The sequence below is a fragment of the Bubalus kerabau genome, chromosome 17 (genome assembly GCF_029407905.1).
Source record: "Bubalus kerabau isolate K-KA32 ecotype Philippines breed swamp buffalo chromosome 17, PCC_UOA_SB_1v2, whole genome shotgun sequence".
In the NCBI taxonomy this organism is placed as follows: domain Eukaryota; kingdom Metazoa; phylum Chordata; class Mammalia; order Artiodactyla; family Bovidae; genus Bubalus; species Bubalus kerabau.
Window position 1 is genome coordinate 60,214,441 of NC_073640.1, and position 63,506 is coordinate 60,277,946.

Genomic DNA, 63,506 nt, shown 5'->3' on the forward strand with positions numbered 1-63,506 from the left:
TATGTAGATACTTTCAAATAGCAAAGTTTCCAAAAGCTTATGATTTTTGAGAACTACATTTCTCAGTGAGTAAAATAGTCCTTTGTTGTTGCTGTTGTTTGAGTTGCTCTGCTGCTGTTGCTGCTAAGTTGCTTCAGTCGTGTCCAACTCTGTGCGACCCCAGAGATGGCAGCCCACCAGGCTCCCCCGTCCCTGGGATTCTCCAGGCAAGAACACTGGAGTGGGTTGCCATTTCCTTCTCCAATGCATGAAAGTGAAAAGTGAAAGTGAAGTCGCCCAGTCGTGTCCGTCTCCTAGTGACCCCATGGACTTTGCTCAGTCGTGTCCAACTCTTCCCAACCCCATGGACTGTAGCCCGCCAGTCTCCTCTGTTCATGGGATTCTCCAGGCAAGAATACTGGAGTGGGTTGCCATTTCCTCCTCTAGGGGATCATCCCCAACCAGGGATCGAACTCACATCTCCTGCTTGGCAGGTAGATTCTTTACCACTGAGCCACCAGGGAAGCCCTAGTAACCCACAAAGGGAGTTGTTACAACACTACAGCTATGTGGTGGGAGAGATCTCTGGGAGAGATGTTACCTATTAGCTTTGCAGCTGGCTTTATCTGTGTCCACAGATGGCAGAGTTTTAGACCCAGCCGGTTTCATTTCCCAAAATACGTATGTTTTCTGAAGCACGTAAGGGTTAGTTACACACTTCACGGCCTTTATCCTTAAATACCTCCCTGTGTATTTCTTCAGAATTAGAGATATTGCCTTGCCCGATCCAGCCGTAATCAACCTCAGTAAATGTAACATTTACATAATACTTGTATAATCTACTGGTGGTTTTCCGGTTTAGTCAGTTGGCCCAGATGCTGTCCTTCATAGCATTTTCCCCATGCAGTTCAGGATCCGGCCTGGCATTACCTGTATTGCCTTTAGTTGTTGTGTCTCCTTGAGTCTGGGATATTTCCATATTTATGATATTGACAATTTGGAAGAACAACTCTCCCCCTTTTTAAAAAAAATAGGAGTTCTTCACTTGAATTTGCCTGATGTTTCCTTATGATGATTACATTCAGGTTATATGTTCTCCAGCAGACTGTGTGAGGTCAGGTGTATCCTTCCTTTTAAGGGTCAGTTGAGAGAAGTGTGTGAAGCATGGGATGGCGTCTTTTAAGTTACTTTTCTGTTGTCAGTGGTTCTCCGTGAACATGACTCCTTTCTGGCTTCCTTGGGTTTTTCCTGGGCTAGCCCCCTGTTCATCATTTGAACAACCTCTCTCCTGCCCCAGCCCCCAGCCCCCATCTCCTAAAGTGCCAGCCTCATCATTTCTAGGAGCAAAGTGCTTCTTTTCAAAGTATGGGTGGTTTGTGTGAGCTGGGCCAGGTGGCAGTATGAGTGTGGGTTTTGGAAATCTCCTTGGGAAGGCAAGTCAACTTTCCCCTCTGGATCTCTCCACGGATTCCAAGTACAACCAGGCTTTGGTTTCTGATCTTGAGCAGTGACAACTCCTGGCTGCCTTGTGGGCAGGAAGCCACAGCTGGGGTGAAGTCGGGGGATGGAGATGACAGGAAATGGAACACCAGCTCTGCCTTAAAAATAATCTCTTTGGCTATTTTGTAATATCTGATACATGTAAAACAACAGATATGTAAATATGAGGCATAAAAAGATCACCTATTAACCCATCACTCTATTCAAGAGTGGAGCTTCCCTGGTGGCTCAGTGGTAAAGAATCTGCCTGCCAATTTAGGAGATGCAGGTTTGATTCCTGGGTCTGGAAGATCCCTGGGAGAAGGAAATCGTGGCAACAAGCTCCAATATTCTTGTTTGGGAAATCCCATGGACAGAGGAGCTTGGCAGGCTATAGTCCATGTGGTCACAAGAGAATTGGACCTGACTTAATTACTAAACAACAACTGTTTAAGAGTACAACATGATAAATATAATTAACACAGCTGTGTATTTTATATGAAAGTTGTTAAAAGAGTAAATTCTCAGAATTCTCATCACAAGGGAATTTTTTTCTGTTTCTTTAATTTTCTATCTATACAAGATGATGGGTGTTCACTACACTTATTGTAGTGGTCATTTCATGATGTATATAACTCAAATCATTACTCTGTACACCTTAAACTTATGCAGTACTGTATGTCAATTATATCTCAGTAAAACCTGAAGACAAAAATTTAAGTACACTTGGAAAATTTTTTATGGTGGTATTTTCTTCTTACTAATTAGTAGTCTTTATATATTCTGCATACTAATCCTTTGCCAGTTTTGCATTGCAGGACCTCCCTAGTGGCTCAGATGGTGAAGAATCTGCCTACAATGCAGGAGGTCCCTGTTTGATATCTGGATTGGGAAGATCCCCTGGAGAAGGGAACGACTACCCACTCCAGAATTCTGTGGACAGAGGAGCCTGGCGGGCTATATAGTCCATGGGGTTGCAAAGAGTGGGACACGATGGAACAACAGTTTCATTTTCCCATGGATGCATATATTTAGAAAAAAAATGAATGGGAAATTTTATTATATGTAAATTAGACCTCAATGGAATTGATTTTTTTTGACAGACCAACAAAGTTTCATGTGTTTTGTTGGCTGGGCTTATCCCCATTCAACATTTCTCTTTGCTGAAAGGCAATTGCTTTTTTAAACTATTGGATCTTCCCAAGGCTAACGTCTTGACAGAGCAACTTTCACTTTGCATTGCAGATCTGTGACGTGTACTTTTTATTTCTTGATGGTGTTGTCTGTTGATTAGAAGTTCTTAAACTTAGTGCAGTCAAATTTCCAAGTGCTTTTGCTTGGTACTTTTGGGGGTTCATTTAAAAAATCCTTCCCTGTCCCCAGGTGACAGAGTGTTAATACAAAAATGTCAAAAACAGCATGAATAAAGAAAACATATTTCTACAGGTGGATAAAAAGCATTTGATAAAAACTTTATTCAAGAAAAAAAGGAAAAAAACTATTCAATAGATATATTTTTCTGCAATGGGTTAAACATCTAATTCAAATAGTGGGAAAATAAATAAGCCATGAATCAAAACCACAGAAACAAGCAAAAAAGAAATGATTTTTAAAATATGGGCAAAAATTAGCCTATTATACAGAGTGAAGTAAGTCATGAAGAAAAACACCAATACAGTATATTAATGCATATATATGGAATTTAGAAAGATGGTAACAATGACCCTATATGTGAGACAGCAAAAGAGACACAGATATAAAGAACAGACTTTTGGACTCTGTGGGAGAACGCGAAGGTGGGATGATTTGAGAGAATAGCATTGAAACATGTATATCACCATATGTGAAATAGATCGCCAGTCCAGGCTCGATGCATGAGACAGGGCACTCAGGGCTGGTGCACTGGGACGACCCTGAGGGATGGGATGGGGGGGGACGTGGGAGGGAGGGTCAGGATGGGGAACACATGTACACCTATGGCTGATTCATGTCAATGTATGGCAAAAACCACTACAATATTGTAAAGTAATTAGCCTCCAATTAAAATGAATTAATTAATTTTTAAAAAACCATTTGAAAATGCAACAAAAAAATATGGGCAAATATCAATGAAATGAATGGGGGAAGAAAATAAGCTGAACAAAACCAAAAACTAGTTTAATTTTTGAAAAAGGTACTAAGATAAATCGACTTTTGGCAAAGCCAAATAGGAATAAAAAAATAGGCTAAGACTTCCCTGGCAGTCCAGCGGTTAAGAATCCACCTGCTGATGCAGGGGGCACAGGTTCGATCCTGGTGCAGGGAGCCCAGGTCCTGCAACTAGTGAAACCCACGCCCCCAGAGCCTGCACTCCACACAAGGAGAAGCCTCTGCAACGAGGAGCCTGCAGACCGCAGCAGGAGCAGCCACCATGCACCACAGCCAGGCGCAGCCCGCAGCAGCAACAAAGACCCGGCTCAGCCGAAAATAAAGTCATAAACAGACTTAAAAATAGGAGGCAGGCTGCAGATAGAACACAGACTGTCAGAGTGAATAGTCTGTGAATAGTGAATAGTCCACGGGCCAGGGCCGAGATACAAAAAGGTGCGAAATAGTGATTATGACTAACTGTCAGTAAAGGAAAAATATAACATGCTAAAAATTACACAAAATAAAGAACTTGAATAAACCAATAAGTAATGAATATATGAATTTATAATCAAATGGAAAAAAAGAAAGTAGAGGTGTAAAGACTAAAAGGGAATAGAGAAAGCTGTCATTATTTGAACATGATATAATTATATACCCAATAAGACCAATGGAATGAACAAACTGTGAGAACAAATAATAAGAGATATCGCAAAATCTCCAGTTACAAGGTTAACCTACAAAAACCAATTCCTTTGCTTTACACCAACAATAAACAAACATACAGTGTAAAGATACCATTCACCGTCTAAATGAAATCTAGAAGCCACATAGGAACTAATAAATAAGAAGACGTAAGATTCTCTGGAGACTACTTAAACTCCAATAAAGGGCCCCAACATGAATTGAATAAAAGCAAAGACATGCTATGCTCTTGGTTGAGGTGATTAAATATTATACTGATGTCAATACCTCACAAATAATTTATAGGTTCAATACAATTGCAAGCAAATTTCTACTCGGATTATTTTAACAGCTAAAGATCCTGATGCTGGGAAAGATTGAAAGCAAAAGGAGAAGGGGGCGGTAGAGGATGAGATGGTTAAGTAGCATCATTGGCTCAGTGGACATGAATCTGAGCAAGCTGCAGGAGGTAGTGAAGGACAGGGAAGCCTGGGGTGCCACAGTCCATGGGGTGGCAAAGAGTGGGACATGACTTAGCGACTGAACAGCAAAATTGAGATTCACATATCATACAATTCACACAATTAAAGTGTACAATTCGATGGTTCTTAGTATACTGAGATATGTACAACCATCACCACAGTGACCCAGAAGATTTTTCACCGTCCCGAAAAGAAGCCCTATACCATTCAGCAGTCACCTGCCTATCTCCCTGTCTTCTCCCAGCCACTAACCTATTTTCTATCTCTGTAGATTTGCATTTGGGGATATTTCCATATATATGAGTGGAATTGTATAAATATGTGGTCGTTTGTGACTGGCTTCTTTTACTTAGCGTAATGTTTTCAAGGTTCATCTAGGTAGAGGTGTGTATCGGTACCTCATTCCTTTTTATGCTGAGTGACATTTGATTGTGTGGACATATCACATTTTGTTTATTCATTTGATGGACCGTTAGATTGCTTCCCTTTCTTGGGCTGTTATGAATAACACTGCTATAACAAGTCTCTAAGATCTGTGAACATTTGTGTTCATGTGTCTTGGATCTATGCCTGTTGTTCTGAGTTGTGAAGTCGTGTTCAACTGTTGTGGGACCCCCCTGGACCATAGCCCACCAGGCTCCTCTGTCTATGGGTTTTCCCAGGCAAGAATACTGGAGTGGGTTGCCATTCCCTTCTCCAGGGGATCTTCCCAACCCAGGGATGGAAACTCTCTCTCCTGTATTGGCAGGCAGATTCTTCACCACCGGGGCCACTCAGGTTCTCAGGATCTGTACCTAGGAGGGGAATTTCTGGATGATATGGTCCCTGTATATTTAACTGTCTGAGGAACTGCCAAACTGCTTTCTCCAGTGGCTACACCACTTTACAGTTTGCATTCCAACCATCAGTGTATGAGTGTTTCAGTTTTTCCGTAACCTTGCTGACACTTGTTACTAACTGACCTTTTCTTCTAGCCATCCTAATGGTATGAAGTGGTTTCCCCATCGTGGTTTTGATTTGCATTTATCTAATGACTAGTGATGTAACCTGATGGCTCAGTGGTAAAGAATCCCCCTGCAACGCACGAGACACGGGTTCAATCCCTGGAGAAGATCCCCTGGGGGAGAAATTGGCAACCCACTCCAGTATTCTTGCCTGGGAAATCCCATGGGCAGAGGAAACTGGTGGGCTACAATCCATGGAGTCACAAAAGAGTGGGACATGACTTAGTGACTAAACACCAACACCAATGATGTTAATATTTTCATGTACTTTTGGACCTAAGTGTATCTACTTTTGGAGATGTCTTTCAGGTCCTTTTCCCATTAAAAAAAAGTGGGCTGTTACGGATAAGCAATGAACTCCTACTGTATAGCATAGGGAACTACATTCAATCTTTTGGGATAAATCATAATGGAAAAGAATATGTTAAAAAGGAATGCATATATGTGTATAACTGAGTCACTTTGCTGTACGGCAGAAATTAGCACAACATCGTAAATCAGCTATACTAGAGTAAAAAAAATTTTTTTTTAATTAGGCCATTTGTCTTTTTGTTATTGAATTGTAAGAATTTTTTATGTATTCTTATTCTTCTTTTTTACTTGTTGCCTTGGGGCTTACCATATACATTTAAATTGATCAGCGGCAGGTTCAGATTTATACTAGGTTAATTTCAGTGAGATATAGAATTGTCACTCCTATATAGCTCTATTTCCTCGTTTTCTCTTTCTGTGAAATTACTCTTCTACATATTAATGCTACAAACCCAACAGTGCATTGTTATTAATATTTTACAGTCTGTGATCATTTCCTCAGTCCAATATCGTTTTTTCCCCACTTGCCTCCTTTGGTTTTTATAGGCAGATAGAGTCAGACACGACTGAGCGACTTCACTTTCACTTTTCACATTTATGCACTGAAGAAGGAAATGGCAACTCACTCCAGCGTTCTTGCCTGGAGAATCCCAGGGACGGCAGAGCCTGGTGGGCTGCCGTCTATGGGGTCGCACAGAGTCAGACACGACTGAAGCGACTTAGCAGCAGCAGCATGGGTTTCCCATGTGGCTCCGTTAGTAAAGAATTCGCCTGCAATGCAGGAGACCTGGGTTTGATCCCTGGGTTGGGAAGATCCCCTGGAAAAGGGAAAGGCTACCCACTCCAGTATTCTGTTCTGGAGAATTCCATGGATTAGTCCATGGGGTCGCAAAGAGTCAGACACGACAGAGCAACTTTCACTTCATTTTACTTCATACTACATTTCTATATGTGATAAGCCAACAATACGTTAGATATGTATCACTTTATATAGTTGTTTTTAAGTGAGTTGAGAGAATACAGGAGAAAAACTATGCATTTGTACTATCTTCTATAATTACATAATTGGTGGTGATGGTGGTTGAATCGCTGAGTCGTGTCCGACTCTTTTCCATTCTCTTCTCCTCCTGGCCTGTGTAATGGTGTCTATAACACCAATGACTGTTACGACATCTACTAAAGATCTTCTATATTTGGGTTCAGTATTTTAAACTTCTACTCGTTTATCTTTGGCTGTGCTGGGCCTTCGTTGCTGCTTGAGCTTTCTCCAGTTGGAGCAAGCAGGGGCTGCTTCCACTGCACAGGCACCGGCCCTAGGGCGCACGGGTTTAGTTGTCCCGTGCTATGTGGAATCTTCCCAGACCAGGGATCGAACCTGTGTCCTCCTGCATTGGCAGGCAGATTCTTAACCACTGGCCACCAAGGGAGTCCTTGGTTCAATATCTAAAAACATAATGTGTTTAGAAGATAAGACTTGCCTATTCATCGGGTCAATTCATTTCGCTTTCTTGGATTTTAAAATACTTAAAGTATAAAAAGGGTGCAAGGGGTTTCGGGGGTGATGGAACCATTCTGCGTCTTGGCTGGGCTGGTGGTTACACAGCGTATGCATTTGTCAAAACCCTAGAACTGAATTTCAAAGCGTGGATTGTGCTGTATGCAAATAATGCTTTTGTGATAAAAATACTTACAGTAGATTTTTTCCTTTCCCCCCCCTCGTATTAGGGATACAGATTTGACAACCTTAAATTTAAAAGCTCTGTGTATAAAAAACAGCTCACATTAAAATTCAAAGAGAAGAAACAGACTTGAAAAAAAAATTGTACAGAAATAACATGTGACAGAAATAATGTTAATAATCTTATAAAGTGACAGAAAAAGGGAACACAACAGTTAGATTCCAGGATGCAAGTGGGCAAAATACGTAAAGAGACAGTTCCCCAAAGAGAGAATATAGGGAGTAAACCAGCCTTACAGGAAGACAGTGTATCACACAAGAAATCAAAAAATTCCAGGGACTTCCCTGGTGGTCCAGTGGTTAAGAATCTACCTGTCAATGCAGGGGACACGGGTTCGATCCCTGGTCCAGGAGGATCCCACGTGCCATGAAGCAACTGATCACGTGTACCGCAACTGCTTAACCCTTAAGCCCTAGAGCCTGTGCTCCGCACCAAGAGAAGCCACTGCAAAGAGAAGCCCACTCACCGCAACTAGAGAAAGCCAGCTTGCCGAAACAAAGACCCAGCACAACCAAAAACAAACAAATAATTAATTTAAAGCAAATAAATAACTTAAAAAATTCCAATAAGTCAATACCCAGGGAAAAAGGGTTTTTTAAAAATAATTTTATTTACTTATTTTTTCCTGTGCTGGGTCTTAATTACTGCGAGGGCTTCTCTCTAGTTGCAGTTAGAGGGATCCTCATTGACCAGGGATCAAGCCCACTTCTCCTACATTGGCAGGTGGATTCTTAACCACTGAGCCAACAGGGAAGCAAGCCCTCAGGGGAAATTTTTTAAACTAGAAGACCCAGAGCTGGTAGGAGAGGCCTGCTCTGTTGTACATCCATCCTTGTGGAAAATAAAAGTTAGGTCTTTTCATCTTTGCGCGCAATCTGGCTTCCCTAATAGCTCAGTTGGTAAAGAATCTGCCTGCAAGGCAGGAGACCCTGGTTCAATTCCTGGGTCGGGAAGATACCCTGGAGAAGGGATAGGCTACCCACTCCAGTATTGTTGGTCTTCCGTTGTGGCTCAGCTGGTAAAGAATCCGCCTGCAATGTGGGAGACCTGGATTCTATCCCTGGGTTGGGAAGATCCCCTGGAGAAGGGAAAGGCCACCCACTAAAGAGTCGGACACGAATGAGTCTCTTTCACTTTCTGGGAAACCAAAGAAATAACCCTAAATAGGGAGAAAAAGCTTTATCCCCAAAGAGATTGTTTGCAGCACTATCTGTAAGAGCAAAACACGTGGTGAGGAAAAAAAATGTTTGTTCGGGTGTTCCCTGGGGTGTTCCCTGGCAGCCCGTGGTTAGGACTGCTGAGGGCTCGATCCCTGGCTGAGGAACTAAGATCCCATGAGCCGGCCAAGAAAAACAAACCACGGTGTGGCTGTGATGGTGGTGTAGGGGCGGGGACAGGGAGAAAAACCTGAATTTGTGCTGGATGGAACTGCGTGAGAATGTCACCATCACTGCATGGGACACTCCGATTTTTTTTTTTTTTTAAAGGTTGAAGCATCTATAGCAGTGGGGGAAATACTTCTGGAAATCAATTATGTAGAACAAAGCTACCCACTTGAATATATTATACAGGATTTCACCACTGCAGGAAGTAGTCCCTGAATCCAGGCAGAGAGCAACCTGGTGAGAACAATTAGCATCTTACCAGCTGCCCGCAGTGCTCCCCTTTGGGAAAAGGAACTGGCTTTGATAAAGCAGAACATCAGACAGGTATCGTATTTGATCTATTCTAAGAATTACACTGCCTCACATCTTGACCCGTCTGAAACCGGGAGGCATCTTCCAACGACCGGCACCGCAGGATCGCTCCTGGCAAGGCACGAACTCCTGCAGAAGGGCTGTCTGAAGCCTGGAAGAAAGTCCTGCAGGGCAACTCTGAGCCCCCGGGACCCAGCTGGGTGTGCGTGGGGGGATCAGTCATGAACAAGTCGTGTTTGGAAGTGCCCTGGAAATAGAAATCAGTAATGGGCCAGCGTCCGTAATTGCAAAGCTGCCTCAAGAGGCCGGTGGCAACGGGTTTTTTTAGTTTTCCCAGGTCATCTTTAAAGAAACACTGCCTCACCAAATCTAGACAGAGGATGGTGTTGTTTATAATATATGGACATTACTGACTCTGGTGATCCGTAAGAGTTGTTGTTCAGCCGCTCAGTTGTGTCCAGCTCTTTGTGACCCCATGGACTGCAGCACACCAGGCTTCCCTGTCCTTCACTATCTCCCGGAGTTTACTCAAACTCATGTCCATTAAGTCGATGATGCCATCCAACCATCTCATCCTCTGTCATTCCCTTCTCCTCTTGCCCTCAATCCTTTTCAGCATCAGGGTCTTTTTCAATGAGTCAGCTCTTTGCATCGGAAGAATTGAGTCCCCTCAAAAAAATGTTATAATATTTAGGAGACAGTTGGAAATGTGAACACTGACAGAACTTATTTTGTATATTGAGGAAGTTTTTCGTTACTTTTTAAGTGTGATGGTGCTATTACATATTTTTAAAGGTGCTCTTCCTTTGAGAGACGTAAGTTGGAATTTTTGTAATAAAATGGTATATCTGGAGTTTGCTTCCAAATAATCCAGTTGGAGAAGAATCGCTGAGGCTGAGTGATCAGCACATGCGAGGGTCATTACACTATTTTGACTACTTTTAATGTGTCTGAAAATTTTCAAACCACAAAAGAAGCACTCAATCGGGAAGAAATTCTACAAACACTTAATTTCTCTTATAGTTTCCTTTTTGTGCAAGCGTGAAATTCATCTAGAAGAGATCTTTCAATAAATATAAAGTAACATTCTGAGTTTGGGCTTCCCTGGTGGCGTAGGTGTAGGTGGAGTAGGAAATGGCAACCCACTCCAGTGTTCTTGCCTGGAGAATCCCAGGGACAGGGGAGCCTCATGGGCTGCCATCTCTGGGGTCGCACAGAGTCGGACATGACTGAAGCGACTTAGCAGCAGCAGCAGGTGGTGGTAAGAAGCATTGTGCTTGATATTTTACAGGCTATGTCTTTTCATTCTTCATGGAGCCCAGCTGACTGTAATTGTAACTGAAACATTTGCTCAGTCATGTCCAGTTCTTTGCAACCCCATGGACTGTGGCCCACAAGGCTCTTCTCTCCATAGGATTCTCCAGGCAAGAATACTGGAGTGGGTTGCCATTTCCTATTCCAGGGGGTCTTCCTGACCCAGGGATCGAACCCACATCTCTTACACCTCCTGCATTGGCAGGCAGGTTCTTTACGGCTAGCACCACCTGGACTGCTCAAAAAGGATCGAACCTGGATTTAGTACCTCGCTCTAACCAACTGAGCTAACTGGCCAGTTGGTAAAATGGTATAGCCTTAAAAAAATGGTATATATTAGAACTGCTGAAATGCAGCTGATGAAATGCTCTGCAGAAGACACACTCATGTTTATCATGACAGCTGACAAGTTTTGAGCACTTTCTGTGTGCCAGACACTGTTCTAGCGCTCTGCAGGCAATAATTAATTTCACGGTCACGACAGCCCCTGGAAGCACAGAGAGAGGGGAAAGCAGATATAGGACTGAGGGAGGGCCCTGCCTGCCAGAGGGCGTGATGAGCTTGTTAGGAGCACAGTCACACATGTACTTTCTAGGCACTGTCTTTGCAATTACCCAGGTCCTCCACGACCTGTGTCTGTGGTCACCATAAGTTCAAGGGCGCCAGCATCGTCTGGAGGGCGGGGGGAAGATATTAAATATTGAGCTTGGATATTCAGAGCCGAATTCAGAGCTTAGTCTGCTTGGACTGCTGTACCACAATACCATAGTTGGGGGCTTATAAACAATAGAAATTTATTTCTCACAATTTCAGAGTCTGGGGAGTCTAAGATCAAGGTGCCAGCAGATTCAGTGTCTGGTAAGCGCTTCCTCCTAGTTCACACTCTGCCATCTCCTTGCTGTGTCTTCCTTTGGTGAAGGGGACCGGGGGTGGGGCTGGGGGGTTGCTCCCTGTGGCCTCTATTATAAGGGCACTGATCCCATTCATGAGCATGCTACCTTCATGACCTTATCATCTTCTAATATCATCACATTGGGGGTTAGGATTTCAAGATAAGAATATTGCATGCTAAGTCACTTGAGTTGTGTCTGACTCTGTGCGACACTACGGACCATAGCCCTCCATACTCCTCTGTTTCTGGGATTCTCCAGGCAAGAATACTGAAGTGGGCTGCCATGCCCTCCTCCAGGGGATCTTCCCAACCCAGGGATCCAACCCACATCTCTTATCTCTCCTACATTGGCAGGCAGGTTCTTTACCACTAGCACCACTTGGGAAGCCCTTAAGGATATTGGGAGGACACAAATGTTCAGCCCACTGAAAGCCTCAAACTGAAAACAACTCAAACTTCCACTAACAAGAGAATGCTTAGACACACTGTGCTATGTCTATACAGTGGCATGCGGCTGTTGCTGCTAAGTCGCTTCAGTCGTGTCCCATTCTGTGCGACCCCATAGACGGCAGCCCACCAGGCTCCCCCGTCCCTGGGATTCTCCAGGCAAGAACGCTGGAGTGGGTTGCCATTTCCTTCTCCAATGCATGAAAGTGAAAAGTGAAAGTGAAGTCGTTCAGTCGTGTCTGACTCTTAGTGACCCCATGGACTGCAGCCTACCAGGCTCCCCCGTCCGTGGGATTTTCCAGGCAAGAGTACTGGAGTGGGGTGCCATCACCTTCTCCACATAGTGGCATACTACTCAGCAATGAAAAAGGAAGCATTTCCTGATACACAGCGTGGATAAATCTCAAAACATTGTACTGAGTGAAAGAAACCAGCCATAAATATAAAAGCATTGCCAGATAAAATACAAAATGTCCAGCTAAAGTTGAATTTCAGATAAACAACTTGTTAAAAAGCATGTCCCTGAAATCTTTAAATAAATTATTTTTACTTACCTGAAATTAAAATGTAACTAGGCATCCTGTATTTTCACCTGTTAAATCTGGAAACACTAAAAGGATTATATATTTATATGGAACTTAGAAAAAGTTTTCTGATATAATCTATAATATTAGAAAACAGATTAGTGGCCATCTGGAGCCTGGGGGAACTTTGGGGAACAAAAATGTTCTAGCTCTTAATTATAGTGCTGGTTACGTCTCTGGTGGCTCAGATGGTAAGAATCTGCCTGTTATGGGGGAAACATGGGTTCAATCCCTAGATCAGGAAGATTCCCTGGAGAAGGGCATGGCAACCCACACCAGTATTCTCGCCTGGAGAATCCCATGGACAGAGGAGCCTGGCGGGCTACAGTTCATCAGGTTGCAAAGAGTGGGACACAATGGAATGACTAACAGTTTCTCTTTCACATGGATGCATGTATTTAGGGGAAAAAATGGGGAGGAGCCAAGATGGCGGAGGAGTAGGACAGGGAGAACACTTTCTCCCCCACAAATTCATCAAAAGAGCATTTAAACGTCGAGTAAATTCCACAAAACAACTTCTGAATGCCGGCAGAGGACATCAGGCACCCAGAAAAGCAGCCCAACTCTTCGAAAGGAGGTAGGAAAAAATATAGGGGAAAAAATGAATGTATGCTAAGAATGGGAAATTTTATTATATGTAAATTAAACCTCAATGGAGTTTATTTTTTTGACAGACCGACAAGGTTTCGTGTGTTTTGTTGTTGGAGGGGCTTATCCCAGTTCAACATTTCTCTCTGCTGAAAGGCTATTGATTTTTTAAACTATTGGACCTTCCCAAGGCTGGCTTCTTGACTTTCTTGACTTTCTTCTGGGTGGATGAAAACATTTCACGCTTCGTATTCTATTTGCTGGGAATCCCTTTTGTATGTTTCTTTCCCATATTTGTGTTTTCAGCTTTATAGGTCTGCTATTTTCTCTCACTTTCAACTAAAGCAATTTTGGTGCTTGGTTTTGGAAATTCCAGCTGTCCCAAACTGCTGATAAAAGAAACCTCAGCAAGATACAAAAGAGAAAAGGGTCTGCTGTCCCCAGGGCCTTTGCATGTGCCGTTTCCACTCTCTGGGACACTGCTCCCTCCCTCTATGGCTGTTGAAAACTTATCAGCCTTCAGATCTCACCCTGAGTGTCACTTCCTCATCAAACCTCCAGCCCTGATACCATCTCCTTTGTTGCAACCCTCAACGAGTGTTTCTTCAGAACTCTTAACCCCATCTGTAAATAAGTACATTTGTTGTCAGTGTATTATTTCATGTCTCTCTCTCAGTACTCAGAATTTCCTGGAGGCAGAATTTGTGTGTCTACCCTGTTCTCCCTAACATCCAGCCCAGTGCCTGGCGCATGGCAGGTGCCTACCACATAATCAATGAAGTTTGAATGAAAGTGGCTGTTTCCCACGTGTATCAGTTAGTTTTGCCGCCAAACGAACCACCCCAAAACTTAGAGGCTTAAAACAACAACCATGTCTCCTGCTCATGATTCTGTGGGAAGTTCTGATGTGTTGGGCTTTGCTAAAAATCTCTACTGACCCTAGGAATCTGGGGGAACTCCTCTTAGAGCTTTGGATTCTATGGACCGCCAACCCCATGCATCAGAAAAATTAGTAGGGAGGACATGTATTTTTTATGTTGGCTTATACAAAGCCAACTATGGACAGTGACTGCAGCCATGAAATCAAAAGACGCTTGCTCCTTGGAAGGAAAGCTAAGACAAACCTAGACAGTGTATTAAAACGCAAAGACGTCACTGCCAACAAAAGTCTATATGGTCGAAGCTATGGCTTTTCCAGTAGTCATGGACAGATGTGAGATTTGGGTCTTAAAAAAGGCTGAGCACCAAAGAACTGATGCTTTCAAACTGTGGTGTTGGATAAGACTCTTGAGAGTCCCTTGGACAATAAAGAGATCAGACCAGTCAACCCTAAAGGAAATCAACCCTGAATATTCATTAGAAGGACTGATGCTGAAACTGAAGCTCCAATACTTTGGCCACTCATTGGAAAAGACTCTGATGTTGGGAAAGATGGAGGCAAAAGGAGAAGAGGGTGGCAGAGGATGAGAGAGTTAGATAGCATCACTGATTCAATGGACATGAATTTGAGCAAACTCCAGGAGACAGTGAAGGACAGGGAAGCCTGGCGTGCTGCAGTCCATAGGGTCGCAAAGAGTCAGACACGACTGAGCGACTGAACAACAAGGAGAAACCTTACCCACCATTGCATCCACTATTATTTCCTAAGAGAAGGTCAACTGGAGCTCTCCAAAGTAGGGATAAGCAGGCTGAGTTTTCTTCCTGAGGTGGGGTAGGGCGCTGGGGTGTTAGAAAGGACATACGAGGGGGGCTGGAGTGGTACAAAATGATCCGTCTGGAGCCCCTCTCCTCTTAGCCCCACCAAGCTCCCAGCCTCCACAGTCTATCAGGACCCGCATCTACTGATGCTTCATGGGCTCTGATGTTGATCTCTGGGGCCACCACGATTCTTGCTCAAGACTGTTTCCTGGATCTTGTCTGCTCCAAACTCACTGACCATCTTCTGGCCATATGCCCCCTGACTCCAACACAGGCTCAAGGCTGGAGACTTCCCAGGACGGACAGAGGAGACAGAGTTTCCTCAGCCTGACACCCCTGCCCTCGGACATGGGAAACGGTCACGCTTACGTGGAACTGGTATTTGGAGGGAAGAGCCTCAGGGAGCTCAGAGGGTGGAGGTGTGACAGCGAGGACGGGGGAAGTGCAGCAAGGAGGTTTGAGGAGGTGGCAACAAAAGAGATGAAAAGCTCTGAAACACCTCCTCCAGGTGAAGAGCTTTCTCTGCCTTTCATGTCGGCTCCACCAAGAAAGAGACATCTGTTTTCATCACTGCTGCTTCCCCGGTGCTTAGAGCGTGTGACATACACTGTGGGCTCAATGCGTATTCTTAGACTTTTAAATGAATGACTCCATCCTCTGGGGGACAAGGAGAGACTGTCCTTAAACAATTAGGTTTCAATTATTTATTGAGTGCTTACTATGTGCTAGGGGCTCGTGAATGAGTCACATACTAGCTGCGCCTTTATGGAGCTCAGAATCTTGTGGGGGAGACAGATATGAATCAGAGAGTCCCACAAACTCAGGTCTAATTGCTGCCAGTCATTCAGCTCAGCAGGTAAAGAATCTGTCCACAATGCAGGAGACGCAGGAGACACGGGTTTGATCCCTGGGTCAGGAAGATCCCCTGGAGGAGGGCATGGAAACCCACTCCAGACTTCTTGTCTAGAGAATCCCCATGGTCAGAGGAGCCTGGAGGGCTGCAGTCCATGGGGTCGCAGAGTCGGACACCACTGAGCGCTAGAGAGCAGGGTTTTCTCTGGTTGCGGGGAGCGGGTGCTACTCTCCAGCTGCAGTGTGTGGGCTTCTCTTGTTACAGAGCATGGGCCGTAGGGTGTGAGGGCTTCAGTAGTTGTAGCTTGCGGGCTCTAGAGCACAGGCTCAATACTTGCGGTGAATGGGCTTAGTTGCTCTGAGGTGGGTGGGATCTTCCAGGACTAGGGATCAAACTTGTGTCTCTTGCATTGGCAGGCAGATTCTTCACCACTGAGCCACCAGGGAAGCCCCAAAGCACAGCTTTTGAGTTGGACTTTTTTTTTTCTTTTTCAGCTGCACCGCGTGGCATGTGGGATCTTAGTTTTCTGACCAGGGACTGAACGCACATCCCCTGAAGCGGAAGCACCCTGAGTCTTAACCACTGGACCAAAGGGGAGGTCCTTGAGTTGGGCTTTTGAAGGATCATTCTGGCTGCAGTGTGACAAATGGCTTGCAGGGGACCAAAGTATAGGAGCAGAAAGATCGGTAGTAAGTGGGCGATGCTGGGGCTCCACTCCCCTCCATTGGACGGAGGGGCTGGGGAGACAGGAAGAAGTGTACAGACACAGAGGCTTTCTGGAGGCAAAATCAACCAGGCTTTGTGGTGAATTGGAGTTAGGGGAAGAGAGAAAGGTGTTCGAGGACTCTACACCCCTTTCTCAGGTGAGCAAAACTGAGGCTCAGAGAAGGAAAGCTCTTTGCCCAAGATCACACAGCCAGCCTCTAAACTAGAATTTCAACTATGGCTGTCCCGCGTCTAAGCTCACATGCTTTCTCCAACACCAGATGTCTGTTCTCTCTCTACACTAACCCTTGATGGTCACAGTCAGGCTCAAGGCCTCAAGAACAAGAACATTCAATTTGACTGATCCATAGTGATGTGTGGCAGAAACCAACACAACATTGTAATTATCCTTCAGTTAAAAATAAACAAAATTTAAAAAGCATTTTAAAAAAAAAGAACACAAATTTTAATAATGCCCACATATCTCTAGCTAGAAACTCTCTCCTGTAATCTCACTGCCAATATCTAACTGTCTATTTGGGTGTCTAACAGGCAAACTCAGTGCGTCCAACACTCAACTCCTGGTCTTATCCTAAACTCGCACCACCCCCACCCCACCCCGACCTCAACAGTGTCTTCCCCATCGGTTACTGGAGCTCCAGATTCCAGCTGTTCAGCCGTCTTGCGGTCACCCCTGACTCTGTTCTTCCTCTCACTCTGCACACCCAGCCCATTGGCAAATCTGGTCAGCTCTGCCTTCAAGATACATCCAAGATATGCTTCTCACTGCCTCCTCTGATGGGGCTTCCCAGGTGGCACAGTGGTAAAGAATCGCCTGCAATGCAGGAGACGCAAGAGATGCAGGTTCGATCCCTGGGTTGGGAAGATCCCCTGGAGTAGCCAGTGGAGGCCCACTCCAGTATTCTTGCCTGGAAAATTCCATGGACAGAAGAGCCTGGTGGGCTACAATCCATGGGGTAGCAAAGAGTTGAACGCAACTGAGCACGCGTGCGCGCACACACACCCCCCTCCTGTGATGTTTATCACCATGATTACAGTCACCATCATCACTCACCCCGATTTTTGCAGACACCTCCTCACTGGCCTCTTGCTTCCATCCTAGCCCCTTCAGTCTAGTCTCAACTCAGAAGCTGCAGCGATTGTTAAAATCTAAGTGAGAACCGGTCCCTCCACTTGCCAAGAGTCTTCCTGCGGCTCTGGCCTCATTCTCGGTAAAAGCTGGGGGAGTCCTCCCTGTGGCCCACAGGATGCTACGTGAACTGACCGCACCCGCTGTCTCGCATCACTTCCAACCCCTCTCCCCATCACTCACTGGCCTTCCCACGGCTCCTTGGACTCAGAAGGTGCGGTCTTACTTTAGGGTCTCCGCACTGCTGTTAATGCTACCTGCAACGCTCTTCCTCCGGATATTCACACGGCTTTCTTCCTCGCCTCCTTCAAACCTTTGCTCAAAAGTCCAAATTCTAACCTCTGTGGTAGCCAAATGACTGAAATCTCTGCTTAGTTCTTGCAAATTCCAGCTCTTGCTTCCTCACCAGGCATCCTGGGGTCTCCCTCAAGCTTAAATAATTTAGTCAAGCAAGGATTTGGATGGAGTCATATGCAGATTTTGGACTTTACCTGCCCTGGGCCTCCCTTCCCTCCACAGTTACCTCTATTTTCACTTTCTGACTGGTCTGCTGGCTTACAGCTCTCTCCTCTCATACCTGAAGCCAGCGAGGATGCAGCAATTACAAAAGGTTCACACCCAGAAGATGCAAACTCACACTGGGGACCTCACCCAGTTCTCCCTATCAAGGGCTAGACTCTCCTCCAGTTTATATTTGATTTTGATCAGTCTCCAATATCTTCAAACAATGGACTGACGTTTTAATGTTTTTGGCCAGAATGTTATAATTTTTTAATGTCAGACTGTCTGATGAAGCTACTCTGACATAACCGAAAGTCAGAGGCCACTCCTTTTTTTCTTTCGTATTCCTTTTTCCCATAGGGCTTGCAGTCTTCTAAAGTAGTACATCCCGGATTTCTTTAGTCTATGCATCACGTTTCCATTCTGACACCCTCTTTAGGATGTAAGTTCTACGATGGCCTGCTTTGTTATGTGATTCAGTTCCAATTACCTAGCAGTATCAGAGTGACATGACAGACAGTCAATAAAATATATATTGAATTGGGGGACTTCCCAGGTAGTCCAGTGGATAAGACTCTGTACTCTTAATGCAGGGGGCCCAGGTTCGATCCCTGGTCACGGAACTAGATCCCACATGCCACAGTTAAGACCTGGCACAGCCTAAATAAATTTAAAAAAATGTTTCTTAAAAAATGTATTGAATTAGAGAAATGAATGGAGGGGTCTCGGATGGGGCTCTGGGGCTCTGAAAAGAAGTGAAAGGTAACTTGTAGCCCTGACGTGTGGTCCTTTGTCCTCTAGAAGGATGACTCCTACCTCCGAGCCCGAGTGCCAGCCTGAGAGGATCCAGGGCCTCCACCAGCTGACCATCGCTGTGCTGTCTGTGTCCTTTGCGGTCGGCGTGGTGGCCAATGGGCCGGTGCTCTGGATGATGGTTTTCCGAATGCCTCGCACTGTTACCACCATCTGGTTCTCCCACCTGGTCTTCGCAGACTTCATGGCCTTACTGCCCTTGCCGATCACCATATATAGCTTGGTCCCTGGCCAGTGGCCCCTCACAGCTGCAGCCCGCAAGCTCTACATCACCTTCTTGGCCATCAGCTTCTTCACCAGCATCTGGTTCCTGGTCCTCATCTCCCTGGACCGTTGCATCTCTGTCGTTTACTCGGTCTGGTCCTGAAACCACCGCACCGTGCAGCGAGCAGCCTGGCTGGCTGTGTGTGTGTGGCTCCTGGCTCTTGTCACTTGCTCTCCAAACTTGATTTTCCAAGACGTTGAAAAACAGAAGGGATGTGAATACTGCAGCTTCAAGTTTACCACAAGGGCCAGGAATGACTCCAAGGCTGAGGAGGAGAGAGTCGCGGTGACCCTCATCCACATCCTGCTGGGCTTCTTGGCGCCCTTGGCGATCATCGGCACCTGTGCCTACCTCATCCGCACTCGGCTTCAGCAGGAAGGCTGTGCCCATGCCCGCTGGCCAAAGAGGCTGCTGCTTGTGCTGGTGAGCGCCTTTTTCGCCTTCTGGTTCCCGTTTAACACGGTGCTGGTGGCCTGACTGTGGCAAGCCAGAGATAAGTTGCAGCCCATCCTCTGGGCTACCTTCTCCCTGGGTTGTTTCAACAGCTGCCTCAACCCTTTCCTGTATGTCTTCATTGGCAGAGATTTCCAAGAGAAGTTTTTCCAGTCTTTACCTTCTGTCTTGGCCCGGGCATTTGGTGAGGAGGGGTTTTTCAATCAGCCTGTCCCCAAGGTGAAGCCCCCAGGGGATGATGGGAACCTTCAGATACAAGCTGGAAGCCCTCCTGCTTAGTTTTCAGCCCCTTCCCCAGGCTGACTTCTGAGACTCTGCCAAATCCTGCCTCTTCTTTCAGGAAGTCTTCCTGGCAATCTCTTATCTAAATCTCTCCATTAGGAACAAAATCTATTTCACCTTCCTTTATAGTGAGACTCTTACTTGTTTCAGGCTAATCACAAGGTTAGTCAAGGAAAAAAAGGCTTCATTCCCCAGTGTCCCTTGCAACTAGAGATGGCCCTGTGACTACTTCCTGCCAATAATAAGTGAGTGAAAGTAATCAATGTAACTTCCTTGAAGTGCCCTTAATGGAAGGTGCCTGCCCTCCATTCCTCCATTTCACCCTTTCCATTGTCTAGAATGAAAGTATATCATTAGCTTTGCAGTGTAAAAAACATCTCCAAATCTAGAGGCTTGAAATAATAACCTTTTGTGATTTCTTTGGGTCATCACCTTGGGCAGGGCTCAGCTGAGCAGTTTTCTGTTTTGGCTGGGCTTCCTCAGACATTTGTGGTCAGCTATGGATGTGAGAAGGCAATGGCACCCCACTCCAGTACTCTTGCCTGGAAAATCCCATGGATGGAAGAGCCTGGTGCAGCCCATGGGGTCGCTAAGAGTCGGACATGACTGAGCGACTTCACTTTCACTTTTCACTTTAATGCATTGGAGAAGGAAATAGCAAGCCACTCCAGTATTCTTGCCTGGAGAATCCCAGGGATGGGGGAGCCTGGTGGGCTGCCGTCTATGGGGTATCACAGAGTCGGACATGACTGAAGCGACTTAGCAGCAGCAGCAGCAGCGTGGATGTGAGAGTTGGATCATAAAGAAGGCTGAGTGTCACAGAATTAATGCTTTCAAACTGTGGTGCTAGAGAAGCCTCTTGAGAGTCCCTTGGACTGCAAGGCAATCAAACCAGTTAATCCTAAAGGAAATCAAACCAGAATATTCATTGGAAGGACTGATGCTGAAACTGAAGCTCCAATACCTTGGCCACCTGATGTGAAGAGTCGACTCATTAGAAGACCCTAATGCTGGGAAAGACTGAAGGCAGGAGAAGAAGGGGATGACAGAGGATGAGATGATTGGATGGCACCACCAACTCAATGGAGATGAGTTTGAGCAAACTCTGGGAGATAGTGAAGGACAGGGAAATCTGGTGTGCTGCAGTCCATGGGGTTGCAAAGAGCTGGACACCACTGAGTGACTGAACAACAACAAATGGGTCAGCTAAGTGAGTGTTTCTGGGAGGAGTGGCTGGCCTTCAGCTAGGATGGTGGAGTTGTTCAAGCCATGTGTTAATATTTCTCATCATCCTGCAGGCTGACTGGGTTTTTTTTTCACATGGTGGCTGGGTAGGGTTGCAAGAGTCAGAGGGGAAGCCTAAGATCTACACTTGACACTTTGCTCAACGTGACTGGCTTCAAGTGGTAGGAAAAAAGATTCCACCTCACAATGGGAAAATCTGCAAAGTGACATTGTAAAGGAGCATAGATACAGAAGAACATGCAGAACCGGGGCCATTTTTGCAATCTGCCATGGAATCCGTGCTGGTGAACTGTATGGAAAATGACATGTCCCCATACTGGCCCTGGAATACTTAACATCCATGCCGTGAAGAGAGAGATTTCCATTTCTAGCTCATTGAAGCAGTGGTTGTTTTGTGTGTCTGTTACAGCTGCTGAATCTATTCCTTAACTATTATGCTGCCAACCTCTGAACTTGTGTGAGCGACATAATAAATCTCCTTACTGTCAAAGCCCTTTGGAGTCAGGTTTTCTGTTACTGGAATCCAATAGCAGCCTATTGATACATATAATAAATACTCCTTTCTGGGAACAGAAATCCTAGTGGTCGGTTGCAGGGGACCATTCCCTTGCTTCTAGGTAGAGGCAAACTTTTTTTTTCACCCGAATCAAAAGCAATAATCCTATTTTTTGTAATCAGAAGCACGAGCTCTGGTTCTGTTTTGACTAGCCCTGTGAACTCCCCACTGGGAGCCTCAGTTCTCTCAACTCCGTGAAATGAGACCAAATGCTTTCCTATTTCACAGATGGGGAGAGGATGATACAATGTCTGAGCATCAGGAAGGATAGAAGCACCTTAAAAATAAGTTGGGAAATCAGTTTATCAAAAAAATAAAACTTTAAGATAATGTGGGCGCATAGTAAAAAAAAATGAGTGGCTTCCGTGGTGGTCCAGTGGTTAAGGATTCGCCTGCCAACGCAGGTGACGCAGGTTTGATCCTTGGTCCTGGAAGATCCCAGTGCCGCAGAGCAACTAATCTCGTGTGCCACAACTACTAAGCCTGTGCTCTAGAGCCTGGGAGCTGCAAATACTGAGTCCACCTGCCGCAACTACTGAAATTCTCGCACCTAGAGCCCACGCTCTGCAACAAGAGAAGCCACCGCAATGAGAAGCCTGCTCACCGCAACTAGAGAAAGCCCGCAGACAGTGATAGAGATCCAGCAGAGTCAAAAATAAATACATGAACCTTTTTTAAAAAAGATGAAGAAAATGATTCTTCCCCTCCTTCCAGATCCTATATTCCCTCTTCTTTTTGCTAGAGACTATTGTTCGTTTCTTGTGTACCCTTCCAGATATCCTAGGTAAGCCTGCATAAGCATTTTTAAACAGAGCATGTATATACGTTATCTTACATTGTAGGCGTGCATGCGTTTCATTAAAAGTGTATCTTGGAAATGCTTGGATGTAAATACAGGAGGTCTGACGTTATTTTTCAGTGCTGGTGGTAAGTGTTTCCTGGATATACTGTGACCACAGGTATTTCACCAACCCACTACTGATGAGCATTCAGGTTGCTTTGAGTATGCTTCAGTGATATCTTGGAAACTTTAAATGATTCCATGTTATCCACATTTTGAACAATACAGAAACCGGAGTGGAAGAACTGATATATTGTGAACTGAACATCCGTGCATGAGTTTGGGTGGTCTCTGGGAGCTGGTGATGGACAGGGAGGCCTGGAGCTCTGCAATTCATGGGGTCGCAAAGAGTCAGACATGACTGAGCGACTGAACTGAACTCAACATCCATGCAATGTTGCATTATGGAGTGGAGCACCGTCAGCAACCCCAGCATCCCTCTTCCTTTCCCTCCCAACCACTCCTCCATGTCCTTCAGAGATAACCTCTATCCTAACTTTTAAAATAAATCTTAAAAAAAAATTTTTTTTTTTTTGGCCGCACTATGCAACCTGTGGGATCTTAGTTCCCTGACTGGGGCCTTAACCTATGCCCCCTGCCTTGGAAGCTTGGAGTCTTAGCCACTGGACCACCAATGCATGCATGCTAAATTGCTTCAGTCGTGTCCAACTATGTGAGACCCCATGGACTGCAGCCCGCCAGGCTCCTGTCCACGGGATTCTCCAGGGAAGAACACTGAAGTAGGTTGCTATGCCCTCCTCCAGGGGACCTTTCTGACCCAGGGATCAAACCCACATCTCTTCTGTCTCCTGCATTGGCAGGTGGATTCTTTACCACTAGTGCCACCTGGGAAGTCCCTAAATCTTTTCTCTCTCTTTCTCTTTTTTTTTTTGACTTGCCTTTTTCCTCTGAAATTTTTCATTTGAAATGGCTCAAATCTACCATTACAAGAATAATACAGTATAACTTACAACTAAATTTATCAAACGTTAATATTTGCCCACATCCATATATTTTCTCTTCCACTCTCTTTCCCTCTCCCCACTACTTTCTCATCTGTGTATCTCTCTATTGCTTCTATTTCTGTCTTTCTCTGTCAGTGTCTCCTCTCTCTCTACTTCTCTATGTATCTTTCTCTTTAAACATATACCCATCTGTCTATCTAACCTCTCCACACACACACTTACGCACTGAGACATATCCGCCCTGATGAACAGACCCGCAGGGAGATGTGAAGTCTGGGAGGCCAAGGGAAGAAGCCCACAGCACAGCTGCTCTCTCTTGATGGACTCAGCGGTCAGAGGCACCTCTAGAATATTTTGAACCTTTCGAAAGTAGGTGCAGACATCATGCTATTTTATCTGCACATTCTGTAATCTGAGTCTCCTAAGGATATCCATAATATCATCACCACCCTATTATCTGATTAACAATCCATATTCAGACTTCCCCGGTCATACAGTGGATAGGAATCTGCCTGCCAATGCAGGGGACACAGGTTCGATTCCCAGTCTGGGAAAATTCCACATATGCTGAGGAGCACCTAGGCCCATGAGCCAGAACTACTGAGTCGATGTGCAAAAACTACTGAAGCCCATGCGTCTAGAGCCTGTGCTCCACAACTGAAGAAGTCACTGCAAGAAGCCTGCACATTGCAAGGAAGAGTAGCTCCGTTCACTGCAACTACAGAAAGTCCATGTGCAGCAAAAAAAAAAAATAAATAAATAAATGAAAGCAATCCACATTTGAAATTTCCTAGCTGTCTCAATAACAAACTTTATAGCCTTAAAACAAATCAGAGTCCTGCAAAGATATTCTCCGCTTTCCTCAAGAATAGACTGAGTCAGAAACTTAGCACAGGTTGATTGCCAAAAGCAGAAACAATACAGGCCACACCCACAATTAGAAATTAATAACAAGGAATAACCACAAGCACTCAAATGTTTCGCACATTTCAAAACACCCTCTAAATAACTCTTGGGCTAATAGGAAGAATAAAACTGGAGTGTCGTTTATTTAGAAATGAGCATGTGTGTGTGTGCTGAATTGTATCTGAGTCTTTGTGACCCTTTAGACTGTCACCTGCTTTGCAGGTGGATTCTTTACCTGCTGAGCCATCCAGGAAGCCCTTAGAAGTGAGCACATAACACTGCAAAACTTGTGAAGTGGGGCCAAAGTTGAACTCTGAGGAAAAGCTATAGCTGCAAATGAGAATTAGGAAAAAAATTAGAAATGAAATGAACAAAACAAGTCAACAGGCTAGAAAAAGAGCAATAAAGCAAATGCACTATAATTTTTTTGAACAAATTTTATTTTTCATAGGAGGAATCATTATTATTAATTTGCCATGTGGCGTGAGGGATCTTAGTTGCTTGACCAGGGATTGAACCTGTGCCCCCTGCATTGGGAGGGAGGAGTCTTAGCAGCTGAACCACCAGGAAAGTCCCTGAATGCACTAACATTTGAAAGAAAGCATGGATAGATATTAATGCAGAAATTAACAAAAAAAGAAAAGAAGTGGATAATATAAAGGTGGCACTAGCGGTAAAGAACCCACCTGCCAATGGAGGAGATATTAAGAGAAGCCGGTTCGATTCCTGGGTGGAAGATCCCCTGGAGGAGGGCATGGCAACCCGGTCCAGTATTCTTGCTGGAGAATCCCATGGACAGAGGAGCCTGTCGGGCTGCAGTCCCTGGGGTTGCTAAAAGTCAGACACGACTGAAGTGACTTAGCACACATGCATAAAGAAGTTTTGCATGCAAAGAGCTGACTCATTGGAAAAGACCCTGATGCTGCGAAAGATTGAAGGCAGGAGAAGAAGGGGGCGACAGAGGATGAGATGGTTGGATGGCATCACCAACTCAATGAACATGAGTTTGAGCAAGCTCCAGGAGATGGTGAAGGACAGGGAGGCCTGGTGTGCTGCAGTCCATGGGGTCACAAAGAGTTGGACACAACTGAGTGACTGAAGTGAACTGAACTGATAAAGAAATTGGTTCTTTCTCTCTCTCCTACAATAGCATCCTGTTACATGCCTACCTGTGTAGGTTGGTGAACACTCCATGAAGGCAGGGTGGCATAAGTGAAGCCACTCAGTTGTGTACGACTCTTTGCGACCCCATGGACTGTAGCCCACCAGGCTCCTCCATACATGGAATTTTCTAGGCAAGAGTACTGGAGTGGGTTGCCATTTCCTTCGCCAAGGGATCTTCCCAACCCAGGGATCGAACCTGGGTCTCCAACATCGCAGTCAGACGCTTTACCGTCTGAGCCACCAGGGGCGGGCCGCTTGTAGCTTGTAGTGACACCGTCAAGATGCTTTAATTCCCTACGCCTCAGTTTCTGTCTACGTGAAATGGGAACAGAACAGCACCGCCCTCAAAGAGTCACTGCGTTGATTAGGCGCGTTACTGTGGGTAAGGCACTCAGATCCGTGCCTGGCACCGCGGGGGTGTGACGTATTTGCTATCATTAATCTTGTCATCTGTTGTTAGAATAGATCTTTCCTCGGGGACGGGCAGGGTCAGAGGGCGTGTTAGATGTTGCTAGCAAGACTCCTCCACCGGGAGCTGGGAAAGGCGGTTTCCTGGAGCTTGCCAACGCAACCGCGAAGTCAGCCTCTTTGATCTCCGCCTTCTCAGAGGAGAATAGTGGGATCCGGGCGAGGTTTTTAATTTGCATTGATTTCCTAATGAAATCGGTTAAGCAGTCTTCCGAGGAGACTCTGTGGTTTTCACAGCAGCTGCAGGACTCTCCTGGGGAGATTGTTGTCTTTGATCAGCAGAGCCCATCGTGGTGGGCGAGGTGGGTTTTGGGGGCGAGGCCTGGCTTGGGAATCGGCATTTCCTTGTTCAGCCTCCGTGAAGAGGGGTAGAGGGAAGTGGAGGATGCCCCAAGCCTCGGATTCTCACTCTGTCAAACAGGGACTGAAATCCTGCTAAAAAGATTTCTATGAGGATCCAAGAGGGCGATTCACCCCTTGATTCATCCCATAAGTACGAGCTCACAGGTGTTGAGCGTGTCCTGGACACCAGGTCCTAGTGCAGAGCTTTACAAACAAGAGAATTCCAGCGACTTGATCCTATGAGGGCGATCGGACGATTATGCCCCCTTGATGAGGAAACGAAGCTCAGAGAAGTAAAGTAACCTATCAGAGGTCACACAGCAAGTAAATGATACTCAAGACTTGAGCGGTCTGACTCCACTAGTCCGCCCGCTTATGTTTATTGAATGCCTGTCAGATGAAGGGCGTGGTTCTAGGCACTAAAAATAAAAGGTGAAGAAGAGGGACTTCCCTGGTCATCCGGGGCTAAGACTCTGTGCCCCCAGGGCAGGGGGCCTGGGTTTGATCCCTGGTTGGGGAACTAGATCCCACGTGCAACAACTAAGAAGACCCTGTGCCTGCGAGTGTGCTAAGTTGCTTCAGTCGTGTCTGACTCTCTGCGACCCTATAGACTGTAGCCGGCCAGGTTCCTCTGTCCATGGGATTCTCCAGGCAAGAATACTGGAGTGGGTTGGCACACCTTCCTCCAGGGGATCTTCCTCACCCAGGGATCAAACCCACAAATCTTACGTGTCCTGCATTGGCAGGCCAGTTCTTAACCACTAGCGCCACCTGGGAAGCCCAAGACCCTGTACAGCCAAATCAATAAATGTTCTTATTTTTTTCTTCCTGAATTGTGAAGGCACAGACATTCCTGTGGGGGGGGGGGGCGGGGCTGACATTCAAGAGGGAGGGGCCAACATTCCAGGGGAGGGGCTATGGTTCTACCCTTGAGAACCCACAGCCTCCACCTCCACCCCATGCTGCCACACTCTGTTCCCACAAAGTACCGACCGAGCACATAGTAGGTATAAATCTCTGCCATTCCCGGGGATTCGGGTATGCCTGCCAAGGCCGTAGCCTCTGTCCTCACGCAGCTCCCAGCCTAGGAAAGACAAGCCTGAATAGTAGGATTGCACAGAAAGAGACTTACCCCCCAGTCAGGAGGGAGGCAGTTACGGCATGCTTTTAATCAGTACCTCTGTGACTCTCAGCACCCAGAGATGGGAGGCGGTGCCCCCGATCTGGCCTGGTTTGAGACGTTCCCAGCCGTGGGAGACAGACAGACTGTCATCACATGTCGGAAAATAGGTGTCAGGAGACTGCTCACCCCCTTGACACCTGAAACCTTCCCTCCGCGGCTGTCGAGTCATAGGTTCTGTTCCTGCTGACTGAGCACCCGAATCCTTTCCAGTCCTCGTGCAGCCTGACTGGGGTAGAGACTTCCTCGCCCGAGGTCTCAGCCGGGGTCAGGATGTCAAGGATTGGATTCAAACTCAGCACCGTGGGCGACATGGTGAGCCGTGCTGTGGGTCTCCGGGCGCCCATTCTTGTTCGTGTGGAATAAAGTGAAGGCACGACAATGTGACAGTCTTATACCCTTGGTCTGTTTCATTGTTTCTGTGTCCTCCGTGGGCTTCCCAGGTGGCGCTAGTGGTAAAGAACCTGACTTCCAACGCAAGAGACATAAGAGATTCGAGTTCGATCCCTGGGTCGGGAAGATCCCCTGGAGGAGGGCATGGCAACCCACTCCAGTTTTCTTGCCTGGAGACTCCCCATGGACAGAGGAGCCTGAGGGGGCGGGGCTACAGTCCATGGGGTCGCATGGAGTCGGACACAACTGAGCTACTGAGCAGCAGCAGCAGCAGGGTCCCCCAGGCCTGGACGTGGTCTATGGGTGTGCTGTCCCTCCCCGCCACCTCAGACTCACGCTGACCCAGACCTGGGCTTTGTTTTTTGCTTTTTTTGTTGTTGTGTTAGTTGCTCAGTCATGTCAGACTCTTTGCAACCCCAGGGACTATAGCCCACCAGGCTCCTCTGTCCATGGGATTCCTCCAGCAAGAATACTGAAGTGGGTTACCATTTCCTTCTCCAGGGGATCTTCCCCACCCAGGGATTGAGCCTGCATCTCCTGCCCTGGCAGGTGGATTCTTTCCACTGAGCCACCAGGGAAGCCCTAGACCTGGGTTTATAGAATGTTAAAGGATTCAGTCACTTGAAAATGGGGACCCACTCCTCTCATATGCTTCCCCTGTGGTGGGTGATGCTGGGGACCCTGGAGGAGTCAGGCCAGGGCCCTTGGTCTCAGAGAGACTGACTTACCACAGAGATGGACACAGGCAGTGAGGACCACAGTGGTCATGGCTGTGACAGAGCAGGTACCATGGGTGCAGTGCCCAGAGCTTAGGGTGATGCCGTGGACAGGGAAACCGAGGGATCTGATGGGCGACGGTGGGAGAAGAGCAGGCTGAAGGGATGGGACTTTGTCCAGGGGCACTGGGGAGCCACAGAGGGTGAGCAGGGGAGGGGTGAGGCCAGCCCTGGGTGTAGAAAGACCCATCTGGGGTCCTGTGAGCATGGACACTAACTGGGAGAAGGTCTGGGGATGGAGGAGGAGGCCTGAGCAGGGACTGGCTGGTGGGGATGGGGGCGGGGCAGGACAGACAGGGCAGGAGGGGGGAAGAGAGGGAGAAGCTGGCAGTGGGCTCTAATCCAAGACCCCCTCCTCCTCCCTCCTCTCACCCTCGCCTCCCAGTCTTGGGTGCTTTGAAGCCCACAGAAGCCACAAGATGAAGCCTGGCAGAGTAGGTACCCCACCTCCCTACCCACTCTCCCTGGTTCCTGCTTCTTCTTTCCCCACAGCCAGCCCCACCCCTCCCACCACAGCCTGGCCACCCTCTCCAGGCCTCCCCTTTGGCCATTTGGGGGTCCAGATGCCCCTCTCCCTGAGGTCTGTCCCCAACTTCCTACCCCCTCTTACTCAGCGATTGTGTGGCCCTCAGCAAGGCTCCAGTGGCTGGTCTACAAAAGGAGGGTATTATTTTCCTATGGCCAGTGTAACAAATTCCTACAAACTTAGTGGCTTAAAACAGCATCCATCTATCTCATGATTCCGGAGGCCAGGGGTCCGAGATGGGTGTCACCAGGCCCTGGAGGACAATCTACTTTCTCTCTTTCCCAGCTCCTGGAGCTGCCCTCATTTCATGGCTCATAGCTCTTTCCTGCGTCTTCAAAGCCTGCAGGTAGCATCTTCATTTATTATTAATTTTTTAAAAATTATTTTTGACTGTGCTGGGTCTTGGTTGCTGCACGGGCTTATCTCTAGTTGCCGTGCACAGGCTTCTCACTGCGGTGTCTTCTCTTGTTGTGGAGTACAGGCTCTAGAGCACCCGGGCTTCAGTAGCTGCGGTGCGTGGGCTCAGTAATTGCAGCTCCTGGGCTCTCGAGCACAGGCTCAGTAGTTGTGATGTTTGCTCCGGGGCATGTGGGATCTTCCCAGACCAGAGATCAAACCCATGTCCCCTGCATTAGCAGGCAGATTCTTTAGCACTGAGTCACCAGGGAAGCCCATTATTAATTTTTTTGTTGTTGTTTTTAGCTGCACCATGCAGCTTACAGGATCTTAGTTCCCTGACTAGGGATCGAACCTGCGTCTCCTGCATCAGAAGGTAGATTCTTAACCACAGGACCTCCAGGCAAGTCCCTGTGATGTGCTTATTAATCACTACCCAATTGTCTATGGACCTTTCTCCTTCAACGAGAAAACTGGAGCTCAGGGATGAGGTATGTGGTCATATGAGGAGGCGGGTATCTCTGGACTCCTGGTATAGTGCTCACTCAGCCTGCTCTGGGCCCTTGAAGCTTCAGCCACCTCCTTACTGGAGGACCAGCCTGAGGTGTTGTATGTCTTCCCCATCATTGGGTTCTAGCCTCTTTTTCCTTCTGGTTGGTCTCTAGACCCTGAGCTGCACCTGCAAATACACCCTAAGGCCTCCTGTGAGGGTGGTCCTGAGCTGGGGGGAACTGGGGACATAGATATGAACTGGCCTTCTGGGAGCCTATTTTTCTAGGACACAGACAGTTCCAGTCTGGAGGGATTAGAGGGAAGAAGAGGGACTGTAGGAGGACTGTGCCTGGAAAAGTCATGGAGAACATCCTGGAGGAGGAAGCATTTGCACTGGGAATTGATGTGTGAATAGGAGTTTGCCAAGTAAAGAGGGGAATACATTCATTCACTCACTCATTCATTTTACAAACATGTCCTGGGGCATTGTGTGGGTTGGTTGTTCAAGGATGATTCATGCATTTATTCACTCAGTCTAACTTTGTTTAGGGAAAATAACACAATGGTTAAGACAGATTTCAGATCCTGGAGTCAGTCAACCTGGATTCCTTTCTCAGTTGTTCATTGACTGAATGGCTCAGTTATTTAAGTTTGCCTCAGCTTCCCCCCTTGATAAAATGACGACAGCAATAGTACGGTCCTCACAGAGTTCTGGGAAGAGTAAATTAAAATGGGACTTCCCTGGTGGTCCAGTGGTTAAGAATCTGCCTGGCAATGCAGGGGACGTGGGTTCAATCCCCCGTCGGGGAACTAGGATCCCACGTACCCAGGGGGAACTAAGCCCAAGAGCCACAATTAGAGAGTCCAAAATGAAAGATCCTGAATGCCTCAACTAAGACTCAATGCAGCCAAATAAACTGATTTTAAAAAGCTTTTTTAAAAATAAAGCATACTCTAAAAAAATAGACTATTTTAAAAAAGAGAGACTAAATTAAAATGAGGCCTGTGAAGGCACACTGCCCCCTACGTAGTTGACACTTTGTTCCTGCCTTGGCTTAGCTTGAACCTCTCAGAGACTTCACAGTGAAGTCTGATACCTGGTTTAGTCTGGTGTGGTGTGCGGTAGTAGGGAAGGGTTTCTAAGGGAGGGTGGCACTCAGTTGGGTTCCGAAGCTTGAGTAGGAGTTTGTGCATGGGACCAATAGGGTAAAGTGGTCCAGAATGAGGAAATGGCAAGGAGAAAGCCTGGATGGGTGCATGAAATCACGCGGCTTGTTCTAGGAACTCCGAGCAGAAGGAAGGGACCTGGTGAGCCTGGCGACTGGTGATGGAGGTGGAGCCTCGGCAGATTAGGGCTGCAAAGGCCAGGCTGAGGAGCTCAGATCTCATCCTGGGGACGATGGGAAGGCAGTGCCCAGGCACACAAGCTGATCTTCTGTTCACAGATGGGGAAACTGAGACGCATGCTCAGACCTGCATGGTGGCCCCTCTGATTTCCAGCCCTCTGATTTCTATCCATTTGTGAGCTGTCCCATCCTGGCTCCTCTGGGAGAGACCAGGCCTGGGGCTGCTGCTCAGATACCCTGGGAGACCCCTGCCTCCCAACTGCTGGTGAGCTCAGGACGATGAAACAGAGTCGGCAGACGGAGACCGCGAACAGAGCAGGACCCCCGAGAGTTAACATCCAGACTCGGAGGTTGCACAGATGTGAGTGCACATCCAGGCTCTGCTTTGTCTGCTTTGATTTTGAGCAAATGAATTCCCCTGCCCCAAGCCTCAGTTTCCCCATCTGGAAAATGGGGCTGTTAAGAGTACAGCCACCCTGTGGGGCTTGGCACAGCCAGGGTCCTGCAGTACTGGAAGGATACGGGTCTCCTGAGAGGATGGACCAGGACAGCAGGGCGAAGCGCACGAGACTGGAGCGAGGCGCTAGTTCTGGGAGTGGTTGGATGCGACGATGCATTGAGGACAGGAAAAGGGCTGCAGAGGAGGGTGGGCCAGGGGACCACCCTGGGGTCTCCACTCTAGGATGAGGGGCGGGGACTTTGGCCAGGGGTCTGGGGGAGCCAGGGGAGGTCTCTCAGCAGGGGAGGAGGGGCAGGCTCGCTCTGGACTGGATGGGATGGTTGGAGGCAGGGAGGCCTGGGAGGAGGCTGGGCTGAGCATCCAGCCAGGTGAGTTGGAAGCCTGCACTGGCCCGGGATGGTGGGGTCGGATCAGAGGGGACAGGGCAGAGTCAGGGTGAGACTGTGGGGAGAGGGGAAGGGAGGGAGAGAGGACCGTGCCTGGGGCGTGGATGGACGGTGGGGCCGTCCCTGAGATGGGGAAGTCGGTGGGGGGGCTGGGTGTGGAGCTTGCTGACGTGGAGGCCTGTCGGTCCCCACAGCATCATCCCGCCCCTGGGGGACCCTTTGGAGACTCGGCCGCCGTCATCCCCTGGAGCCCCTAGCCCACCAGAGGCCACCCTCTTCCTCCTCTACTCCCCGGCCGCCGCCCTCACCTCGTGCTTCCTGGAGGCGGCCAGCCCCAGCCCGGTGGTCCAAGCCGCAGGGCCCTCCTGCCTCCGCCCCCATCAGCTGCCTGGTTCGGCCGCCTTCACCGTCCTCCCGCCCTTGACCCTCACCAGGACGCGCTCTGGCTGGCCCCTGGGTGGCATCTTCCACCACCTGGACCCCGGCCTGGCCTTCCTGACCCTCTACGGTGGTGGCCAGGGACTGCTACTCCCCGATGCCCCAGCACGCCTGGGCGCAGAGCCATCGCACAGCCGGAAGGGCGGTTTTCTGGGCCGGGGCGTTCTGCTTCCTTCTTCCGGTCCTGGGCACGCCGGCTCTACGAACTCTGGGGATGCCAGGTGAGCTGGGCCGACCTTCTAACAGGACGCCTGCTGGGGAACCTTGTCAGCCATCCTCATCCTCTGGCCTGGCACTGAAGCAGTTTGTGTTTGGACTGGAAGGGAAATCCCTGGAGGGGTTGGGGACTTTTATGGGGACGGGGGGGGGGGGTCTCCCATCTTATAAAATTCTGGAGTATGTGAGATGCTGAGAGAGATAGAGGTTTAGAGAGGAGCACAGAGACCTAGAGAGAGGGGGACAGGGATGCAGAGAGAAATCAGGCCAAGGTGGGGAGATGCCGGGAGGGAGAAGGGGGCCCTGACACAGATGTGACAGCGTCACACGCACGGGCGACAGACGGGACCAGGCAGGGAGAGAAGGTGAGAGACGGGTCAGGCTGTTGGGAGGGACCAAGCGGGAGACAGGACAGCAGACGACCTGGGAGGAGGTGGAAATAGAACTCATCTAGAAGGGAAGGCGAGGAGAATGAGTGGAGAGAGACAGGTGGACAGGGGAAGACAGACAGACAGACAGACATGGGCCTGGATCTAAAGACAAAACCAACCATTCCCTGGTGGTTCAGATGGTAAATAATCTGCCTGCCATGCAGGAGACCCGTGTTCGATCCCTGGGTCGGGAAGATTCCCCTGGAGAAGGGAAATGGCAACCCACTCCAGTATTCTTGCCTGGAGAATCTTATGGACAGAGGAGCCTGGCAGGCTGTGGTCCATGCTAGGGCTTCCCAGGTGGCTCCTTGTTATTGCCAGGACTCAGCAATGCAATACTGGGCTATAGGACTTTCGGAGCTAAAACCATGTAAGGCTCATGCCCACTGGGATGTTCTGGTCCCCATAGGTAGGACTGAGCAACACAGGACAGCTCTGGGCCACCGGATTTTCTGGGCCCCTGGGACACATGTTATTATTCACCTTCTCTCACTGCCTTTTGAAACACGCATGCACCTCCTAAGCATCTCTCCAGTGGCCCAGCCTCTGGGGAAGGATGTCATTGGTCATCTTTGGTTTTCAAACTCCCTAGTTTCCAATCTAAAGGTTATTTTTTGCTCCACATTCTGAAGAAACCTGCTAAGCTCCAATGAGGAAAACCTCTCTCTTCTGTCTTTGGAAAACACATTGCTGGGATGCCTCTCTTGACCCTGGTCTGCCCATTAGCATCTCTGGGGGGAGCTTTTAAAATCTGAATCAATGCCTGGGCCCCACCGCCAGGTGTTGTGGTTTAAGTGGTCCAGAATAGAGCTGGGCTCTGGGAGTTTCAAAAGCTCCCCAGTGAGTCCCAGGGCTGCGTGTGGGCTGAACCCCATCCATCTCCAAGTACCTGTGGTTGTGAAAATGCAACCTCGATAGCTCCCAGGGGACTGAGAAAACCCAGCCCTCAATGGCTGAAAACCCTGGAGGTGGGAGTGGAGGGGGGAGGACACAAAGATCAATTTCTTTGTCAATATTTGCTTCACAAACACTGATAGCCAAGACCCATGCTGGGGGTGGAAGAGGAGTCAGATCTTATTCTGCAGCCCCACCCTCAGGCTCCCAGTCACTGCAGAGAAGGGTGAGGAATGGGGAAGGTGTGAGGGGTAGGGAGCCTGATTCTGATCAGGAGGGGTTTTAGGAAGGCTTTCAGGTGGAACTGACACAAAATAGAGGTGGATGCTCCAGGCTGGGAGCACAGCATGTGCAATGGCCCTGGGGTGTGTTTTTCTTTTTTTTTTTTTTAAACCATCTCAGTTACTTACGGAATTTGCCTCCCAATGCAGGAGACACACTCGAGGAGACCTGGATTCGATCCTTGGTGCGGGAAGATCCCCTTGAGAAGGAAATGGCAACCCACTCCAGTGATCTTGCCTGAAAAATCCCATGGACGGAGAAGCCTGGAAGGCTGCAGTCCATGGAGTCACAAAAGAGTCAGACATGACTTAGCAGCTGGGCAAGGGTGTGCTACAGAGGGGGCGTGGGAAGTGGGTGAGACTTTAAAAAGAAAGCCTGGAGGGCTGTCAGGTTAGATACACCTTGCTGCGATGCCAGTCTCCTGGGCTGGGACAGCTATCCCCGGGGGAGGGACTGTGCGCAGGGAGGGACAGGTCAGCTCTGCTTGTAGAAGGACCGCTGGGAGGACTGGAGGAGCGAGATGGGGGGCGGGGCGAAGGTCCAGGGAGAGAGGAAGCCTCAAGGAAGGCTTCCCCTCCCAGGTCACAGAATTCCGGTTTTGCAGAAATCAACTAACTTCCCTTCTAGAACCAGGGGGACCAAGTTCTGGCTGGGAACATGGTCCAACACCGCCCTCGTGTGGTCATTTTGCAAACAAGGTCTCCTGTAAGTGCTGTGTGCTGAGTCTCTTCTGTTGTGTTCGACTCTTTGGGACCCTATAGACTGTAGCCCGCCAGGCTCCTCTGGCTATGGGATTCTCCAGGCAAGATTACTGGAGTGGGTTGCCATGCCCTCCTCCAGGGGATCTTCCCGACCCAGGGATCGAACCCATGTCCTCTTAAGTCTCCTGCACTGGCAGGCGGGTTCTTTACCACTAGCGCCACATGGGAAGCCAGCCCCTCTATAAGTAAGACTACCTTTTAAATCAGGACACTTTCAAGAATTAAAGAAAGGGGCTTCCCTGATGGCTCAGTGGTAAAGAATCCGCCTGCCAGTGCAGGAGATGTGGGTTCAATTCCCAGTCCTGGAAGATCCCACATGCTGCAGAGCAACTAAACCTGTGCACCCAACTATTAGTTGCCCACATGCTGCAACTATGGAAGCCTATGAGCCTTAGAGCCTGTGCTCTGCAACAAGAGAAGCCGCAGCAACGAGAAGCCTGCACACCACAACTAGAGAGGAGCCCCTGATCACTGCAACTAAAGAAAAGCCCTCAAAGCAATGAAGACCCAGCACAGCTAAAAATAAATAAATAAAAAAGAAGAAATAAAGAGGATACGATTCCCAATTATACTGGAATAACTGGCCCAAAGTCTTTGCATTCTGCAAGCCAAAATTACAGTAAGACTATAAATCAATTCCCAATTAGAATTTGCTAGGCCTTCCCTGGGAAACCCAGGATGTTCAGTCACTCTGCTCAGAAGTCTCCTTTTCAAATCTTGAATTGAAATGAAATGTTTATCTGATGAAAAAAATAAATAAAGGTCAACTAAAGGCTAGTGTGTCACCCAGGGCATTCCACCTAATGGGGATGGAGACAGGGAGCGGGGAGGAGGCAGTTAGTGAGGGAGGGGGTAACTGACTATGTGTTTGGAGGTCTGGATACTTTTATAGTAAGGGGCATTTACAGTGGGCATTGAAGGTTGAATAGGAGTTTGCTAAGAGAAAGATGTGCTGATACAATGTGACAGTGAAGATGACCACTACAGACCCTCCGTAGCTTGCAAATTCCATTCACGTCTTTCATGTCAGGTTGTCCTTGCTACGGCCTTTTGGAGTCCAAGGAGAAAACCAAGGCTCAGAGAGAAGAAATAAATCTGAAGTACACAGCAGTCTGTGTTGGTACCAGGTGGGGAATTAGCCCTGTTATTTCTCCTCTCTGTGCTCTTGCACACAAGTTGGAATGTCTTTTCCCCTTCTAAACTCTGACAGACTCCTACTCATCCTTCAAAACTCAGCTCCATGACTGTACCCTAGCCTCAAATCTGAGAGTCTATCTTGCTAGTCCCCAACTTCCCCAGACCCAGGAGTCCAGGCTTCCTCTCTCTGACCCAGAAGCCTGGACCTCAGACAGAGCTGGCTGGAGGCGGTGTGCCTGCTGGCCTGGTGAGGTGGAGCAGGGTGTGCTGACTCAGTCACATTTATTTGGTCTCAGAGGCCAGAGTCATGGTCGGGACAGAGGCAGGACTCTTGGGTTAGGTGGTGCTCTATCTTCTCATTGCTGAGCCTACAAGAGGAAAAGAGACAGAGAGATCTACAGAAACAGAGGAAGGGAAGAGAGACCAAGATGATAACACAGAGGCGGAAGAGACCGAGATCTAGCCTGCCACCTCCACCCCCTTCCCACTCACCTTGTTGAAGAAGTAGATGGAAGCAAGGATGGTGAATACGGCCATGGCCAGGGTCACATTCTGGGTGGAGGGGTCAGAGGTCAGGACCCATCCCTTCCCTTCACCCCCACCCCTGCCCTGGGGCACCGCCCTCCCGCCCACTGGGCCCCTCCTCACTTCCTGAAAGTTCATGGCCATGATTTCCAGACTCTGGGTTGCTTGGCCTCCTTCTCCCTTTCCTGAGCCTCTGAGCCAGACAGGGAAGACCAGCGGGCGGAACCCTGAGGGGAGACCAGAATGGTGGCCATGGTGACCGGAGAAGGGCATTCTGGGAAGAAGGGACCTCGCCCCGGAGGCTTTGGGGTAGATGGGCACTTGGATACAGGGAGCATCTGAACTCTGAGACGGGAATATTTGAGATGGGAGAAGCCAGACCTACGACCCCAGAGGGCGCTGGGGAGCCACGGGAGGGCCACAAGCAGAGGAGGAACAGGATCAGCTCTAAGTGGCAGAAACATCCCGGAGGAGGAGCAGGAGCAGGAGGAGGCTGCAGGCCAGAGCAGGTGAGGTGGCCCAGGCAAAATTTCCTCCGATGGCGTCCACCAGAGGAAAGCTTGAGAGACACAGCAGTGGGGGAGCTGAGCCTTCCAGAGCCCCATCACCAGTTTTGGGGGCGGGAGCAGCAGTTGTTCAGTCTCTCGGTCGTGTCCGACTCTTTGTGACCCCATGGACTGCAGCACACCAGGCCTCCCTGTCCTTCACCATCTCCTGGAGCTTGCTCAAACTCATGTTCATTGAGTTGGTGATGCCATCCAACCATCTCATCCTCTGTCGCCCCCTTCTTCTCCTGCCCTCAATCTTTCCCAGCCTCAGGGTCTTTTCCAATGAGTTAGTTCTTTGCATCAGGTAGCCAACATACTGGAGCTTCAGCTTCAGCATCAGTCCTTCCAGTTCAGGGTTGATTTCCTTTAGGATGGACTGGTTTGATCTTCTTGCTGTCCAAGGGACTCTCAAGAGTCTTCTCCAACACCACAGTTTAAAAGCATCACTTTTTCAGTGCTCAGCCTACTTTATGGTCCAACTCTCCCATTTCATACATGACTACTGGAAAAACCACAGCTTTGACTATACAGAACTTTGTTGTCTAGGTGATGTCTCTATGCAGAGTACATCATGAGAAATGCTGGACTGGAAGAAACACAAGCTTGAATCAAGATTGCTGGAAGAAATATCAATAACCTCAGATATGCAGATGACACCACCCTTATGGCAGAAAGTGAAGAGGAACTAAAGAGCCTCTTGATGAAAGTGAAAGAGGAGAGTGAAAAAGTTGGCTTAAAGCTCAACATTCAGAAAACGAAGATCATGGCATCCGGTCCCACCCCTTCATGGGAAATAGATGGAGAAACAGTGGAAACAGTGTCAGACTTTATTTTTCTGGGCTCCAAAATCACTACAGATGGTGACTGCAGCCATGAAATTAAAAGACGCTTACTCCTTGGAAGGAAAGTTATGACGAACCTAGATAGCATATTGAAAAGCAGAGACATTACTTTGCCAACAAAGGTTCGTCTAGTCAAGGCTATGGTTTTTCCTGTGGTCATGTATGGATGTGAGAGTTGGACTGTGAAGAAGGCTGAGCGCCGAAGAATTGATGCTTTTGAACTGTGGTGTTGGAGAAGACTCTTGAGAGTCCCTTGGACTGCAAAGAGATCCAACCAGTCCACTCTGAAGGAGATCAGCCCTGGGATTTCTTTGGAAGGAATGATGCTAAAGCTGAAACTGCAGTACTTTGGCCACCTCATGGGAAGAGTTGACTCATTGGAAGACTCTGAAAGCAGGAATAGAAGGAACATACCTCAACATAATAAAAGCTATATATGACAAACCCACAGCAAACATTATCCTCAATGGTGAAAAATTGAAAGCATTTCCTCTAAAGTCAGGAACAAGACAAGGGTGCCCACTTTCACCATTACTATTCAACATAGTTTTGGAAGTTTTGGCCACAGCAATCAGAGCAGAAAAAGAAATAAAAGGAATCCAAATTGGAAAAGAAGAAGTAAAGCTCTCACTGTTTGCAGATGACATGATCCTCTACATAGAAAACCCTAAAGACTCCACCAGAAAATTACTAGAACTAATCAATGACTATAGTAAAGTTGCAGGATATAAAATCAACACACAGAAATCACTTGCATTCCTATACACTAATAATGGAAAAGACTCTGATGCTGGGAGGGATTGGGGGCAGGAGAAGAAGGGGATGACAGAGGATGAGATGGCTGGATGGCATCACTGACTCGATGGACGTGAGTCTGAGTGAACTCCGGGAGTTGATGATGGACAGGGAGGCCTGGCGTGCTGCAATTCATGGGGTCGCAAAGAGTCGGACACGACTGAGCGACTGATCTGATCTGATCTGATCTGATAGGCTGGTCATAGCTTTCCTTCCAAGGAGCAACCATCTTTTCATCCCATGGAGCACCAGTTATGAAGGTAGAAATCGGCGCAGGTAACAACTTCCCCATCTCTGGGCCAAGGGCTCCGTGATGTGCCTGGGACTCCCACGGCCCTCCGGTGGTCCCTGTTGTTCACTCCGCCAGCCCTCCTTCTCAGCAGGTGGTGTCTGTAGACACCTGAATCTCTTCGGGTCCATCCTTCAGGACTAATTTTGAGGTTAGGAGAGAAACGGAGGACAGCGATACCAGTGCAGTCTGCCGTCATTATCCACGATTCCGCTGGAGATAGGAGGAAGGGGGAGGGCGGGTCTAGGGAGGAACTCCTGCTCTGGGGGCCAATGGGATGGGTTTGAATCCCAGCTCTGGCACTTGAGAGTGGGGTGGCCTTAGGCAAATTTTCTAGTTTGTAAAAAAAAAAAAAAAAAAAGTAAAAGCAAAAAAAAAAGCATCTACCTGGCTGAGTAGTTTTTTATATTTGTTTTTTTTTTTTTTCCCCTAGTTTTTGGCCACAACACAGTGTATACAGGATCTTTCTTTTTCCAACCAGGGATCGAACCCATGACCCCTGAAGTGGAAGTGTGGCTTCTTAACCAATGGACTGCCAGGGAAGGCCCAGATGAGTACCTTTCTGGATTTAAAATTATAAGCTATGTGATATACACATACACACCTAGAAGCAATGATTCAGTACTTGCTAATCTAGAGTTTCCAGTGAATTTATACAACCTAAAACCTGGAAATGACAAGAATCGGCTGTTAAATGATACCTTACCAAGAAGGTAAGACATTCAAAGGGGAAACTGGAAGGGTCTCTCCAAGAAGTCTGTGTCCCCAAACAAAACAAAAGGAAAAAACCCAAGGCACATGGGCTTGCTCTACTTGAGCAAATCCGTAAGAGACACATGACCAGGTTCGATGGGTGATTTTGAACTGGGTTCTGGCTTGGATATATCAGCTGTACATGATATTTGGGAAGACATGTGGGTCCTCTGAGTGGCTATTAGATGAGGTGAAAGTACTGTTGATGTGGAAAGTAGGAGATCATTACAAAATTGCAGGATCTCATTTCAGTAAAAAGCACACAGATATTTTTAAAATGTGTGTTGGAACTTCCCTGGTGGTCCAGTGGTTAAGATCGTGCTCCCAAAGCAGGTGAGACTCTGCGATCCCAGTGCAGGGGACACAGGTTTGATCCCTGGTTGGGGAACTAAGATCTTGCATACAGCTCGGCACAGCAAATAAATAACATTAAAAAAAATATATGTGTTGAAAAATCTGGAAGGATGTTCTGTCTCAGTGTTGCAGCAGAAAGTGGCAGGTGCAGTTCAAAAAGGTTTAATGCAGGGCTCATGTTCACAGCTGGTGGGATGGTGCAGTGCTGGGCTTAGAAAAATCGGGGAGCTGTTGCCACCTGGTAGGAATTGAACTGAATCCCCCCGCCCCAAAGGTCAGTTCAAGTCCTCTCCCCTGGTACCTGTGAAAGCGACTTCATTTGAAAATAGGGTCTTTGCAGATGTAAATCCAGTTAAGATCAGGTCATAGCCGGTATCCTTATAAGAAGAGAAGAGACCCAGAGACAGACACACATGGAGAGGCCCACGTTTTGACAGAGACTGGAGTGATGCTCCTGAAAGCCAGGGACCGTCAGTGACCCTGGAAGCTAGGGAGAGCCTGGGAACCGGTCCTTCCTCCCAGGAGGGGCCAACTTCCTGCCGACACCTTGATTTCGGACTCCTGGCCTCCAGAACTGTGAGACAATAAATTTCTGTGGTCCAGTGGTTAAAAATCTGCCTTCCAATGCAGGGGACTCTGCACTGATGCCTGGTCAGGGAACTAAGATCCCACAAGCTCGAGACAACTAAACCTGCATTCCACAACTACGGAGAAGCCCACACACTGCAGCTAAGATGCAACACAGCCATATAAACGGACAAATATTTTTTAAAAATTAATTAATTTCTGGTGCCTAACCAGCCATTTTGCAGTTGTTTGTTACGGCAGCCCTAGCGAATCAATACACACTCCTAGGCATCAAGGGGGCTTCCCCGGTGGCTCAGCTGTAAAGGATCCACTTGCAATGTAGGAGCCATAGGAGACATGGGTTCAATCCCTGGGTCAGGAAGATCCCCTGGAGGAGGGCATGGCAACCCACTCCAGTATTCTTGCCTGGAGAATCCCCATGGACAGAGGAGCCCGGTGGGCTACAGTTCATAGGGTTGCAAAGAGTTGGACACGACTGAAGCAACTTAGCACACGCACCATAGGCTTCAAGGGGTGAGATCCATGTCACCAGACCCTCAAAGGACAGGGTCCTCCCCTAAGAAAGCTGTGCTACAGCTGCACCACCCTCAGAGTTCCTGCTCCCCTCACTGGCTGACCCCAGAGGGGACCCAGAGAGTAGAGGGGCCAGGATGGTGCTGAAGACAGATGGCTTCCTTGAAGGCATGGAACAGGGAGGAGAAGGGCAGAAAGTGAGTCAGAGGGGTGGGGCGGGCCACCCCTTATTTACTTGTGTGGTGGGCTGAGTCATAACCCCAAACTGTCCACACCCCAACCCCCAGAACCCCCACATGGCTTAAGGGACTTTGCAGCAATGATTACGTTAAGGATCTTGAGGTTGGGGCTTGTCTTAATCCATTTGGGCCGCTTTAACAGAATACCATTCCATGGGGTCGCTGAGGGTCGGACACGACTAAGTGACTTCACTTTCACTTTTCACTTTCATGCATTGGAGAAGGAAATGGCAATCCACTCCAGTATTCTTGCCTGGAGAATCCCAGGGACGGGGGAGCCTGGTGGGCTGCCGTCTATGGGGTCGCACAGAGTCAGACACGACTGAAGCAACTTAGCAGTAGCAGCAACAGAATACCATAGATGAGGTGGCTTCTAAACAACACAAATCTCTTTCTTGTAGTTCTGGAAGCTGGAGATCCAGAGATCAAGGCCCTGGCAGATTCAGTGTCTTGTGAGAGCTGGATTCTTGATTCACAGATGGCCAGTTACTTAATGTGTCCTCTTGTGATGGGAGAGACCAGGGAGCTCTCTGTGGTCTCCTTTATTTATTTGGCTGCGCCAGGTCTTAGTTGCCGTACGCAGGATCTTTAGCTGCGGCGTGCAGGGATCTAGTTCCTTGGCGCAGAGGCTTAGATGCTCCAGGGCATGTGGAATCTTCCCAGACCAGGGATCGAAGCTGGAAGCTGTGTCCCTGCATTGGCGGGCGGATTCTTATCCACTGCACCACAAGGGAAGTCCTCATTATGTTTTACAGTGATCTGTTACACAGCAATAAATCACTGACACTATTGAGTAGTTACTCTGCAAACCCTTGGATTAAGTGCACAATATATTGCATTGCATTGTGTGCATGCTTGACCTCCATGGACTGTAGCCTGCCAAGCTCCTCTGTCCATGGGATTTTTCAGGCAAGAATACTGGAGTGGGTTGCCATTTCTTCCTTGGGGGGATCTTCCCAACCTAGGGATCAAACCTGCGTCTCCTACATTTCCTGCATTGGTAGGCAGATTACCACTGAGCTAGTAGGGCTCCCAATCTATTAGAACTTGTCAATTCTCAATGAACCTCTCTGAGGTACAGACCATGTTTGTCCCCATTTTATGAATGAGAAAACAAAGGCAGAGACAGGGGCAGTAACTTGCCCCAAATCACACAGCTTTATATGTGGCAAAGCTGGGGTTTGAACCCAACCTGTCCCAGCTCCAGGGTATGGGTGTTCAGCCTCTGGGCCATGCTGGCTTTGGCCAGCTGTGAGTGGCACTGAAAGAAGATGAAATCACCAAGAAGTTCAAGAGAACCTCAAAGAACAGACGTGGCAAGTAGAGCGGGGAACAAGGAGAGGGCAGGGTCTAGAATGTGGGGCAGGGGTGGGGGTCTCCCTCCCTCTGCACCCACTCTCAGGGCATTAGGTTCAGATCCCAGCTCTGCCGCTCACTAGCTGTGTTCCCTCAGGCAGACTGCCTACCCTGACCGTGCCTCAGTTTCCCCATCCGCACCATGGAGACAGAGGCAATCAGATCAACATCTCCTGGGGTTGAGGGAAAGATTAAACGGACGCATCCCCGGTGAATCCATGGCTGACAGAGGCCCTGGGGGATCAGGGGTTCTGGATCCAGGGGGAGGCGTGCTGGGACCTGCTCTTCTGGTGGGGGGGTGCTGGGGCGGGGGTAATGAGCAGGTGGGGCTGCGGCGCAGACAGTGCGCTGAGCTCAGCGTCTGGCTGTGTGGAGATGGCCGGGCCAGGGTTTCGGGGCCACCCCGCCGGACCTCTCCTGCTACTGCTGCTGCTGCTGCTGCCCCCAGCCCTGACGGAAGGACCCCTGGTCTTCGTGGCGGTGGTGAGGTGCCCCCTGCCCCGTCCCAGCCCCTCACGTCCCCCAGCCTGGCCTGACCTGGTCCCCTCCCTAGGTATTCCGCCATGGCGACCGGGCCCCACTGGCCTCCTACCCCACTGACCCGCACAAGGAAATTGCATCCACCCTGTGGCCACGTGGCCTGGGCCAGCTGACCGAGGTGAGACACTGGGGATAGAGTGTGGGGTGGGGTGGGGTGGGGAGGGGTCCGCTGAGCCGGCTCTGTCCCCAGGAGGGGGTCCGCCAGCAGCTGGAGCTGGGCCGCTTCCTGAGGAGCCGCTACGAGGACTTTCTGAGCCCCGAGTACCGGCGGGAAGAGGTACAGCCATGCTGACCTTCATCCTACCTCGTGACCTCTCACCTCTGACCTCCACTGACTCCAGTGCCTCCCTGGGCCTCCATCTCTGGCCGTGACCCCCATCCACCTGACCTGAATCTTAGGTCTGATTTCTGACCCCCGAACCATCAACTAACCCACACTGACCCCTGACTCCATCTCGACCTGAGTCACATCTTGACCTCTGACCTCCATCAACTCTGACTTTTATTTTCTGATCTCCACCTTTGTGTTCCGACTCTCACTGACTCCAGCCAGACCCTCTGACTTCGAAACTTGATTGATTCTGTCTTTGGCCCTCATTGATTCTACCTGCCCTCTGACTCCAACCTTTGACCTCTACCCTTCATCAAATCTGACTTTTCTATATCTTCCTCTGTCTCCTGACAGATGACCATAGGATCATTCCTGCTGACCTGATCTCATGACCTCCAACCTGCCCTCCTCTCTTGACCTCTAACTTTCCACCTTCAGTGACTCTGATCTTCCTTTCTGACTTTCATTGACTCAACTGATCCCCTTAATCCTCAGTGTCCATCCAACTTCCCACCTCAACTGCTCTTGACATTGACCTCTGACCCTTGATACCAACTTCTAATGTTAAAGGCCAGGTCCTTGAACCTGCCCTGAGTTTTGACCCCTAACACCTGACCTTCGACCCTGAGCTGAATCTGAAGCTTTTGGTTTGCTGCTGTAGTTGACCTCTGACCCCGACAGTGGTCTTCTGGACTGTCCTCTCACCCCCCTATCCAGGTGTACATTCGCAGCACAGACTTTGACCGGACACTGGAGAGTGCTCAGGCCAACCTGGCGGGGCTGTTCCCTGAGGCCGCCCCAGGGCGCTCCGAGGCCACCTGGAGACCCATCCCTGTGCACACTGTGCCGGTCACTGAGGACAAGGTCAGGGGGCTGGACTGGCCTGGGGGCGGGAGGGATGGAGAGAGACAGGGACTCAGATGGAGAGGGCCAGCGGCTCAGAGACCAGGCTCGGACCTGATGGGGGTGATGGGGGGCTCCCCGGAACCAGAGCAAGGAAGCCCTCCCTGGGGCTGAGTTGTCCTGATGGGGCTAGCGGCCCACCCCTAGCTGCTCAGCCATATCTGTGAGAAACCGTGGACTGGAGACAGGACCCCCCACCCCCACCCCAGTCCCATTTCCCTGCCTGCAGTCGGGCCCCGGTCACACTTTTGTCCCCTCTGAGCCTCAGTCTCCTCCAGCTGCTGAGGTTCCCTACGCGCAGCTGTCCCCGATACCGTGAGCTGCTGAGGGAGGCCACGGAGGCCGCCGAGTACAAGACCGCCTTGAAGGGCTGGACGGTGAGCCCAGCCGGCCAGATGCGGCAGGATGGGGAGGGGCCCACAGGACAGGGCTGGGCCGGAGAGGGCGGGGCCGGCAGGCTGAAGCGGCGGGGCCGACCGGGATGGGGCGGGGCCAGTGGGATGTGGCAGGACCCACAGGACAGGGCGGGGCCGGCAGGCTGAAGGGGGCGGGGCGTGCGGGCAGGGCCAGCGGGGCCGGCCGGACACCGCTGGACCCTAGGGGTGCTGACGTCTGCCAGGCTCACCCATCCCGGTTCGGTGCTTGCAGGACTTCTTGACTCGCCTGGAGAACTTCACGGGGCTGCCGCTGGTCGGGGAGCCGCTGCGCAAGGCGTGGAAGGTCCTGGACACTCTGATTTGCCAGGTGGGCCCCTGCCCCATTCACCCAGCCGGCTAAGTCGTTAAGGGCTCTGGGTTCCAATCCCAGCGTTGCCGCTCACTACTTGTGTTCCCTCAGGCAAGTCACTTAAACTTTGGTGCCTCAATTTCCCCATCTATACAACGACAATGGCGACATTCGTATCAACTTGGGTTGCTGATTGGATCGAAAGGGGTTAATTCACGCGATGCGCTTAAAATAGCGCCTGGCACACAGTGAGGCGTTTTCGGTCTACGTGTTTGCTGTTCCAATCCTCCAGTTCCCTAATCGGAAAAGCGCAGGAAGGCAAAGCTTGGGCCCCAGGCGCTGACCTGAAGAGGCATGAGGCTGGCAGTCCTTGCTTACCCACTTAATGGGAATGTTCCTAATTGCATGGTGGGAAGAGCAAAGTGTGTGTCTAAGGCGGCTGCCCCAGCCCCCACAGAATGTGTTACGAGGTATATATTAATACTACCCTCACCACCAGACCTTTCTGAAATTGCAAACGTCTGAATTATTTTTTTTAATAACAATTATTTGGCTGCACTAGGTCTTAGTTGTAGCATATGAAATCTAGTTCTCTGATCAGGGATGGAACCTGGACCCCCTGCAGTGGAAGTGCAGAGTCTTAGCCACTGGGCCACCAGTGAAGTCCCCCCAAACGTCTGAATTCTGAAACAGCCCTAGCCCCAAGGGTTTCTGATAAGGGCTTCTGGAATAATGGTCATTACTATGGTTAATTAATAATCGCTATTACCCACACCAAGGACATCCCAGGTGGTGCTAGTGGTAAAGAACCGCCTGCCAATGCAAGTAGAGGTAAGAGATGCAGGTTTGATCCCTGGGTTGGGAAGATCCCCTGGAAGAGGGCATGGCAACCCCCTTCAGTATTCTTACCTGGAGAATCCCATTGACAGAGGAGCCTGGTGGGCTACAGTCCATAGGGTCTCAAAGAGTTGGACACGACTGAAGCAGCTTAGCACATTATCCACACCGTAAGTTCCTGACCAGACCTCACCTATGAGGGCATCAGAGGAGGGTTCCCTTCCCTGCTGTCACTTCAGTCGTGTCCAACTCTGTGTGACCCCATAGACGGCAGCCCACCAGGCTCCCCCGTCCCTGGGATTCTCCAGGCAAGAACACTGGAGTGGGTTGCCATTTCCTTCTCCAATGCATGAAAGTGAAAGGGAAGTCCCTCAGTCGTGTCCTACTCTTCGCGACCTCATGGATTGCAGCCTACCAGGCTCCTCCGGTACTGGGATTTGCCAGGCAAGAGTACTGCAGTGGGGTGCCATCGCCTTCTCCAGAGGAGGAGGAAGAGTGAACTGCAGCTGATGGGGGCATCGCGGTGGGTCTAAGGGGAGCATGAAGAACTCAAGACATCGCGGCTACTTTGTCCCCTCCCTCTCTCCCCAGCAAGCTCATGGTCTTTCACTACCATCCTGGGCCTCCCCAGATGTCCTGCAGACACTAGCTCAGATCTCGGCTTTGGATATCGGAGCTCATGTGGGCCCACCCCAGGCAGCAGAGAAGGCCCAGCTGAGTGGGGGTGAGATGTGGAGCCGGGCAGCTGGGAGGCCCAGGTGCCTTCCTTTGGAGGGTTCTTAACTCTCTGACTTGCCCTGTCAGGAATCCTGCTAGATGCCATCTTGGCCAACTTCTCCCGGGTGCAGCGCTTGGGGCTGCCACTCAAGATGGTTATGTATTCCGCTGTAAGTCTTTGGGAAGGGAGGCAGTGCCACGTGGGCACAGGGATGGGGAGGGGGTGGGATTTGGGTGAGCGGGGACTGGTGGAACCTCAGCCTCATGCCTTGAGTAACATATATCTCCAAACCATACTCCTGGATCACATCACCAGATATGGAATCTGGAAGGAGGGAGGTGACAATGTGATGGTGGGAAAGAATTCAGTTCTTCTGGAAGGACAGCCTTTTTGGCTGAGCTGTCCACTCATTTATTAAATGACCACCTGTAACTGGTGGGGCTGCCTCCAGGGTTCAGGTTTGAGGATAGCGGGATTTGTTCTAAGGGGTCCGAGGGCCATCTGGAGGAGCCCCGACTCAGCCCTGGATCCGCCTGCAGCACGACAGCACTCTCCTGGCCCTCCAGGGGGCCCTGGGTCTCTACGATGGGCACACACCGCCTTACGCCGCCTGCCTCGGCTTTGAGTTCCGGCGGCGCTTGGGCGACGGGGACCGCGACAACGCAGATGGCGACCACTCAGGGTAAGGAGGGGGCGGTACCCGGAAATGGGCGGGGCCAGAACGCTCTAGAGGAGGAGGGATGGAGACCCCAGTACAGGGCGTGACCCAGGCACAGGTGGGGGAGTTTAAAGGGACGGTATTGGCAGGGATAGAAGTCAGAAACGCCGTGCTCCAACCAATCGCTCTTCTCCAGATTCAAAGTCAGCGGCAGGGAAGGCGAGGACGGACCAAGGTACCTCCTCTCTCCCTCCAGGAATGTCACCGTCTCCCTCTTCTACCGCAACGACTCTGCTGGTCTGCCTTTGACTCTCCGCCTCCCCGGGTGCCCAGCCCCCTGCCCACTAAGCCGATTCCGCCAGCTGACGGCCCCCGCCCGGCCTCCGGCTCACGGGATCCCCTGCCACGGCTCCCACGAGCTGGCCACCCCCGCAGGTGACGGCCCTCGGCGCTGGGGTGGGAGTGGGGGGCGCCGGTCTCGAGACTCACACCCCCGTGTTCTCCCCGCAGCCACCGTGGTGCCCCTGTTGGCTGGGGCTGTGGCCGTGCTGGCGGCCCTCAGCATGGGGCTGGGCCTACTGGCCTGGAGACCTGGCTGCTTGCGGGCCTGGGGGGGCCCCGTGTGAGCCAGGAAACCGGGCACCCCTTCCCCCACAACTGAACCTGGATCCCAACACTTCTGCTCACCCGCTCCTCTGGCTTCTGTGACTTACTGTGCGCGCCGGGGGAACGCGGGGGCGGGCTCCCAGGCATGGAAGCCACACGTGGCCCTGTGGATGAGTGTGGGCTGAAGGGTGCATGGGTCTGTGTGCAGGTGCACGCGGACGGCTATCCACGCGTGCACTCCTGCACGAATCCGTGTAGTGCTTGTGTATATACATACTTGACACTCATGTGCATACTTACGTGGTCCTGTGCTTCTGTGGATAATACCTGTATGGGTGTTTACGTGCACGTTTCTATACATGCTTGGGAGCACAGGGTGTACGTGTGGAAACCCGTTTCTAGGTGCCATCACCTGTGCTCTGGGTCAGCCCCCCACTGTGGGTTACACACTTCTGGGAGAGCTGAGATTCAAAGGCTGGTCCCACTGCCAGCCTGCTGGGACTTGTCCGGAAGCCGTGACTCTGGGTTAACTGGTCTCTGTGCCCCCACCTGTGATGGTTGGGTGGCATCACCAACTCCATGGACATGAGTTTGAGCACGCTCTGGGAGTTGGTGATGGACAGGGAAGCCTGGAGAGCTGAAGGCCGCAAGCGACTGAACTGAGCCCCACCTCCTTTGATGCAAAAACTCCCCCACCCCTGAAACTAACCTCCTGGGAACCAGCAGAGCAGGTGGGGACTGTAATATTGCCGGAGGGCTGCCTAGCATAGCAGGGGCTACAATAATGATCTAAAGGGGGAGGGACCCCACCTGAACACTGCCAGGTATGGTAGCCAGTGGCTGCCTTGAGGTCCCATTTGTACCTGTGGAAGGTACAGATCAGGAGCTTCATTTGTGGGCGGGCACTGAACTAAGGGACGCTACCGCACACCTAATGAACAGTAGGCTCATGGGTGCTTGTCCTAGACCGGGTGATGCCAGGCCTGCTCTTGTGGGGCTTCGGTCACCCCTCAACCCAGGAGGCTCTGCCTTCCCCACATACCAAGTAGCAGTCGGGGGCACCAGCATCGTGTCGACACCCCATCTGACTGTACGAGTAGCCTGGTGTGCAGTGGGCACTCTGTAACGCCACTTGGTGCCTATTAGATGGGGCAGAGTTGGAGGACCAGGGGTGGGGGCCTGGTGTTCAGACAGACCCAGACACCCCAGGCATGGGAGAAAAAGGGCTGAGGTTAACAGCTGGGTCCTCACAGCTAGACAAGACAGGAAAATTCTCCGCCTGCCCCAAGTGGGGCCAGTACACCCTCCCTGGCACTACCCACCACCCAGCATCGTGGGGCAGGGGGGTTGGGCCCCCCAGGTTGCCCGGGTCATGAGCACGCAGGCCACCATCACCCCTGGAGTTCCAGGACAGTCACAGGGCCTCAGGGAAGGGTTAGGAATGCTCTCTGCACTCCATGGTCTTGGGGGGCGGAGTGGGTACAGGAACATAGTCTCTTGCTTATGGATCCATGTGTGAGAGTGCTCAGTCATGTCCAATCCCATGGACTGTAGTCCGCTAGGCTCCACTGTCCATGGGATTTCCCAGGCAAGAATACTGGATCAGGTTGCCATTTCTTCCTCCAGGGGGATCTTCCTGACCCAGGGATGGAACCCGTGTCTTCTTTATTGGCAGGGAGATTCTTGACCACTGAGCCACCAGGGAAGCCCCATAGAGCCATAGAAGACCCAAGGAAAGCTCTAGCTGATTCACCTAACCCTGCTGCTGGGAGCAGCTCCCATGACCTACCAAGAGCCCGGTGCTCTCCTCTGCAGACAGCTGGGGGTGGGGTGGGGGAGGGGTGTCAATGGAGACCATGTAACCAACCCCTGGCCTCACTAGGGGAAGGTTCGGGCTCCAGCTTCACCCCAGCACCCAAACACCACAGCTCACAGGGAGTGACACACGGATTTTTGTTTTTGTTTTTAATGGATGCGTGGTACCACCTGCCAGGGCTGTCCATCCTCACAAGGCTGGGATTCTTGGCCGCAGTGCCCCTCGCCCGGAGGTGACAGTCCCTCCAGCCACACATGCAGCTGGCGAAACCGGAAGGGACAGGCCGTTCCCTTCGCAGGCGAGCAAAGGACAAAATTCCATTTTAAGAGAAAGTCATTGCAGATAAAAAAAAAAAAAAAAAAAAAGTCTTTTAAGAGACAATCCTTCACAAAGGGGGAAACGAGCACCGCTAAAAAAACAAGTGTTGTCTGCTAAAGATCATAGAGTAAAAAAAATATTGCATTAAAAAAAACCAAAATAAACAACAACCTTAAGAAAAAGGGAACAAATTTCAAAGTGCTTTCATGGTGTGGGCGGCAGGGTCTCCCACTTGGCCTGTAGTGCCTGGGGGGTGGGGCTGGGGGCCGTGAGGCTGAGCGGTGGGGGCGGAAGGCAAACCCACCCCACCATGCCCATCGGGCTAAAGTGTAACAGACTGGAAATGTAACAGCCTCTCTCCCTGCATCCAGCAGGAGCTGCCAAGAGCCAGCCACCTGTTTTCCTCCAGCAGTGGCCGGTGATGCCCACGGGTGGCCGGGGGCACGGACACTACTCCTCTTTGGGGCTCCTTGGACACGCCGGCCAAGGCTCTGCGTCTCCCCTACAAGGTCCCAGTCCCAGTCCCGAGGACAAGGGGCACCTAGTCGTGGCGCACCGGTGGCTCCTCCCCGCATGCCTGGTCGGAGTACGGGGGAGGCGGGGGCTGCTCCTCCCCTAGCCCATAGGGGGCGTGGCCGCGGCTGCGCTTGGCCTCCTTGATGTACAGCTCCAGGAGGACCTTGGTGGGCTGCTTGTCCACGCGCTCCTTGGGCACGCCGTGGCTCAGCAGCCAGCCCATGAGGTCCTTGCGCGTGGGGTTTGGCCCCAGCATGAGCTTGGTGCGGCCCGGCTGGCTTTGGCGCCAGAGCAGGCCCACGTCGGCGATGGTCTGGATCTCCATCACTGCCTCCAGCACTGTCATGCCCTTGACCAGCAGGCTGACCAGCGAGAGCCGCAGCTCAGAGGGCGCGGCTGTCAGCAGGCGCCGCTGCAGGCCCTGTGTGAAGGGCAGGTCCTCCGGCGCCAGCCGGGCGGGCTCGGGGAGCGGCGGCTCACGGTAGATCCAGTCGAGCATGCCCAGCTCGCGTACCAGCTGGATGCCCTCCTCCATGGTGGTCCAGGGACGGAAGGGCAACTCGGTGGCCTCGAAGTGCAGGAAGGACTCCCAGCGCTGGCGCCAGGCCAGCAGCAGCCAGGCCAGCAGCGTCTTGCAGTCGCCCCGCAGGGCCTTGCAGCGGTAGTTGAAGACGGCGTCGCCGGTCAGGTCGCCCAGCAGGGCCAGCTCCCCGGAATTCAGGGACAGGGCCTGGCCACCCTGGTCATACACCCGCAGGATCCAGCTGATCATGAGCTCGTTGGGGTTCTGCCGGAAGCGCCGTGCGATGGCCAGGAGCTCGGTGTACGTGTAGTAGCGGTCGCCCCGCCCCGCCATGGCTGCTCCAGGCGCGGGTCCGGCGGGAATGCCGGAGGGGCGCGGCCGCCGGAGCTGCGGGGAGGGCACGGAGGGGCGTTGGGCAGGGAAACAGTCACCCTCCCCCAACCCCTCCCCAGAGGGGGAGCCCCTCAGACCCCCAGGTGTCAAAGGTCCTGGGGGGGCACCGTGTCCTCATGGGAGATCAGAGCCCAGTGCTGGACATCACAGGGGCCCCAAGCACGGCCCCTTCAGGAGCCTGGATACCGGATGTCTCCGCAGACCCTAAGCTGTTCCCCTTATACCTTACACCACCCACCGTGCCCCCATCATGGGGTTACTGTGAAGATTAAATGCCTTCAGTGCCTAGCACTGTGCCTGGTTCATAGTTTAGTGCTCAGCATCTGCCTGTACGGATACCACCACCACCACCACCACCACCATCTCTACATTTGATAAGTTCCATACGATTACGGCATTGGCCAACCCACTAAGAACTTGTTCTTACCGGGAGGGCTGAAGGAACTGATGGACTCCTGGAGCAACTGCCTGCAGACGGGAAGGCACGGGGGTGGGGAAGAGGAGGTTGGTGGGGTGTAGCAATCACGATCCCCATCCACCTCTGCCCAGAGCCCGGGACCCCTCAGACCCCCGGGTGTCAAAGGTCCCGGGGGAGCACCATGTCTGCAGAGAAGATCAGAGCCCAGTGCTAGACATCATGGGAGGTCCCCCACACGGCCCCTTCGGCACCAACTGAGCACACCTCTCTGCAAACCAACCCCCGACCCCCCACGCCAGGCTGGCCTGTTTCTCACCCTAGCCCTTCTTGCATCCACTTCCTCTTACCACCACCCCTCCATCTTTGCAGCGGATGCCACAGGAATTCAGGGAGCATGCATTACTTTTGGGGGTGACTTGCAAAGGCTGACTGTTCAAGGACCCCCTAGCTCTGCCACCTCCTGGACAATCCCTAGCAGGACTGGCTGAGGCATTAGCTACAAGCCCAGGCAGGGTGGGGCCTGGGACCTCAGGGGAGGCCGGCCCACAGCACACACACGCATGCGCACACACACACATACACATACACACCCCGCCCCAGCCCTGTCCTTGCAGACACATCATGAAGGTGCCCTAATGTCAAAAGTGGCAAAGCCAGGAATCAAAATCCACCTCCTTGGTCCTGTATGCTCAACTGTAGGGAAGAGGGGTGACAGAGAAAGCCCCCACCACCTGGTCCCCCTGAATGTGGATGGGGGCTGCAGAAATAAGCCCCCTCCTGGCCAGAAGGAGCCAAGGATGGGTAAATCGCAATCTTTATGTGCCTCCACCTCAGCTGTGAAATAGTGACAAAAGTGCACCTATTTCAAATCATGAGGTTATTGGGGGGATGGCTCTAGGGCTTAGAAATGCAGCCTGGCTCAGACTAAGTGCTCAGCATCCATCTTTATTAATATTACCATACTCTATACATTTTATTAACAAATTGATGCCGTTGTAAATTGGATTATGATTATTACAGTATTAATAACAAGCGGAGTCTCTTCTTTACTTACCGAGGGGTGGCCAGGCTGCTCAACTCCTGGAGGAACCACCTGCAGACAGTAAGGGGTTGGGGAGCTGGAGGTTGGTGGGGTGCGGAGCAACCACGCCCCTCCTCCATCTCTCCCCAGAGGTGGGACCCCGCCTCAGACCCCCGGGTGTCAAAGGTCCCGGGGTGCACCGTGTCCTCAGTGGAGATCAGAGCCCAGTGCTGGACATCACGGCAGTCCCAGTGCCCTCAGACCCCACACCCCAATCCCGCCGTCCTCAGACTGGCCGATGCAGAATAAAACGCTTCCATCTCACCAGTTCTGCTGCCTCATAAATCTACAGGTGTTACACATCCCTTAGGGCTTCCTCCTCTCAGGCCCTTCACATATCCCTGCCCAAGTGGCATCCTCCCAACTCCACACTTCCCCAGAAATTCCCTCTCGGCCCACACCACTTTGGATGAAGAGAAGAGCCCTTCCAAAAAGGTGCTCCAATGTTCCCCATTCTGAGCTAACCCTTCAGAGGACACAGCTTCTCACCCCCTTAAGTACTTGTCAGCAAGAATCTAAACCTCCCCAGAGACTACACTTCCAGTTCTCCATAGTATGTATTTAGAAAGTAATCTATTTCCATCAATTTCAAGTCAACCTTATTAGTGGGAATACAGATTTAGGCCCAGACTTCATTGAATAGAGGGGGGGAAAAACCCTCCTAGAACTGGGAACAGTTGTTTGTTTTCTAGTAACACACATACCCATGCCTATTTGATGATTTAGCTGTTGAAACAATTGTGAAACATTCTCCAAAACTTGAAACATTTTGAGACAGTCTCCAGATAAACCATGTTCTTTGACAGTGGCTATTGTATAAATTGAGGGTAAACTTGATAACTGTATCAGTTTACATATGCATGATTCATGGGAAGCTGCCTAAACTCTGCTGAAAGGTACACTGTCTACAAATCCCACAACCACCACCCTACAATGCGACAATGATAGTGCTTCCAGCCTTTCTGCTTCTTTTCTGCTGAGTCTGAAAATCAGACTTTGGATTAGTCTTTCCCCCTGAAACCCAAAAACTTACACTGGGCCCTCCATATCTGTGGGGCTCTGGAACCAATCCCCATGGATACCATGGACAGACTATATATTTCCCCTTCTGCAGTCCATATTCCTTGTTATATTCAAACCCTACCTTTGAAGGCAGGAGGCATCACTATCCCCCACCCAACTGGGCAGAGGACTAGGGCCCATCTGCTCCTGATGGATTGTACCCACTCTACAGACACAGAAACTGAGGCTCAGGAGAGCAATCACTTGACTAACATCTCTAAGCCCAAGAACAGGACAGTTGGGCTTTGCATGATTGCTGGCAGATAAACTAGGTCACAGAGATGTTTGATGCAAAGTCACCCCAAATGAGGGTGAGATAGTTTAGATCTGGGTGGGTCAGGGACTGGGAGCAAGGGTTCTTACCAAGGTGGGGTGGGTGGCCCCTCAGCTTGAAGACACACCTGTAACATAGGAAGGATTTGGTGAGGGTGGGGGAAGAGAGTCTCACGGCGGGGCGGATCCAGAGAACATCAAAACCAAGGCCCCTCAGATCCCCAGGTGTCAAAGGTCCTGGGGGCACTGTGTCCTCAGGGGGTAATCAGAGCCCAGTGCTGGACATCACGGGAGCCCGGGTCCCTCTGCAACCAGGTCCCAAGGTCACTCACCTTCACCCAGTGCCTAGAGACTGGAAAACACAAAGTCCTCCACAGGGTACAAATGCCCACAGCCTTCCCTGTGGTGACACCAAGATGCCTTCACCTCCCCAGTGTCACAGGTCTACAAAGGACTGTCCTAAACCCACCACGTGGAGAGAACCTGCTGACTACTCCCCTTGCCCAGTTTTGCAGATTTCCAGCATTGACTCTACTAGCTACCTACCCTGAAGAGTGGCTACTAAGATGCAAATCCCTTGGAAGAAACTGTCCAGGGGGTGGAGGGCGGTGTATAAGGAGGAAAAGAGAAACCTGAAGTACAAGCAGCAGAAGCAGTCACCAGAGATCCTTAAAACACAACCAGTTTTGAACAAAACAGTGAAAGACATTTTGGAAATGACAGGAACTATGACCACAAAGCAGACAGGAGATGGCCTCCTGAACGATTTAATCTCATTGAGGACGATGACACCATTGTCATTAAATAGAAAAAATGCTATTTGAGAGACATTGTGTTCACGATTTTGGATGAAATATGAAATTTATTTCCAAAACATGAAGTACACAAAAAGCAAACATGGCGAAACGTCCTGTTAAGCGTCTATTTCCCTATATGTTTGGGGATTTTAACAACGAAAAGGCCTGAAAAGGGAATATATGGGACAGTGGCAAAAGAGGGATGAATAGATGAGAAACTGCCTTCCACCTGTGACAAGGCAACAGTTAGGATAAAATTAACTGTTTTCTAAAAGGAGAAACAAAGCTGGAGGAGATTCTTGCTGGGTTGTGGTAGGGAAACAGAAAATCGGCTAGCTATTCCTGGGCTGAATCTCCTTGGAGGAGGTGTGGTATAGCTCGGGAGTTGGGAAAACGCTATCCAGAAAGCCCCATTAGCCCAGAACTAACGCTTAACAAAACTCGGATGTTCTGAGCGAGCACAAAACTGGTATTTAAATGACTGTGTCAGAATGACTCCTGAAAGTGAACGAAGGCCCCCTTTGCTTTGTCCGACAATTACTACCCTCTGGTTCTGACACAACCCAGTAATTCACTTAAGAGATCCCACTCCTTCCTTGGCAACCCTCGAGGTCCTGTCTCTACCTCCCACGCGGCCTCTGTTGTACATCGCACAAAACGCCAGCCACATGAAATCAGAATACAGATTTCCTAAGGAAAGCACGTGTAAGCTAACACTGGAGTGGAAAACCTCCAGGCAGAAAGACTGTCATAAACCTACCTTCCCCACCTCCCCCACATCCCCCCACCCCGCAAAATAACCCCAGAAATTGACAAGATGGCGGAGCCCTGAAACGTGGGCAGCAGACACGGCGCAGCCAGACTGCGGCGCAAAGGAGGGCCAACCCCGGGGGGTCCGCGTTCGCTTCGGCAGCAGGACTCCTCCTCCACCCGCTGGGCGCCCCCAGGGAGCCACCACCCTCTCCGAGCGAGCCACTGCCCGCCCCGAAGGGAACATTCAGGGATCGCCTCGAGGCGCGGGTGCCGAGTGCTTACGAAAGCCCTGACACCGTCCCCGCCACGGCGTGCCCGCCCCACTGCAGCCCCGGGCACACACAACACGCGTGACCCAGTCCCCAACGCGCGCCCTCCCGCAAACAGGAACCACAGCGGAAACCTCACCCAAATCTCACTCTCCGCAACGCATGTGCGAGTCGCAGCGCGCTCTGCTTTATTGCGCGCGCCGCTCGCACGGCCCGCCCTGCGGAGCCAGGTGGGCCCCGCCCCGGGGCGTCCAGCACAGACGCCGGTGTCAGAAACTGTACTTTGGTGCTCGAGGAAGGAAATAAGGAACTAAGAATAATAATCTTCCTACAGGAGATGAGACATTGGCCCAGGAGGCGGAGAAAATGGGAGCAAGTAAATACTGGGGGCCGTTATCCTGCATTACAGTCAGGCAATTCTGTGAACAGCACGAGAGGCGGGCCGTGGGGGAGAGGCGCCTTCCGGCCCCCCTCCCCGAATGTGGGCGGAGCCGGAAGGCGACGCCGCTGGGATTGCCAGCGCGGCAGGGGTGAGCGCTGTGGCTGCGGGGGCGGGGCCTACTCAGTCCCAGCCGCAGGGTGGGAGGCGGGGCCAGCGCGGAGATTGACAAGGGGGCGTTCCGGGAAAGCGTCTGCGTGGTGCCGAGTTAGAGGCCGAGCCTGCGCAGTGAGAGGTGGGGAGGGGGCTAGGCGGAGGCTGGAAGGCTGGCCACCGCCCTGGGTCGAGGGAGGAGAGGGCTGGAGGCCTGGGCTCGCCTGGAAACTTAGATTCTTGGTATGGTTGGAGATCTGAGGAGTGTCTTGCAACTGACATGATTGTAAAAGTTTTTTTTTTTTTTAACGTATGAAATGAAACCTCTACTTCAATCCTCCTACTGCGTACAGTCGCCAGTGTCAACAGGTTGGTGTGGACTTTTATTTTATGGGCACGTGTGTGCGCGCACACACACACACGTTTTATGGGTAAAGATGCTGTTTAAAAAAAAACAAAACCCAGTTTGTCCCATACGTAGTCTCTTCCCATCAGTACACAGTGACCTCATTCCTTAAGCAGTAGCTAAGTATTCCCTTGTGTGAATAGAACACGCTTTAGCTGGTTCCCCTCATCACTGGGGTTTTCTCCCGTCTAGTGAGGAGACTGTGATCTGAAGTAAAAGGAAGAGACCTAAACTCTGCACGTTAAAGAAGTGACAACGTTTCCTTCACTGGTTCTGCCTCACTCAGGAATGCAAAGTCCCCACTGTGGCCCACACGGCCCAGAGTGACCTGGGCTCTGTTCCCCTTCTGCCCTTATCTTTCCTTCCTTTCTCTTCCTTGCTCAGGCTCCACCAGCACATTGGCCTCCCTGGTCTTTCTCGATCCTGTCAAGGACATTTCTACCCCAGGAACTTTGGTTTTGTCGTCTCCTCTGCCTGGAACTCTTTCCCCCCAATCAGTCCCCATGGCTCTGTCTCTTCAGTCCTGTTTCTGCTCAGAGGTCAACTTAGCATGGAGCCCCTGCTTGTCCACTCTATATAACAGACCCTCTCCTTTCCAGACTGGTCTCCCTGATCCTCTGTTCTTTCCCTTCATAGCTCTTCTCTCCTAACATATCTACTTGTGGGCACTTTTTGGGTTTTGCAGGGTAGGGGAGGTTTTCCTCCCTGCAAAGTTGTCAGTTCCTTAAAGACTAGGATTTGTGTCCAGTTGGCTATAGACCCTGTGTCTTGCACATAGTTGCAGCTCACTTTTTGTTAAAAATGAATACATTTTTTTTTAAATGAATACACTTTTTTTTAAATGAATGAATACACTTTTTTTAAATGAATACACTTTTTGTTAAAAATGAATACATTTTTGTTAAAAATGAATACGCCTTTTGTGGGCGACAAGAGGAACAATTATTGTAACAACACTTAATGAGCACATACTATAGACTAAACTCTAACTAGATTAAGGTACAGTTGGTTTTCTGTGTCCATAGATTTCACATTTAAACCAATCTCAGGTGGAAAAATTGGGGGAAAAAATAGTTCCAGAAAGTTCCAAAAAATAAAACTTGAATTTGGTGTGTGCCTTAGCAACTGTTTACATAGCGTTTCTGTTATATTACATATTATAGGTAAACCTACAGATGATTTAAAGTGTACAAGAGGATGTGCATAGTTTATATGCATATACCCTACAATTTTAAAATCAGTTTATTGCTGTGCTGGGTCTTCATTGCTGCACATGGGCTTTCTCTAGATGCAGTGAGCAGGGGCTACTCTCTAGCTGTGGTATGGGGGCTTCTCATCGTGGTGGCTTTTCTTGTTGTGGAGCATGGGCTCTGGAGTGTGGGCTCAGTAATTGTGGTACATGGGCTTGGTTGCCCCATGGCACGTGGAAACTTCCTGGACCTGGGATTGAACCCATGTTCCCTGCATTGGCAGGCAGATTCTTGACCATGGGGCCACCAGGGAAATCCACTCTGCAATTTTATATAAGGGACTTGAGAATCCCCAGAGTTTGGTATCCAAGGGAGTCTTGGAACCAATTCCCTGCGGATACCAAGGGACAACTGTACTGTCTTTATCCCCCAAACCATCTGCAAAAACTGGCTACATGTAAAAGCCTTTAAAATAAATAAATAGGGAAGGAATGGGATACTGTAAAAAATTTTTTTTAAGTTAAAGGAATAGACTTGTGTGGAGAGAAGTGAGGGGGAATGGCAGGAGCTGTAAGGGGTAAGGGCAAGAGGTGAAATGTGGGTGCCAGGAAGAGCAAATTGTTAGGGGGTCACAAGTGTGAAGAATGAAGCCCAGAGAGCTTGGGGAGAGTCAGCTGTTCAACAGACATTGCTTGAGCACCATCTGTATGCCAGGAACCTCTCCCATCTCTTTCCCCCAAGTCCCTCCCCCACCCATCCCTCTCCCCCAGAGGGCCCCGAGGAGGCATGGCATTTCCAGGGAACGCTTACAAGGTACTGAACTAAACAAACGTTCTGGGTGAGAAGTACAGATTATTTGAAAATACACATCATTAATCTGAGTTGGAGGGATTTCAGAGGGGACTGAAAAAAGGACAAGACTCTTGGTGGGGGGTCGGGGGCTAGAGAGAAGGTCTGGCAGGTTGCTCGACAGGGAGCTGCGGGAGCAGACTCGAGGGTGGGGACATTCCCACTTCTTAAGTCCAGATGGCCTGGCTCGCCAGGAGGGACCAGAAATTTATGTAGTTCAAATAGGAAAAGAAACCTGGGGGAAGGAAGAGAGCAGAGAGGGTGAGGTGCAGAGTTCACCAGCCCAAGCCTGATGCCAGTCGCTTCTCCAAGCCCAGCTATGCTCCCTATCACGTCCCCAGACTCACGTCTAAACCCAAACTTGGCCCCATACCCCTATGCGGTCCCCAACCCATTCCCAAATCCAAACCCCAACCCTGCCCCTACATCCAGCCCTATGCCCATCCCCAACCCCATCTCCCTCCTCAGTCCAGTCCTCCTTGTCCACAAGCTCCCCCGCATCCCAAATCTGTCCCACCCCTGTCCCCATCTGCATCCTGGAACCCATGCCCAAGCCCCGAACCCCAACCCTGCCCTGGCCCCGACCAATCATCACAAAGAAGAAGACTCCGGTCCATGCCAGGTAGAAGCTGCACCCCAGTTTGTAGGTCATGCCTTCCTGCAGGTATTCCCGGGCCTGCATCAGGTAGAACAGGATACCCAGGATCATGCTGGTCCCTGCATGAGTACAGGTGTTAGGAGGCCAGGCGTCCCATGTGTCAGGACCCCTCCCCAGAGCTTCGTGGCTGCCAGGGTCTTGCTCCTTATTTTCCCACTCGCTTTCACCTTCATGAACCTCTGCTCACAGGCAGGAAAACAGGCTCCTGACAGTATCGTGGTGGAGGACATGGGTAAGGGCAAGGCTTGGCTCTTTAGCCGGGCGATGGTGACATCTAAAACCACAGGCTTTGGAGCTAGCAGACTGGAGCTCTTGCTTCTGTATCCCCCACCTCAGGGCAGCCACTCCCATCTCTCTGAGCCTCATTTCCCTCATCTGTAAAATGGGAGTAGTCGTAGGACCCATCTCCTTGGGTCGTCATGAGGAGTTATTGAGATTGGCACACAGTGGGTCCTCAAAAACTGAGGTTATCGTTGCTCTATTGGGTGTTGAATTTTGGGCTTCTGAAGCAGTGGACAAGAAACTTAATCATTCTGAATATTTTAATTTTATTTTGAAATGACATGAATTTAAAGATAATTTGTGAACTTCCCCTGGTGGCCCAGTGGTTAAGAATCCGCCTGCCAATCCAGAGGAAATGGGTTCGATCCCTGCTCCAGGAAGATCCCACACGCTGTGGGGCAGCTAAGCCCATGTGCCTCAACTACTGAAGACTGCTCGCCCTGGAGCCCGTGCTAATAAGCCACCGCAAGGAGAAGCCTTGCAATCAATGAAGAGTAGCGCCCATTCACTGCAGCCAGAGAAAGCCCATGTGCAGCAGCAAAGACCCACCAAGGTCAAAAATAAATAAATCTTAAAAAAAAAAAAAGACAATTTGTGAAAAGGAAAAGACTCTTTTTCCTCCCCTCCTGTAGTGGAGCACAGGGTAATTTTTATGGTTTTAAAAAATATATAGGAGATAAGTGCTTTCCATCTAATTAAAAGGGGGAGTGGGTAAAAAAAAATTTTTTTTCTGGCTGCGTTCAGTGGCACACGGGATCTCAGTTCCCCAATGAGGGATCAGAACCCATTCTTCCTGCGCTGAAAGCATGGAGTCTTAACCACCGGACAGCTGGGGAAGTCCCAGATGTGATTTTCTTACAGAGAAATGTCCTACTTTAGATGACACAAAGCAGAGATGTTTTTTACACTTTGTCCCTTAAACAATCAGGAACAGTTACTGGACAAACTGGATAAAATACCCTTTACTAGCAAGAAAACAGGAAGCTGGGTGTTCTTTCTTGTTGCCCCTACTATCACTCTCCAAAAATGTTCTTTTGATGCAACAGACTGTTGTGATCAATTATTACAGGAGACAGGAACACAATATCCTTCATTTCCAAATTAAAGTGCCCCTCCCCCCCATCCCCTCTCCACACCCCCACCGCTTTTCGAAAAAAGCGCAACTTGGCACGCAAATGGAAAACTAAACTATTCTAATCAGAATATCGATTTTGAGTTATTTGGAAAAGAGAGAGGACTATCATGGCAAGGCTGTGTGCAAAGCTAAATAGCTGCCGTCATGTACTGACATTTTCTAATTCAGTCCTCCCTGTGTCTCCACGTGGTAGGGAATTTCACCCCCCTCCTACAGATGAGAAAACTGTGGCTCAGAAACACGACCTAGCTTGAACAAAATCACAGAGCTGGTGGTGGCGGTGGTGATGGTGAGATAGGATCTGGGATGGAGTTGAAACTGACCATGGGGTTGAGTATTGGGCAGTGGGTATTTGTGGGATGGACTCTGAGGTCTGGGGGGATGAGGTTGAGCTGGGGTTGGGAATGGGGATGGATTGGAGACAGGTGAGAAGATGGGGGCGGGAATGCATTGGGTTGAGTCTGAGAGTAAGAGTCATAGGTGATCAGGGTCTGGTGGTGGTTGAGGTTGGGGATGAAGAAGATGGGATCAGAGATGGATGGGGCTTGAGTTGGAGGTTGAGACTCATAGGCAACAGGGGTGGGTTGAATTTGGCATGAGTCTTGAGGATGGGTTAGGCATGGAGCTTTGGTGTCAAGGTTTGTAAAGGGGTCGGAGATGGTAACGGGGATTGTTTGGGGGCTGGAAAGAAGGTAATGTCGGAGTGGGCGTGGGGATGGGAACGGACATCATGCACGGGAATATGAATGAATTGGAGGTGTGTTGGTGGTGGAGGCGGAAGGTGACGTGGAGGCCGGTGTTAGGGCTGGAGAAGTTGGGTTGGAAACTGATCTTCTGTCCTAAGATGGGGTGGAGATGTGGAGGGAGACAGGCTTGGGGTGGGGGGTGAAGGGCGAGGACGGGGGTGGGACTGGAGCGTGGTGGGGAGGGGCTGGGGTATCAGGACGGGCTTTGGGCGCTCCTGACTTGGCTCCTCAGGGGAGGGTCTCAGCACCGTGCCTGTGAGGGCGGTGATGATGACATTGGAGAAGTCCAGCAAGGGCACGTTGGAGCTGGTGGAGAAGATGATGTTTATTAGAATGATGCAGAGGATGAAGTTGGTAATGCTGGCGACCAGGAGGAAGGCCCAGGCAAAGTCCAGCAAGTCTGGGGGAGGAAGAGAAGCAGGAACACTGGGACAGGCCCTCAGGCCCCGAGCCTGGCAGGGAGAAGGTCTCCTGGGAGCCTAGGGGCATTGTTAAGCCGTCTCCCTTGAGAATTCTTTGTTTCCCCTCCTCCCCCCCCCCCCCCCCCCGCATTGTAAGAAAATTGAAACTGGGCTCCAGAGAAGGGAGACTGAGGCAGATAGATGCCTTCGGCATTGAGGTATGCATCTCCAGGTCAGTCAGGACAGGTTCTTGGGCAGTGATGAGCGGGGTGGGCATTGAGGAACCAACTTGATGCGATGTGGACAGATTCCTTAGGG

The 63,506-nt window shown here is 50.2% G+C and overlaps 3 protein-coding genes and 5 non-coding genes across 8 annotated transcripts; 3 read left to right on the plus strand and 5 right to left on the minus strand.

Annotated features, from left to right (window-relative positions):
• Positions 1 to 18,785: 18,785 nt before the first annotated feature.
• Positions 18,786 to 18,858, plus strand: TRNAK-CUU (transfer RNA lysine (anticodon CUU)). Its single transcript has one exon. It is a non-coding gene; the product is annotated as a tRNA-Lys (tRNA).
• Positions 18,859 to 19,040: 182 nt separating this feature from the next.
• GPR32 (G protein-coupled receptor 32) lies at positions 19,041 to 20,005 on the plus strand. Its single transcript, XM_055551192.1, is given in 2 exon segments — positions 19,041 to 19,967; positions 19,970 to 20,005. Coding segments are annotated over 2 exon segments (963 nt in total).
• A 23,821-nt stretch (positions 20,006 to 43,826) lies between these two features.
• ACP4 (acid phosphatase 4) lies at positions 43,827 to 50,564 on the plus strand. The gene is made up of 11 exons (XM_055552975.1): positions 43,827 to 43,934; positions 44,005 to 44,109; positions 44,182 to 44,268; positions 45,040 to 45,186; positions 45,504 to 45,602; positions 45,874 to 45,969; positions 47,380 to 47,512; positions 47,593 to 47,675; positions 48,046 to 48,188; positions 48,421 to 48,599; positions 48,675 to 50,564. Exons 1-11 carry the CDS (start codon positions 43,827 to 43,829, stop codon positions 48,788 to 48,790), a joined length of 1,296 nt encoding a protein of 431 aa, XP_055408950.1. The 3' UTR covers positions 48,791 to 50,564.
• Positions 50,565 to 50,720: 156 nt separating this feature from the next.
• Positions 50,721 to 57,199, minus strand: LOC129631759 (Friend virus susceptibility protein 1-like). Its single transcript, XM_055553000.1, has 5 exons — positions 57,129 to 57,199; positions 55,261 to 55,298; positions 53,809 to 53,847; positions 52,764 to 52,804; positions 50,721 to 52,330 (listed from the first exon to the last, which is right to left on the minus strand). Exon 5 carries the CDS (start codon positions 52,274 to 52,276, stop codon positions 51,446 to 51,448), a length of 831 nt encoding a protein of 276 aa, XP_055408975.1. The 5' UTR covers positions 52,277 to 52,330; positions 52,764 to 52,804; positions 53,809 to 53,847; positions 55,261 to 55,298; positions 57,129 to 57,199; the 3' UTR covers positions 50,721 to 51,445.
• On the minus strand, positions 52,401 to 52,492 carry LOC129632627 (small nucleolar RNA SNORD88). Its single transcript, XR_008704617.1, has one exon. It is a non-coding gene; the product is annotated as a small nucleolar RNA SNORD88 (small nucleolar RNA).
• Positions 52,892 to 52,984, minus strand: LOC129632628 (small nucleolar RNA SNORD88). Its single transcript, XR_008704618.1, has one exon. It is a non-coding gene; the product is annotated as a small nucleolar RNA SNORD88 (small nucleolar RNA).
• LOC129632630 (small nucleolar RNA SNORD88) lies at positions 53,936 to 54,021 on the minus strand. The gene has a single exon (XR_008704620.1). It is a non-coding gene; the product is annotated as a small nucleolar RNA SNORD88 (small nucleolar RNA).
• LOC129632629 (small nucleolar RNA SNORD88) lies at positions 55,377 to 55,467 on the minus strand. The gene has a single exon (XR_008704619.1). It is a non-coding gene; the product is annotated as a small nucleolar RNA SNORD88 (small nucleolar RNA).
• Positions 57,200 to 63,506: the final 6,307 nt, after the last annotated feature.

Excerpts from the sequence above, each read along its gene's own strand:
- LOC129631759 (XM_055553000.1), bottom strand. The coding sequence starts at position 52,276 with ATGGCGGGGCGGGGCGACCGCTACTACACGTACACCGAGCTCCTGGCC.
- ACP4 (XM_055552975.1), top strand. The coding sequence starts at position 43,827 with ATGGCCGGGCCAGGGTTTCGGGGCCACCCCGCCGGACCTCTCCTGCTA. Across the intron at positions 44,269-45,039 it reads CCGAGTACCGGCGGGAAGAG|GTGTACATTCGCAGCACAGA; the intron begins GTACAGCCATGC and ends CCCCCTATCCAG. Across the intron at positions 45,970-47,379 it reads TGGACACTCTGATTTGCCAG|CAAGCTCATGGTCTTTCACT; the intron begins GTGGGCCCCTGC and ends CTCTCTCCCCAG.